The 72,089-nt window shown below is 41.9% G+C and overlaps 1 protein-coding gene and 1 long non-coding RNA gene across 2 annotated transcripts; both read right to left on the bottom strand.

Annotated features, from left to right (window-relative positions):
* Window positions 1–31,036: 31,036 nt before the first annotated feature.
* On the bottom strand, window positions 31,037–71,291 carry LOC115137214 (tetraspanin-5-like). Its single transcript, XM_029673382.2, has 10 exons — window positions 70,846–71,291; window positions 65,941–65,991; window positions 64,659–64,805; window positions 55,803–55,973; window positions 43,056–43,181; window positions 39,698–39,745; window positions 35,210–35,326; window positions 33,967–34,028; window positions 33,419–33,464; window positions 31,037–33,200 (listed from the first exon to the last, which is right to left on the bottom strand). Exons 1-9 carry the CDS (start codon window positions 70,927–70,929, stop codon window positions 33,452–33,454), a joined length of 819 nt encoding a protein of 272 aa, XP_029529242.1. The 5' UTR covers window positions 70,930–71,291; the 3' UTR covers window positions 31,037–33,200; window positions 33,419–33,451.
* On the bottom strand, window positions 53,148–55,796 carry LOC135574009 (uncharacterized). The gene is made up of 2 exons (XR_010465121.1): window positions 53,734–55,796; window positions 53,148–53,553 (listed from the first exon to the last, which is right to left on the bottom strand). It is a non-coding gene; the product is annotated as an uncharacterized LOC135574009 (long non-coding RNA).
* Window positions 71,292–72,089: the final 798 nt, after the last annotated feature.

Raw genomic sequence — 72,089 nt, 5'->3', positions numbered from 1 at the left:
TCCATCACATTGCCACAATGTCTGTGTTCACGTGGGCATGGTTAACCTCTCTTGGGTAGGGGGCAGTATTTTGACGTCCGGATGAAAAGCGTGCCCAAAATAAACTGCCTGTTACTCATGCCCAGAAGCTAGGATATGCAAACAAATGTTGGCCTAACACAATTTTCAATAGCTACCACTTTTATTATAAGGCCAAGTCCTCCCAGATTGCAGTTCCTAGGGCTTCCACTAGATGTCAAGAGTTTCAGGCTGGTTTTTGGAAAAATTAGCCAGAAGTTGTAGTTTTTCTAGGTGGCTCCCATTTTGGCTGTAGTGTTTCGAAGCGCGTGGAAGAGAGTTCTTTGGTATTTTTCTCTGGTAAAGGCAATAACGATTCTCCATCTTAAATTTGAGCGTTTATTTATATATTAGGGTACCTAAGGTTTGATTATAAACGTTGTTTGACTTGTTTGGAAAAGTTTATTAGTAACGTTTGGGATTCATTTTGTATGCATTTTGATGGAGGGAAACTGGGTGGATTATTGACTGAAGCGTGCCAGCTAAACTGAGTTTTTATGGATATAAAGGACATTATCGAACAAAAGGACCATTTGTGATGTAACTGGGACCTTTTGGAGTAGGCAATAGGCAATGTGTGCGCACGTAGGCCTAAGGGCTCTTTGGAAGGAGATATAGATGTTTGTCTTATCCATTGAATATCGTTAAATGGTGTACACTAACCCTAAGATAGGTCTAGTTATAACAAACATGTTGTAGCTAGCTAATCTAGTTTTTATTGGCTTCAACATGGAAATATTCATTGACATACACTGCATTCACGTTTCGGAAATTCACTGCATGTTAGACCCATGGACAATTTCACATTGCCCAAATGTTATAATAAGATTAACCTACCATTATCACCTGATATGGCCTGTTAGTGACTTTGCAACGTAAAAGGTAAACAAACTAATAGGAAAATAGCCTAGGCTACAAGCAGATTCAGCACCAAGGACAGCGATCGGAATTCCCATGATTTGACAGTTAGGTCCAACAGATGAAAGTGGAATATGCCATTTTTTTATGATAAAGGAGACACAATAAGACGTCTATTGTAATAACTTAGTGACTGTAGGAAGTCTGTTTGGGAACACTGACATTTTTCATTCAATTAGCATCACACATAGGCCTAACAAGTCCAAACTTTTTACAGAAGCTGAACGGGAATGCCTGTTGACTGTTTTGCTGCTCGTGATATTTAAAAAAACAATCTCATTGCTTAGGCACTTCTTTGAAACTATAGGCTATTTTTGCAAAACTCTACACACTAACCACAAAACCTTACACCAACCAGCAAAACATTATACATCTCTTGCTAAAGCAAACAATTCTTGCATGACCCCTGATCGATGTCTCCACAAGCCTCCTCCATTGCCTGTAGAAGGGGTACTGGGGCTGGCGGGGGGGCTGGCGATCATACATCTTCCAACGTCATTCAGAGAAGAATTCTTCAATAGGATTCAAGAACGGAGAGTATGGAGGGAGATTGAGTGAGATGAAAAGTGGGTGACCTGTGAACCAATTGCAGACTACAGCAGCCCGGTGGAAACTAACATTGTCCCTGTTGATAACGTACCTGGGCTGCTCTGGCCCCTGGTCATTAGGGATTAGTCTGTGTCGGAGGGTGCCGTTTTGACTAATAGCCGCACACATTGTTATGTTGCCACCATGTTGTTCTGGGACGTTGATGATGGCACGGTGTCCAAGGATATTTCTGCTACAGCCGCTTGTTTATGCAAGGTTGAAACCTGCCTTGATCCACATATATGACTCTGAAAGAGACAAGACAAAACAATGTAGCACAGTACGAACGACAGGGATCAGTCAATATGATGTAGCACCATACACTTCCAGATCCAACACCAATGATAGGATAGTATAGCTTACATATTCATATCTCAGTTGTTTTACACGGTCTGAGTTTCTTTCAAAAGGGACTCTGTACAGCTGCTTCATCCTAATTGTATTGCATTTCAGTAGACAAGACATTGCAGAGAGACTCACTCTGTTGACGTATTGGAATATGATGTTATCTGCCATTATGTGGTCCTGCAGGTCTCCGAGTCTGATGCAGTTATTTGCAATGACCGTATTTACAATGTGGGTCTCCTTCTCTGGGGTGAACAGTCGACCTCTTCCACCAGATACTGTTTTTCTTGCAGTTCTGTAAAAACATTTGAATGGTTTTAGTGATAGATCCTTCTCATTATGAAAGTACAGTACATATTACTGTACCAGTAAGACTACAGCACTTCTCATATCGAAATATTCGGACGATACCTGCAACAGTATAGTGGCTCAGATTTGGTTGAAACCCATTGCCCAGCCTCCCTCATGCTCATCCCATGGTTGACAACATGGTCAACCACAGTCACTCTGATTTCATGAGTTATTGTGTTCCTGACTCCCGTTCCTCTTTCTCTTCCCAGTCTTCTTCTCCCTATCCTACTTCACCTCTTCCTTCTCCTCCTATTCCTTTTCCTCTTACTTCTTCACCTCCTCTTCCTCCTCCTCTAGTTCTCACCCCTCTTACTCTCTGTCCAATATTGGCCTCCATTGTTGTCCAACCAAATGTTTACCTGTGGCCTATTTACAGTGAGGGAAAAAAGTATTTGATCCCCTGCTGATTTTGAGTTTGGAATCTAATTGATTGATTGCTTCTGTGGACAGGTGTATTTTATACAGGTAACAAACAGATTAGGAGCACTCCCTTTAAGAGTGTGCTCCTAATCTCAGCTCGTTACCTGTATAAAAGACACCTGGGAGCCAGAAATCTTTCTGATTGAGAGGGGGTCGAATAATTATTTTCTGGATTTTTGTTGTTGTTATTCTGTCTCTCACTGTTCAAATAAACCTACCATTAAAATTATAGATCGATCATTTCTTTGTCAGTGGGCAAACGTGCAAAATCAGCAGGGGATCAAATATTTTTTTCCCCTCACTGTATAATGCTCAAGCTCTGATTTGTAAGTGAACTCATTATCTAAAAGTTTTTTTCACATGTGTCAATGTGGAAAGGCAATTGGCGAAATAGTGTAGAAATGTAGACCAATGTTTACAGTTTTGCTATAAGTGTGTTATTAAATTGCAAACTGAGTAAAACAGTGAGTTGTGTTTACAGTTTTGTAAAAAGTGTGTTATAAAATTACAAAGTGAGTGTAAAGCAGAGAATGTGCATTCAGTTTGGCAACACTTGGTAAATGCATTGGCTACAAGTTTGAATGGTTTCAGAGATAGTGCTTCAAGAATCACCGTTAGTGTTTAAGCATTCCGAAAAAACTGTAATACAAAATGTTATATAGGCTACTATTAACTGATGGGACTGACTGATTGGTTTTGATTAAATTGGCAGTAAAGCAACAAGAGAAGAGGGTGTGTTATTGCTCATCCATCTACTTAGTATGCTATAGGCCTACCATCTACATTATTTGAATTTAATCTTGAGTGTGACAGGAAAATGATTGTGTTACTGTAACATGGCCTTCAGATCACGTTCTGAATATTCATAACAACCATGAGCCGTAAATAGCTAAAAGTAACAAAATGTTAGGAATCAAAACACAATTTTAAAAGTAGGTCAGTAAAAATCCAGTAGGCTACATGAATGACAGATACATGTATATAGAATACTCACTTATTGTCCCTGAAAGGATAGAAAATTGGTCTCTGACATTTTGAAGAATCAAAAGATCTAGTGGGAAATATACAAATATTGTCTAAATGAGTTAACAGAAAGTAGCACATTGAGCCTATAGCCTTTAAGATGACAATCACAACCAAAGAAAAAGCCACTACATGCAAGAAGTGGTGTTCACTTGCACCTGTTTTTGTGCCTTATTAATGTGTCCTAGCTGACAATGTGTATTGTGTAAAGCCAGCACACATAGACAACCGACAGACCCAATGCAACTCGATCACAAAATATAACCCATCATAACCTAATTAATCAGTATCCTTTTATAATTGTGTAATAGGTCAATTAAGTAATTCATCAGTGAAACGTTCCCTACCTTTTCAAAGTCACAGGAATTTGCCATCTACTTCCGATCTTCAGATGTGGATGCCATTCCATTTTAACGTCCGCCCATCTCTAAAACACTGCTATAACATTAGCTAATGTTAGCTAACCTTACAAGACAGGATATTTAATTTATTTGATTATTTATTCATGTATTATTGTGTATATGTTGATCTTACATGCTAGTAAAAAAACGTATGGAAGTAAATGTGCACTTTTATATTGGGTGGATTGCATCTATGAAAAACATTGCCATAGTTATAGTAACATCAAATTATTGTATAGCATGAGAGATTCCCTAAATAAGGGCTACGAGTATAAAGCCACATTTAATTTTAATAAACAGCGACTGCCTTTCAAAAGCAATGAATTCCTTTGAAAACTGCCTATTTGTCTTCGATATAAGTCAGAAGCAGTTATTTTAGTGTCAAAATTGACTACAAAATGTAAAAAGGAGAATTTTTGTCATAAAGTCAGTCTAGTCAAAAACGGAGTTTGGAAAATCCATGTGTCACAACGGGTAAATAAAAGAAGGTTGGGTTTTGATTTGACAAGGTCCATTTACCCACTAACATGGGGTGAACAGCTGCGGTGATTGCTCTCTATCCAACTGCATAGACAGTGAGACAGGCCTGTCCAGCAGGTCCGATTATTATTAGATTTGTTTTAAAAAAGAAAACAACATGTGACACATTTTTTTACTTGATAAATACTGTACCAAACACCTTACTTGGATGTAAAATATCTCAACTAAAACATCCTCGGCAAAAACGTCAAAATTCATTACAGAGTTATCTTAGATTTATTCTGGGGATTTTCAAATCAAATCAAATTTTGTCACATACACATGGCTAGCAGATGTTAATGCGAGTGTAGCGAAATGCTTGTGCTTGTGCTACAATGCAGTAATAACCAACAAGTAATCTAACTAACAATTCCAAAACTACTGTCTTATACACACAAGTGTAGGGGGATAAAGAATATGTACATAAAGATATATGAATGAGTGATGGTACAGAGCGGCATAGGCAAGATACAGTAGATGGTATCGAGTACAGTATATACATATGAGATGAGTACGTAAACAAAGTGGCATAGTTAAAGTGGCTAGTGATACATGTATTACATAAAGATGCAGTAGATGATATAGAGTACAGTATATACGTATACATATGAGATGAATAATGTAGGGTATGTAAACATTATATTAGGTAGCATTGTTTAAAGTGGCTAGTGATATAGTTTACATCATTTCCCATCTATTCCCATTATTAAAGTGGCTGGAGTTGAGTCAGTGTGTTGGCAGCAGCCACTCAATATTAGTGGTGGCTGTTTAACAGTCTGATGGCCTTGAGATAGAAGCTGTTTTTCAGTCTCTCGGTCCCAGCTTTGATGCACCTGTACTGACCTCGCCTTCTGGATGATAGCGGGGTGAACAGGCAGTAGCTCGGGTGGTTGTTGTCCTTGATGATCTTTATGGCCTTCCTGTAACATCGGGTGGTGTAGGTGTCCTGGAGGGCAGGTAGTTTGCCCCCGGTGATGCATTGTGCAGACCTCACTACCCTCTGGAGAGCCTTATGGTTGTGGGCGGAGCAGTTGCCGTACCAGGTGGTGATACAGCCCGCCAGGATGCTCTCGATTGTGCATCTGTAGAAGTTTGTGAGTGCTTTTGGTGACAAGCCGAATTTCTTCAGCCTCCTGAGGTTGAAGAGGCTTCTGCTGCGCCTTCTTCACGATGCTATCTGTGTGGGTGGACCAATTCAGTTTGTCTGTGATGTGTATGCCGAGGAACTTAAAACTTGCTACCCTCTCCACTACTGTTCCATCGATGTGGATAAGGGGGTGTTCCCTCTGCTGTTTCCTGAAGTCCACAATCATCTCCTTATTTTTGTTGACTGTGAGTGTGAGGTTATTTTCCTGACACCACACTCCGAGGGCCCTCACCTCCTCCCTGTAGGCCGTCTCGTCGTTGTTGGTAATCAAGCCTACCACTGTTGTGTCGTCCGCAAACTTGATGATTGAGTTGGAGGCGTGTGTGGCCACGCAGTCGTGGGTGAACAGGGAGTACAGGAGAGGGCTCAAAACGCACCCTTGTGGGGCCCCAGTGTTGAGGATCAGCGGGGTGGAGATGATGTTGCCTACCCTCACCACCTGGGGTCGGCCCGTCAGGAAGTCCAGTACCCAGTTGCACAGGGCGGGGTCGAGACCCAGGGTCTCGAGCTTGATGACGAGCTTGGAGGGTACTATAGTGTTAAATGCTGAGCTGTAGTCGATGAACAGCATTCTCACATAGGTATTCCTCTTGTCCAGATGGGTTAGGGCAGTGTGCAGTGTGGTTGAGATTGCATCGTCTGTGGACCTATTTGGGCGGTAAGCAAATTGGAGTGGGTCTAGGGTGTCAGGTAGGGTGGAGGTGATATGGTCCTTGACTAGTCTCTCAAAGCACTTCATGATGACGGAAGTGAGTGCTACGGGGCGGTAGTCGTTTAGCTCAGTTACCTTAGATTTCTTGGGAACAGGAACAATGGTGGCCCTCTTGAAGCATGTGGGAACAGCAGACTGGGATAGGGATTGATTGAATATGTCCGTAAACACACCTGCCAGCTGGTCTGCGCATGCTCTGAGGGCGCGGCTGGGGATGCCGTCTGGGCCTGCCGCCTTGCGAGGGTTAACACGTTTAAATGTTTTACTCACCTCGGCTGCAGTGAAGGAGATTTTGAGGATGTGTCTCATGGGGGACAAACAAAATTAACGTAATTGGTCAGGAAACACACCTCCAAGACTGAAAACTAGTTTTTCTAATGAGCAACAGAAAAACACACGTGCCAATCAGCTTTTTCAGTGGCTCTTCAGTGACTACCTCATGAAGCTGGTTGAGAGAATGCCAAGAGTGTGCAGAGCTGTCATCATGGCAAATGCTGGATACTTTGAAGAATCTCAAATCTAAAATATATTTGTTTAACACCTTATTGGTTACTAGATGATTCCATATATGTTATTTCATAGTTTTGATGTCTTCACTATTATGTAGAAAATAGTAAAAATAAAGAAAAACCCTGGAATGAGTAGGTGTGTCCAAACCTTTCACTGGTACTGTATATATATCCATTGCTTCTTGAAGAATATAACTTATCATGAGCTTAGTTCAACTGTCACACTCCATCATGTCATGACGTTGGCCTGGGGGTAGGTTTATGACAGTCATAAATACCTTTTTCCCCCTTTTTCCTCTCTCTACCCTACTGATGTTACATTTGCAAAACCCTTGGTTAACATAGAGATTCTGGGAACATCAGAAGGTGGGGGGGGGGAATTAACTATATTCTGGTAATCCGACCAATTGAACATATGCGGTGGTACTTAATGAATATGATGTCAGTTCGGTTGTCATCTGAGACATTCTCATCAATGATAAGATGACAAACTTTACAGTGGAAAGTCTACACATCAGAGTTATCGGATTCACATGGAACTGTTGTTTAATTTAAATGTTTGAATATGAAATTATTTGTGATGGGATGAAATGTGATTTTAGCTTTTAAAATGTGAGATTTGGGTTTTCTGCTCAACCAGTGGCCCGCCCCTGTGAAGGGACATGGGCTATAAAACTTTTCAAACACGCCCTCCTTTCCTTCCTATAATAAAGCCTTGACGAAAATGTAGCGTCCTGTTCCGAGGATGTGAGGACGACAGTCCGATGTCAGAATGGTTCAGATAATAACTACAGAACGAAGCCAACATCAGCGTGAGCTTTGGTTGCGAATGGTATGAACTTTGAACTCTTATTCACTACAGAAGTGATACCTCCTAGCCGTTGAGTTAGCAACAGCCGCTACAAACGAGGGTTAGGAAGGAACAGACAGAGTATCCTGTCTATCACACAATGACGTTACTACAACGTTTCCAATTTACCACCAGAGACATTCTTCAAAGGACAAAGGACTCGGTTTGGCAACACGGCCTTCCATCTACCACCAACCTACTGAAGCGCAGCTCAGAGTAAATTTATTTCCTTTTCCTTTTCCAAATGGGCGGTAATTTAGAATGTATAAGATATTGTATTTACAATAGCACAGCATCGCCCTTTGTTCCTCAGTCTTCCCGCTCTTTCATTCAAACCCAGCCCCTTTTCTTTTGTGTAACCAGCTGTCATTTCTGTTCCGCCCGCTAGGGAGGTTTTCCTTTATGACATAATTTGTAATCAAGTTGATTAATTACGTGTATGTGTAATTCTGTGTGATTAGTTAGGAATTTAGTAAATAAATAATTAAATCCAATTTTGTATTGCTGATTCAAATTGTTAGCCAGGGTTCGTGCAGATAACCAAGAAGAACTTTCAGATGAGATTGAATTAAGGTGACGATTAATATTGATTGCTATTGATGTAAAATATTACTAGGTCTTGAAGAGTTTATTCAGAAGATAACAGCTCTATAAATATTATTTCGTGGTGCCCCGACTCTCTAGTTAATTACATTTACATAATTAGCTCAATCAGGTAATATTAATTACGGATAAATTATTTTATAGAATAGCATGTCATATCACTTAATCCGGCATAGCCAAAGAGACGACAATGCGGAATCCAAAATATAAAGCTTGTTTTTCTCCAATGTTTGTAAACATTGTAAATGTAAACAAACACTGTATAGCCTCATAACATGGTTAAAACAGTAATGTTTTATCATGAATGGTCAGTCCTTGTAACGGCTTTCTTCCTGGGAAGGAGAGGCGGACCAAAACGCAACGTGGTTAGAGTTCATGTTCTTTAATAAGAGACACTTAACATGAACTAACTACAAAACAATAAATGTGAAAACCGAACACAGTCTTATCTGGTGCATAGACACAAAGACAAGAAACAATCACCCACAAAACCCAACACAAAACAGGCTACCTAAATATGGTTCCCAATCAGAGACAATGACTAACACCTGCCTCTGATTGAGAACCATATCAGGCCAAACATAGAAATAGACAAACCAGACACACAACATACAATGCCCACCCAGCTCACATCCTGACCAACACTAAAACAAGGAAAACACAAAAGAACTATGGTCAGAACGTGACAGTCCTTGCATCCATAGCTCTGTCTATTAATCTGAGAGTGGTTACATTTCTCCCGGCCCATGCCTCAGTTTTTTACCAAAACAGAGGTGGGGCGACCGTTTTGTTATTGTTTCATCTGTGGATTTGCCCTTTAAACAGCTACATATTATCAAGATATCAAATTATCAATAACAAAAAGTTCAACAATAGGGCTATATAAAATGCAGCATATGGCATTCATTCTTCACATGTAAATAGCACTTTTCAGTAGTGCTCAAAACATGCCATTCCATGAGCGCAGCATTTATTTTTCAACTCGAATCAATGAGCCCAATCATAAACAACAGAATAGGGCTGGCTAATAAGTCCTTAGTTTTGGGGTTATGCTCACGTAAAACAATTTGGCTAATCTATACTTCCATATTTCCAAGTCCAAGTCCTTGAAGATCCTTGAAGATCAAGTGGAATAACATTTATTGGAATGACTGAAATTCTGATAGATTTGGTTTTTAATATATGTAGTAGAAAGCGTTGGGTTAGAAGAAGCCTACATAACCAACCCATAAAGTTAAATTTAACATCTATATAACCTGCCCTGTAACCTTTTAAAATAGATGTAGTTATATTGGTAACAAACATTTTTGTCTTCTTCTAATGCCTCTTAAGAGGAAAGTAATCTAAAAGTAACAATGTAATCAGATTATGTTACTGAGTTTGGGTAATCCAAAAATTACGTTACTGATTACAATTTTGGACAGGCAACTAGTAACTAAAAGATTACATTTAGAAAGTAATCTACCCAACCCTGCTGGCCGGTCACACACACACACACACACACACACACACACACACACACACACACACACACACACACACACACACCACTGATTACATTATCAATGGTGGTTATGAGATTAGCCTGGTGGAAGTAACCTGATCGCTGCGTTCACCTTTCTACACTGAACAAAATTATAAACGCAGCATGCAACAATTTCAACAGTTTTACTGACTTACAGTTCATAGAAGGAAATTAGTCAATTGAAATAAATAAATTAGGCCCTAATTCATGGATGGTACATGACTGGGCAGAGACGCAGCCATGGGTGGGCATGGGCGGGCATAGGCCCACCCAACCAGAATTTGTTATTTACCCCACAAAAGGGCTTCATTACAAGACGAACTGGCACAGAGAGACAGGAAACACAGGGATAAATACACTATTGAAAATAAGCGACACCTGGAGGGGTGGAGACAATCACAGAGACAGGTGAAACAGATCAGGGGGTGACACCAATTCTGTTCGAAATGATGTATGCATTCAGCTCCCAGCCAGGTAGGGATCTGATCTGCTCCGAATAGTGAAGAGTGGCTTTCCCCAGCTGCATCTAATGCAACTCCCTGTGCACGGCGAACCTGTGTTTCACAGGAAACAATCAGAAATATGAAGTTTATCGTCACATCCTCGTCGCCAAAATTGTCGTGGAATCATTGAAGTCAAAGGGAGAGACTTTCATATTTCTTCAAAACAAGTCAACTTTATTATTTAACTTTTGCAGTAATGGAGCCTGTCAACAAATGGTGATTCTTTAAGAGCCCAACCTTTAAGAGCCCAACCAGCAGGACTAAGCCACAGCATTTTATAGCAAATTCTATCCTCCTGGATGTTCATGACAAATCACAGATGAGAGAATTTAGAATACTAAACCTAGAACGTACAATATTAAAACCATTCTTTAAAGAAACTGGAGACTGGTTCTCCCTGTCACCACAGACAGGCACACAGACTCTAATCATGGAATGGAATGTTGTCTTATCACCAATCCATTGCAAATCCACTGTCAGTGTTAAATCTCCCAAAGGCCCACTTTCAGTCCACACACACAGATTAGAGTGTTCTAAAAACCCTCTATTCTGTTGCATAAAACAACCATTTGATGCAATAACAGTATTATAACATAATCTTGTCATTTCTGTTCTGACACAACACACTGCCTGGTCTCTGACCTCCACCCTATAGGCTGCCGTTGGTGATCCGGCCTACCACCGTCGTCTAATCTGCAAATGTAATGATTGTGTTAGAGTCTTGCGTGGCCACACAGTCGTGGGTGAACAGGGAGTACAGGAGGACCTAAAAATGCACCTTGAGGGACCCCCGTGTTGAGGGTCAGCGAGGCGGATGTGTTGTTGCCTACCCTCATTACCTGGGGGCAGCCCATCAGAAAGTCCAGGATCCAGTTGCAGAGGGAGGTTCAGTACCAGGGACCTTAGCTTAGTGATGAGCTTGGAGGGCGCTATGGTGTTGATTGCTGAGCTGTAGTCTATGAACAGCATTTTCACTAAGCATTTTCATCACTGACAATCTGAAATGGTCCACCCACACAGATAGTGTGGTGAAGAAGACGCAACAGCACTTCTTCAACCTCGGGAGACTGAAGAAATTTGGCTAAGACCCTCAAAAACTTTGACAGATGCACAATTGAGAGCATCCTGTCGGGCTGTATCACTGCCTGGTACGGCAACTGCACCGCAAACACAGGGCACTCCAGAGGGTTGTGCGGTCTGCCCAACGCATCATCGGGGGCAAACTGCTTGCCCTCTAGGACACCTACAGCACCCGATATCACAGGAAGGTCAAAAAGATCATCAAGGACATCAACCACTCGAGACATCCGTCACCCCGCTATCATCCAGAAGGCGAGGTCAGTACAGGTGCATCAAAGCTGGGACCGAGAGACTGAAAAACAGCTTCTATATCAAGTCCATCAGACTGTTAAATAGCCATCACTTGCTGGCTACCACCTGGTTACGCAACTCTGCACCTTAGAGGCTGCTTCCCTATATACATAGACATGGAATCACTTTAATAATGGAACACTAGTCACTTTAATAATGTTTACATACTGCTTTACTCATCTCAAATGTGTATACTGTATTCTATTCTACTGTATTTTAGTCAATGCCACTCAGACATTGCTCGTCCTAACTGTTATATATTTCTTAATTCCAATGTTTTACTTTTAGATTTGTGTGTATTGTTGTGAACTGTTGGGTACTACTGCACTGCTGGAACTTGAAACACAAGCATTTCGCTACACCCGCAATAACATCTACTAATATGTGTATATGACCAATAAAAATGTATTTTATTTGATGTGTGTCATGACCAGCCTTCCAAAGCATTTCATGGCTACATATGTGAGTGCTACAGTGCGGTCACCATTTAGACAGGTTACCTTGGCGTTCTTGGGTACAGGGACTATGGTGGTCTGCTTGAAATACGTACTGTATGTAGGTATTACAGACTCAGTCAGGGAGAGGTTGAAAATGTCAGTGAAGACACTTTCCAGCTGGTCAGCCCATGCTTTGAGTAAGCGTCCTGATATTCCATCTGGCCCTGCAGCTTTGGGAATGTTAACCTGTTTGCAGATCATACGCACATTGGCTATAGAGAGTGTGCTCACACAGTCATCTGGAAAAGATAGTGCTCTCATGCACAGTTCAGTGTTGCTTGTCTCGAAGCTAGCATATAAAGCATGTATCTCGTCTGGTAGGCTTGCATCACTGGACAGCTCTCAGCTAGGTTTCCCTTTGTAATCCATGAAAGTTTGCATCCCTTCCCAAATCCGACAAGCGACAAGCGCCAGAGCCAGTGTTAAAGCGGCAGCTCTAGCCTTTAGCTCACTGCAATTGTTGCCTATGGCTTCTGGTTGGGATATGTACAGTATCTGTCAAAGGTTTGGACAGACCTACTCATCCAAGGGTTTTTATTTATTTAGACTATTTTCTACATTGTAGAATAATAATGAAGACATCAAAACTATGAAATAACACATATGGAATCGTAATCAAAATATATTTTAGATTTTAGATTCTTCAAAGTAACGACCCTTTGCCTTGATGACAGCTTTGCACAATCTTGGCATTCTCTTAACCAGCTTCATGAGGTAGTCACCTGGAATGGATTTCAATTAACAGGTGTGCCTTATTAAAAGTGAATTTGATTAAAGTAACTTGTTGGAAAGGTGGCATCTTCTTATGGTGCCACGTTGAAGGTCACTGAGCTCTTCATTAAGGGCATTCTACTGCAAATGTTTGTCTAATGAAATTGCAGGGCTGTGTGCTCGATTTTATACAGTTGTCGCTGAAATAGCGAATCCACTAATTTAAGGGGTGTCCACATACTTTTGTATATACTGTATAGTGTAGGACAGACACTTCAAAACCTGATTTTTTTTCTTCTTCTGTGTTTCGCCATTTAATAATGTGTTATTCAATGTGTTTCTATGGGCTATTGTAGTAAAGGTCAAATTTAATATTTTATCAAATAATTTTTTCATATTTAACCTACAGGGGTCCTAAAATTAAAAAAGGAAAGGTGAGACTGTCAAGAACACGATGGTGTTCTCCGTTATGCTCCATGACCCCCACAAGCATCATGGGAATCGTCTGAAGTCGGTACCGCCGATATGCCAACTTCTGTCTGTGGCGTCCGAACAGTTTGGGCTACACATTAATATGGCCGCTCTATGGAAACTGTTTACTCTCATGAACACGTACATGTTGGTTGTATTTGCTTTAGGACGCCCACAAGCCTCACAAGAGTCGTCTGAATGGAAGTATACACTGAGTGTACATAGACTGACCAGGTGAATCCCAGTGAAAGCTGTGATCCTTTACTTTTTAAATCCACTTCCATTAGTGTAGTTTTAAAGCCTTGACACAATTAAGACATTAATTTTGTATGTGTGCCATTCAGAGGGTGAATGGGCAAGACAAAAGATTTAAGTGGCTTTGAATGGTGTATGGTAGTAGGTGCCAGGCATACCAGTTTGTGTCACGGGCTGCAATGCTGCGTGGTTTTTCATGCAGTTTTCCGTGTGTATCATGAATATTCCACCACCTTAAGAACATCCAGCCAACTTGACACAACTGTGGGAAGCATTGGAGTTAACATGGGCCAGCATCCCTGTGGAATGCTTTTGACACCTTGTAGAGTCCATGCCCTGACAAATCGAGGCTGTTCTGAAGCCGAAAGGGGGGGTGGGTGAAAGTCAATATTAGGACTACCAAAAAAACAGACCAAAAAAATGTCTGCAGCATTGATGGTCCCCAAGAACACAGTGGCCTCCATCATTCTTAAATGGAAGAAGTTTGGAACCACCAAGACTCTTCATAGAGCTGGCCGCCCAGCCAAACTGAGAAATTAGGGAGAAAGGCCATGGTCAGGGAGGTGACCAAGAACTTAATGGTCACTATGACATTGCTAGTGCACGATGGGACAAAAACATCCCGGCTGGCCACACCCTCCCCTAACCCGGACTATGCTGGGCCAATTGTGCGCCACCCCATGGGTCTCCCAGTCGCGGCCGGCTGCAACACAGCCTGGGATCGAACCAGGATCTGTAGTGTACGCAGCTAGCCCTCCTCCTTTATGTGGTATCATTACGTCAATGGTTTCCTCTGTCCTTCAAGATCAGTCTATTCCGGTGGTCCCTTCAGAAGTACAGAGCAGGTGGTAAGACCGGTACTTATTGGTTCCCAAGAGCGATGGAGCGTTGCTTCCCATCCTGGACTTGTGTGTTTTAAACGAACATATCAAGGTTTGCAAGTTTAAAATGCTTACAATTTGCTGTCTATTGCAGTCATTGGTAGTCAAAGTCATTTTTAAAAAACTGTAATGCAGTTGAATAGTAATAATGACATGAACATGTGTTGGGGTCAGTGGCGACCCGTAATTCAGGTTAGGTAGGGCAGAGCCCCACATTCTTTTTTTTGGGGGGGGGGCTTGTCTTTTTTGCATTAATACTTGTCACATATCAGTTTGTAAACAATGTAAAAAAAAATGTTTTAAACTAATATATCAATGAGTTAATAAAGCCACATACAAACATGGTCTCTTTTTTGTTTTCTTGCGTAAGGCAGCTCCTAGCTCAGTGCTTTCTGTGGTGGTGGGGCAAGCCAGCAGAAAAATGGCTCAGTGTTCTGCCACTCATGGGGACACTACGTCACAGCCAAGTCCAAGGGTAGAGCTAGAAAATTCTAGCCCCTTGGGTGCTGCCCTAGAGTTACATTAGAAGTGCCCATCCAAGAAGGCTCAAGGTCATTGGCCACAGATAACATGATGTCAAATCACGTTGATTGGACTGATCATACTTTGAAAATCTTAGCTATCAGTCATCATCATGAATCAAGTCGACAATCTACTGGCAAATCCGTTTTAATCCTTGTCATATGAAGATAAATTATAGATTCGGTGCTCATCAGCCATTGGATATAAACATTAACATTACACAAGTTTGAAATTGCAAATTCAACAATGAGTGGTTTGGACAGAATCAGTGACAGTGGCTAACTGCAAGCATTGCAAAGCGATCACTAGCCTGCTATTCAGAGGAGTGCTGTGTGGTCCCAAATCTGGGATCAAGTTAAAATAATAAACATTCAACATTGGTCATGCTGTCAAGGACGCATGATTTGTGTCGCGCTCAAAACAACGGTTAACTTGTAACTGCGAAAACTTGACTTCAGTGAGTTCATGACAACTGGGGAAGTCAGGAAAAAACAAGTTCTGACTGGGAAAATAAGTTTTGAACTGTCATCCAACATGGAATTGTAAATCTGGCCTCTTTCTAGAGCTACGAGCTGACAATCAATGACGTCATCATGATTCGATCTTGTTTTTTTCAGAGTTCCCAGTTGTTTTGAAAGCACCATAAATCCAGAGAATGACAGACTTTGATGACAAAATTTGCCCACGAAGGACCGCCGCGCCACCTAGTTCAAGTGAACACAGCACAAGGTGAGTCCAAAAATGTATTGTAGGCTGCTGCATAAATTATGCAATATGCCAGGAAGATATGTATACTGAAGCTATGAAAGTAATAGTAAGTGTATATTGTATAGTAAGATGTTAGTAGCCCATGTGCCTCACCCTAATAATTTGGTCTATTTACACCTCTTAATTTCGTCTACTGTTCTGACTTGGTGGTGCACACGTAGCCTATAACCTGCTTTAGAGAAATGTAATCAATCATTGTAAGAACTTTCATTGTCTGCTTATGTGCCCCGTTTATTTATCCTACGGTTCTGACTTGGTGTACAAGGAGAATACTTTAAGAACGGCCCATGTTCTGAATTCTGTCGCTGTACATTTCAAAAGTGCAAAACAAATAGTTATATTGACTTTGTCCGTCCGAGCTCGCTCATTAATGTCTTAATCAAAATTACGGATTGCCTCTTATCCACTTGTTGTGCCCTTATGCCATAGTGTCACGGTCTTCCTCCTCTTCATCTGAAGAGGAGAGGCGAGAAGGATCGGAGGACCAAAATGCGGCGTGGTATGTGTTCATAGTGAATTTTAATAAAGAGAACATTGAACACTGCAACACTATACAAAAGAGTAACAAAAACAATAAACCAATGACGACCGTGAAGCTACAAAATGAGACCTGTGCTGACACAAGCCACTAACATAGACAATCACCCACAAACAAACAGTGCAACCCAGGCTACCTAAGTATGATTCTCAATCAGAGACAATTAATGACACCTGCCTCTGATTGAGAACCATACTAGGCCGAAACATAGAAATCCCAAATCATAGAAAATCAAACATAGACTGCCCACCCAACTCATAAATAAATACAAAACAAAGGAAATAAAGGTCAGAACGTGACACATAGTTTGTACATCTCAATTGTCATTAGAAACCACATTTGTTTAAGCAAGTCAGACATATAAGCTATGTTTTTTTAAAGGCAGTAAATGAGGCTGAATGAACTGTTTCGCTGCCAGACAAGGCTCCGCTGATAACCAGGTGTAGCAGTGGTGTTACGGATCCCTCTGGAACTTTCATTACGCACACCTGGCCCCTATATTCCCAGTGATTACAAATTGTATAAGTGTGTCCTTGGTTCACCATTGTCCTGTCAATTATTGTTACAATGTCCGTTGGTGCGTGTGAGTACCTGTGCTATGTTTTGGCTTTCGTGCCATTGTGGATTGCGCAGATGATTACGGGTCTCGTCCCGTGTGTTAATCATTGTGCACTTGTTATTTATTTGAGGGAACTCCTCGCTCTTTTGTTTGGATTTCTACCCTGTGTTTTGTATACAGTTCGTTTGGTCTTCGTCCCCGTGCCTTCACACCACACGCCATAATTTGGGTGTAATAAAAAAAACTATTACGCATTCCTGCACCTATCTCCCGACTCATTCATACCAATGTGACAAGTGGTAAGATGTTCAGACTCCTGTTGGGACAGCTTTGTGTAGGCCCCAACAGTTTGTGGGCACTGTTTGTCACCAATATAGTGCAATTAATGTATTGTTTAGTGTTGTGTAGTGGCTTTGCTGGCATTCATCCCACAAAGTTTTTATTTTTGCCCCACCAATATTTACATGGTAAAATTGCCACTGGTTGGGGTTTGTCACAGTTTCTGTTTAATTTGATTGTTGTTTCCTTGGGTTACCGCTGGAGGGCATCCTTACCTTGTTTTCTAGTTTGCAGGCTACACTGATTATTACTTATGGGATTCACCTGTGTTTAATTACCTTCTTTGTTCACCTGGTTGCCTTATTATTTAGGTTCCTCAGTTGGCCTGTATCTTTGCTTAGGTCTCATGTTTTATTAGTGTGTTCTTGTGCGGTTGCCATGTTTCTGTTAAGACTAAGTAAAAGATCTGGATTTACCCTTACGTCTGCTTGCTGTGTTTCTCTGCGCCTGGGTTCGAGTTCGTACAAGCATTATTGTTACAGTAGACCTAAGCCATTAATGAACCCAGCAGAGATTTCTCAGTCATCCGAGGAATATTCCATGGGCTCTCGCCCACCATGGAACAGTGATTGGCCGCCATGAGGCGTGGCTGCAGACATTGTCGGATGATTTAAGAACTCTTGTGTCTGCTCTGTAGACAGGACAGGTGGGAGCAACGGCTGCTGCACCTGTGACTGTTCCTAATCCTTCACTCTCTACCAGTTCAGCATCTTCCTCCCTTCGGGAGCCTCATCTCCCGGCACTGGAGCGCTATGAGGGGCATCCTGGGAGGTGTCATGGGTTCCTGCTCCAATGTTCGCTGGCCTTCGATCTGCAGGCATCAACGTTTCCTACCGAGTGTTCCAGAGTGGCATACGTCATCTTCTTTCTCTTAGGACGAGCTCTGGCCTGGGCCATGGCCATATAGGAGCAGCAATGAGACATTTGTTTTAATTGGAAAAGATTCACCCAGGAGATGAAGAGGGTTTTTGATCACCCCATCAGTGGTAGGAACGCTGCTCAAAGACTCAATGCGCTTTGGCAGGGCAGCCGTAGTGTAACTGATTGCGCCATTAACTTTCGGATGCTTCCCGCTGAGAGCGGATGGAATACAGAGGCACTTCACTCAGCCTTTCTGAACGGACTCAGCGAGGTTCTCAAGGATGCACTGGATTCCCAGGACAACCCCGACACTCTGGATGAGCTTATCGTTCTGGCCATCCGGATTGACAACCGGCTTCAGGAAAATCGTCATGAGAGGACGGATGGGTTCCGAATTGTTTCCAGTGTTTCGGGTCCCGCTGAGAGTCATTTCGTCATTTGTTCCACTGCCTTATGCTGCGTCTGCTTGTCATCAGAGTTCTCAATTCGGCTCTTGTTCTCCTTCATATCCTTCGGAGGAGCCGACGCAATTGGGATGCACCTGACTTTCAGCTCTGGAGAGAAGGCACAGCATTAACGAGCAACGTTGTCTTTACTGTGGACAGTCTGGACATTTCAGTGCCTTCTGTCCCAAGCTGACGGGAAACGGGAAACGGGATAACTTGTCAGTAGTTGGGAGAATACTGACGAGTCAGATACAGTCTCCAGCTGCCGAAATGGTACGCACCTTGCTTCCGGCCAACCTGCGGTGGGACAATGGGCAGTTGGGCATTCCTGCTTTTATAGACATGGGGCTACCGGCTGTTTTCTGGATCGCACATTAGCTCGCCAACAGGGGCTGCCTCTCACAAAGCTGAGCATTACGTTGTCGGTCACTGCGCTGGATGGTCAACTCTTAGGTTGGTGAAGCAACTCACCAGGCCTATTCAGCTACAAGTTCTGTATTATCATGTGGAGTTTATCCAGTTATATTTGGTGTACTCTCCTGAGCTTCCCCTGGTTCTTGGACATCCTTGGCTTTCTATCCATAATCCTCAAATTGACAGGCCCTCAGGAAGAGTTCTGGGATGGAATCCTTCATGACAGTCCACCTGCCAGCAACGCTCTCCACATCTTTCTGGCCCTGCTCATCTGGAGTCTTCCGATTCTCCTGTTTCCCCGGCTGGGGATGACAAGCCTGATCTTCTCCAAGTCTGTGGTTGAACACATCCACTTGTTTGTGAAGGACGAAAAGTGAGTTTTGTGTTCCTCAGATCTCCTTCCTGGGGTACATCGTGTCTCAGGGCTGTGTATGGATGGACTCCCAAAAGGTAGAAGCGGTGGTCAACTGGCCACGGCACAGCAGAGTCGAGCGGTTTTGGGGTTTTGCTCATTTCTACCATAGATTTGTGAGAGACTTTAGTTCTGTGGCTGCACCATTGACTGCGCTCATCAAGGGCTCAGCTGGGCATGTAAGCTGGACCCCTGCTGCTGAGAAGGCGTTCCAGGACCTGAAACGCGGTTTTCTTTTGCCCCCATTCTAGTTCATGCGGATCCTTCTCTTCCCTTCATGGTAGAGGTGGATGCCTCTGACGTTGGCGTGGGTGCGCTTCTGTCTCAGCTCTCAGCTAAAGACCAAAAGCTTCATCCCTTCATCTCCAGGCGTCTCAATCCAGCAGAGAGGAACTATTATATCGGCAATCGGGAGCTTCTTGCGGTCAAACTGGCTTTGGAGGAGTGGCGGCAATGGTTGGAGGGTTCGGAACATCCCTTGATGGTTTGGACTGACCCCAAGATCCTGGCCTACATCCAGGAGGCTAAACGCCTCAGTCCCCGACAGGCTTGTTGGGCTCTTTTCTTCACTTGGTTCAGATTCACATTTTCTTACCGTCTGGGGTCTAAGAACGTGAAGCCGGATACCCAGCTCCAATGAGGATTGGCTGCTTGGATCCATCATCCCCAGGTCGCTCATTCTCGCGACGGTGTCCTGGGGTATAGAGACTGTAGTGAGGGAGGTGCAGGGTAGGGAGGCAGTTCCTGACGGCTGTCCTTCTAACAGACTTTTGTTCCTCGTGGCACAGTCCAAGGTACTTCAGTGGGCTCACTCGTCGCGTCTCACCTCTCATCCGGGAGGGAGGCGAACACTAGAGTTTCTGAGGAGGAGGTTTTGGTGGCCCTCAGCGGAGGCGGACACTGCCTGTCTGACATGCATCTGGAACAAGACTACTCGCCAACAGCCTCTGGGGCTGCTTCATCCACTGCCAACACCTTCTAGACCCTGATCTCATCTCTCCATGGATTTCATCACAGGTCTTCCATCCTCTGTGGGCCACACTGTCTGTGGACTGCTTTTCGGCGGCATATTTCATTCCGCTGCTTAAGCTTCCATCTGCCCGTGAGACTGATCAGTTAGTCATTCAGCATGTTTCATTCATTCATTCAGCAGGCCCCCAGTTTGCCTTCAGATTCTGGAGGGCATTTTGTACTATTCTGGGGTCATCAGCCAGTTTGTCTTCAGGCTATCACCCTCAGTCCAACGGTCAAACGGAGTGGGTGAACCAGGATCTGGAGACCGCCTTGTGTGTCCGCCAACCCCGCCACTTGGAGTCAGCATCTTCCCTGGGTGGAGTACGCACACAACACTCTCCAGTGTTCCTCCACCGGCCTGTCACCATTCCAGGTTTTGTACGGATACCAGCCTCCTCTGTTTCCAGATCAGGAGATTGAAGTGGCAGTTCCATCCGCTCAACGTCTCATCTCAAGTTGCCGCAGGACCTGGAAGAGGGCTTGGTTTCTCTGCGCCTGGGTTCGAGTTCATACAGGCATTATTGTTACAGGGTTGACATCCATACAAGCATTATACCCCAATTTCTTTTTACCTCAACATAGTGTGAAATACACTAAAATGGAGGCTAATTTTGCTGGGGGGCAATGAGGAGACTCAGGATCTTTCCCACAAGGCCCTATCCCCCACGCGATTCCATGCCAATTCCATTGTTTTGGTTGAGTTTGATTGACCACTTTACCGCATCATGGTGAAGGGCCTTCTAATGTGTAGGGCAGGCCAGTAACTTTTGCAATCAAATAATTTTACTGTGCCCAGTCGCACACAGACTTATGGTCACACAAGATGTCACCAGTGGATTCAAAATGATTAGCCTAACACATATTTACATGGCCCCAGTTGCATTTGCAAACAAATAATTTTTCTGTATGAAATCAATAATATATAAACAGGGTGACAGTGAGCAATTGACAGTGTACAAAATAAACCGACTTGAAGTTGATAATGACTTATTAATAGGCATAAATAAATTGTATTTCAATGGTTGCAGTCGTCAAAGACTGAATTGCATTGAATCAAATGAATCAGGGCTGCTGCAAGTATATCTTATCTGTGTACCCATATCAGAGCGCCCCAAAAAAGTTGCCTGTCTCTGTGCTTATATCCTATTAGACCAATGAGCTTACATATGAAGCCCTGGGGGTACTGTATTTACAGAAAACAATCATTTGAGTTACTTTAAAGTCATAAAAAATAAATACAGTATATATAATCTTGCCGTGAAAGGATAGTCCTACAGTGTAAACAAACCATACACAGTTATTGTGGTTTGTCAACTTGTAACAATTTTATTACACAGTGGTTTTAGCACCACTGGTAAAGCAGGATATATCAAACGTATGCATCAAATTGTATGCATAGACGGCTTGACAGAAATGGTAGCAGAAGGTGAATGTTAAACTTTTGCTGAACACATATCCAGATGATGCTGTGTTCCATTTTGTAGGTGTGATCGAGGCGTAAATAACCTTTGCATCTGTCATTGCTTTGCACTATCAGATTTATTCTCATGAGTCTGTTAGGAAGCACCTGGCCCTGTTCAATAACAACGTGGAGTTTGATGATGACAACATGCTGAGCAGAGGGGTGAAGGACTAGGTATCTATATGTTCAGTAGTCAAAGGTTTGTCTCCTCTGTGACTGAATTTTAGTGTGCTCTTGCAGGAGATGTGCAAGCATTCTCTAAACATGAGGAGCAGTACTTGTCGGACAGCGTCTTTGTGATCGTCAGCTGGGAGCTGGGAAACATCATTGTCCACTAAAAGAAAAACTACCCTTGTAACGGTGCAGGCACAGGTTGAACCGGGCTGTGGGTGAGCACTCTCCCTTAGCGCAGGCATAGGGCGCACTGCATTCTCCCAGCGCACCGGAGACACAGCACGCAGCGCCGGCACAGGATTCCCCGGGCCAAAACGTGGACCGGAGACCAAACACGCTGAGCCGGAACAATACGCCCTGGCTGAATGCCCACTCTCGCATGGCACTTGCGGGGGAATGGCCTATAGCGCACCGAGCTATGAGCGCGTACTGGCGACACGGTGCGCTTGACCGCATAACACTGTGCCTAACATTGGCCTCCCCGTGTGCCCCCCCCACCAAAGTGCAGCGTGGTACGTATTCATAATCATTTTAATAAAGATGGATACTGAACAAAAACAACAAACCGACAAACGAACAGTTCTGTAAGGTGCAACAAAAACACTAAACAGAAAATAACTACCCACAACCCATAGTGGGAAAACAGGCTGCCTAAGTATGGTTCTCAATCAGAGACAACGATTGCCAGCTGCCTCTGATTGGGAACCATACCAGGCCAAACACATAGAAAACATAGAACAACACATAGAATGCCCACCCCAACTCACGCCCTGACCAAACTAAAATAGAGACATAAAAAAGGAACTAAGGTCAGGACGTGACAACCCTAAACCTGAAGTCTTCCCCATCAACAACATATTCACACACTTGAACTGCAAGGCCTTGAGCAACAAATCCAAAGTGATCCTTGCATTTTCATTTTGTGTTTCAAAAATGTTTGTAAACAATTCACTGTTTTTTAAATTTTAAATAGAGAGCTTACAGACGATTTGCATGTTTGTTGTTTCAGTCAAGGAATGGTCTGTTTGGGTAGGTGACATAGTGCCTGGGGTTAGAGAATTACTCTTATCAGGAGGTAGCACAGAGATAAGGACTTCATCTCCCTTCTGTCCTGCACACCAGGTTAGTGGATCACATTAACTCATATTCATGCATTATATTGTTTGTAAATCAGTTTGCGTAAACCCTCATTTTATTCCCACCCCAGATACTAAGTCATACAGAGATAGAGATGGGCACATTGTTTGTCCAGCTCATCATGGAGGCAAATCAATAGCTATACCTGTGTGGATCGTATTTATGAATAGTTTAGAAAGGCAAGTATCTGAAAAGAGACCATGTAAGTGCTTTTTCTTTAGGGATGAATTATCCCTTTAAAGCAAAATAACCAGACATGGTGTTTGTATTTTCTCACATGCAGGTCATGCATCGCGTTGAGCAAAAATTCCCAAACCAGAGCTCAACCACTCTAACAAAGGCCTTCCCGGGAATAAAGGAGGAACATTGTTTTAGTGCATTTGTTTTGTAATCCCAATGAAACCATACAGCACATTAATGTGTTATCTATACTCTCCTGTTAAGCACATCACAAGTATGCTTTGATTTAATTATTTTAATGAACTTTTTTACATGTTATTTTATTACATTTACATTTAAGTCATTTAGCAGACGCTCTTATCCAGAGCGACTTACAAATTGGTGCATTCACCTTATGACATCCAGTGGAACAGCCACTTTACAATAGTGCATCTAAATCTTTTAAGGGGGGGGGTGAGAAGGATTACTTTATCCTATCCTAGGTATTCCTTAAAGAGGTGGGGTTTCAGGTGTCTCCGGAAGGTGGTGATTGACTCCGCTGTCCTGGCGTCGTGAGGGAGTTTGTTCCACCATTGGGGGGCCAGAGCAGCGAACAGTTTTGACTGGGCTGAGCGGGAACTGTACTTCCTCAGTGGTAGGGAGGCGAGCAGGCCAGAGGTGGATGAACGCAGTGCCCTTGTTTGGGTGTAGGGCCTGATCAGAGCCTGGAGGTACTGAGGTGCCGTTCCCCTCACAGCTCCGTAGGCAAGCACCATGGTCTTGTAGCGGATGCGAGCTTCAACTGGAAGCCAGTGGAGAGAGCGGAGGAGCGGGGTGACGTGAGAGAACTTGGGAAGGTTGAACACCAGACGGCCTGCGGCGTTCTGGATGAGTTGTAGGGGTTTAATGGCACAGGCAGGGAGCCCAGCCAACAGCGAGTTGCAGTAATCCAGACGGGAGATGACAAGTGCCTGGATTAGGACCTGCGCCGCTTCCTGTGTGAGGCAGGGTCGTACTCTGCGGATGTTGTAGAGCATGAACCTACAGGAACGGGCCACCGCCTTGATGTTATTTGAGAACGACAGGGTGTTGTCCAGGATCACGCCAAGGTTCTTAGCGCTCTGGGAGGAGGACACAATGGAGTTGTCAACCGTGATAACGAGATCATGGAACGGGCAGTCCTTCCCCGGGAGGAAGAGCAGCTCCGTCTTGGCGAGGTTCAGCTTGAGGTGGTGATCCGTCATCCACACTGATATGTCTGCCAGACATGCAGAGATGCGATTCGCCACCTGGTCATCAGAAGGGGGAAAGGAGAAGATTAATTGTGTGTCGTCTGCATAGCAATGATAGGAGAGACCATGTGAGGTTATGACAGAGCCAAGTGACTTGGTGTATAGCGAGAATAGGAGAGGGCCTAGAACAGAGCCCTGGGGGACACCAGTGGTGAGAGCACGTGGTGAGGAGACAGATTCTCGCCACGCCACCTGGTAGGAGCGACCTGTCAGGTAGGACGCAATCCAAGCGTGGGCCGCGCCGGAGATGCCCAACTCGGAGAGGGTGGAGAGGAGGATCTGATGGTTCACAGTATCGAAGGCAGCCGATAGGTCTAGAAGGATGAGAGCAGAGGAGAGAGAGTTAGCTTTAGCAGTGCGGAGCGCCTCCGTGATACAGAGAAGAGCAGTCTCAGTTGAATGACTAGTCTTGAAACCTGACTGATTTGGATCAAGAAGGTCATTCTGAGAGAGATAGCGGGAGAGCTGGCCAAGGACGGCACGTTCAAGAGTTTTGGAGAGAAAAGAAAGGGATACTGGTCTGTAGTTGTTGACATCGGAGGGATCGAGTGTAGGTTTTTTCAGAAGGGGTGCAACTCTCGCTCTCTTGAAGACGGAAGGGACGTAGCCAGCGGTCAGGGATGAGTTGATGAGCGAGGTGAGGTAAGGGAGAAGGTCTCCGGAAATGGTCTGGAGAAGAGAGGAGGGGATAGGGTCAAGCGGGCAGGTTGTTGGGCGGCCGGCCGTCACAAGACGCGAGATTTCATCTGGAGAGAGAGGGGAGAAAGAGGTCAGAGCACAGGGTAGGGCAGTGTGAGCAGAACCAGCGGTGTCGTTTGACTTAGCAAACAAGGATCGGATGTCGTCGACCTTCTTTTCAAAATGGTTGACGAAGTCATCTGCAGAGAGGGAGGAGGGGGAGGGGAGGAGGATTCAGGAGGAGGAGAAGGTGGCAAAGAGCTTCCTAGGGTTAGAGGCAGATGCTTGGAATTTAGAGTGGTAGAAAGTGGCTTTAGCAGCAGAGACAGAAGAGGAAAATGTAGAGAGGAGGGAGTGAAAGGATGCCAGGTCCGCAGGGAGGCGAGTTTTCCTCCATTTCCGCTCGGCTGCCCGGAGCCCTGTTCTGTGAGCTCGCAATGAGTCGTCGAGCCACGGAGCGGGAGGGGAGGACCGAGCCGGCCTGGAGGATAGGGGACATAGAGAGTCAAAGGATGCAGAAAGGGAGGAGAGGAGGGTTGAGGAGGCAGAATCAGGAGATAGGTTGGAGAAGGTTTGAGCAGAGAGAAGAGATGATAGGATGGAAGAGGAGAGAGTAGCGGGGGGGAGAGAGAGCGAAGGTTGGGACGGCGCGATACCATCCGAGTAGGGGCAGTGTGGGAAGTGTTGGATGAGAGCGAGAGAAAAAAGGATACAAGGTAGTGGTCGGAGACTTGGAGGGGAGTTGCAATGAGGTTAGTGGAAGAACAGCATCTAGTAAAGATGAGGTCGAGCGTATTGCCTGCCTTGTGAGTAGGGGGGGAAGGTGAGAGGGTGAGAGGGTGAGGTCAAAAGAGGAGAGGAGTGGAAAGAAGGAGGCAGAGAGGAATGAGTCAAAGGTAGACGTGGGGAGGTTAAAGTCGCCCAGAACTGTGAGAGGTGAGCCGTCCTCAGGAAAGGAGCTTATCAAGGCATCAAGCTCATTGATGAACTCTCCGAGGGAACCTGGAGGGCGATAAATGATAAGGATGTTAAGCTTGAAAGGGCTGGTAACTGTGACAGCATGGAATTCAAAGGAGGCGATAGACAGATGGGTAAGGGGAGAAAGAGAGAATGACCACTTGGGAGAGATGAGGATCCCGGTGCCACCACCCCGCTGACCAGAAGCTCTCGGGTGTGCGAGAACACGTGGGCGGACGAAGAGAGAGCAGTAGGAGTAGCAGTGTTATCTGTGGTGATCCATGTTTCCGTCAGTGCCAAGAAGTCGAGGGACTGGAGGGAGGCATAGGCTGAGATGAACTCTGCCTTGTTGGCCGCAGATCGGCAGTTCCAGAGGCTACCGGAGACCTGGAACTCCACGTGGGTCGTGCGCGCTGGGACCACCAGATTAGGGTGGCCGCGGCCACGCGGTGTGGAGCGTTTGTATGGTCTGTGCAGAGAGGAGAGAACAGGGATAGACAGACACATAGTTGACAGGCTACAGAAGAGGCTACGCTAATGCAAAGGAGATTGGAATGACAAGTGGACTACACGTCTCGAATGTTCAGAAAGTTAAGCTTACGTAGCAAGAATCTTATTGACTAAAATGATTAAAATGATACAGTACTGCTGAAGTAGGCTAGCTGGCAGTGGCTGCGTTGTTGACTTTGTAGGCTAGCTGGCAGTGGCTACAGTGCTGCTATTCGGGGGCTAGCTGGCTAGCTAGCAGTGTTGATTACGTTACGTTGCGTTAAAAGAACGACAATAGCTGGCTAGCTAACCTAGAAAATCGCTCTAGACTACACAATTATCTTTGATACAAAGACGGCTATGTAGCTAGCTATGTAGCTAGCTACGATCAAACAAATCAAACCGTTGTACTGTAATGAAATGAAATGAAAATGTGATACTACCTGTGGAGCGAAGCGGAATGCGACCGGGTTGTTGAGTGCGGAAGTTCTATTCGGTAGACGTTGACTAGCTGTTGGCTAGCTAGCAGTGTCTCCTACGTTAAGGACGACAAATAGCTGGCTAGCTAACCTCGGTAAATTAAGATAATCACTCTAAAACTACACACTCTAAACTACACAATTATCTTGGATACGAAGACAGCAAAGACAACTATGTAGCTAGCTAACACTACACTAATCAAGTCGTTCAGTTGAGTGTAATAGTTTCTACAGTGCTGCTATTCGGTAGACGGTGGACGTTTGCTAGCTGGCTAGCTGCTGGGCAGACTACGTTAGGACGACGAAATACGATAATTACGCAATTATCTTTGATACAATGACGGCTATGTAGCTTGCTAAGAAGAAATTGCTAAGATTAGACAAATCAAACCGTTGTACTATAATGAAATGTAATGAAATGTAATGAAAAGTTATACTACCTGCGGACCGAAGTGCGGATGCGACCGCTCGCTCCAACCCGGAAGTACTTATCATCAGCAAATGATGTATTATGTATTATTATCCAAATTAAAAACATTCTCCTGGAGATACTGGGTAGCCCCGGTAGGCTTTTCTTTCCAGCCCTGCTTTAAACACACATAATTTGGCTAATCAATGTGAAGATGAGCAGCTAATTAATAGAATCAGGTGTGCTAGAGCAGGGCTGGAAGAAACGCGTATAACGTAGGCCACTCCTGTTTTAAGATTTGGAAGATAAGAAAGAGAGATAAGTCTGGGTGCATTCTACACATTTTGTAATGACTTATGCCATGCTAATTTTATCTGAGTGAGGAATCACAATCAAAATCAATGGGGGACCCCTAGAGGTCAGGGCCCCTGGGCACGTGCCCTGCATGCCCGGTCGGTATTCGGCCATGATTACTACAAGTTTAGGTAGCTGGCTAGATTAACTACCAATCTAAAATTTGTTAGCTGACTGGCTAATTGAGTGACTGCCAGTGACTGAAAGAACAACAGAAAAACTGCTTCTGCACAACCACATTTCGAAATTGCACCTGGTGCATTCTACTATTGTTACTCTCAATAGTAAGTTGAGACCCCCGACTGAGTTACGGCGATGTCACTTGTGCCTGATGTCACTTATGCCTGGAATCGGCCCTGGCTGAGTCAATTATCACTGGATGGTTACCTCACCCATGTAGTTTGTGTACTGTCACTAATTTACCTGCAGCTAGAGACATTTAGCAGGAAAGGCTTTTGATGATATCTGAGATGAAATGGTTAATTTTATTGATTTATTTAAAAAGGCAAGTCAGTTAAGAACAAATTCTTATTTACAATGACGGCCTTCCCAAAAGAACTCCTGCGGGGAAGGCCATCATTGTAAATAAGGCAGGGATTAAAAATAAATCTTTAAAAATATAGGACAAGACACACATCACGACAAGAGAGACAATACAACACTACATAAAGAGAGACCTAAAGACAATATCATAACATGGCAGCAACACATTACAACACAGTATGGTAGAAACACAACATGGCAGCAGCACAACATGGTAGCAGCACAAAACAGGGTACAAACATTATTGGGCACAGACAACAGCACAAAGGGCAAGAAGGTAGAGACAACAATACATCACACAAAGCATCCACAACTGTCAGTAAGAGAGTCCATGATTGAGTCTTTGAATTAAGAGATTGAGATAAAACTGTCCAGTTTGAGTGTTTGTTGCAGCTAATTCTAGTCTCTAGCTGCAGTGAACTAAAAAAGACGAGCAACCCAGTGATGTGGGTTTTGGGGACCTTTAACCGAATGTGACTGGCAGAACGGGTGTTGTTTGTGGAGGATGAGGGTTGCAGCAGATATCTCAGATAGGGTGGAGTGAGGCCTAAGAGGTTTTGTAAATAAGCATCATCAAGTGGGTCTTGCGACGGGTATACAGAGATGACCAGTCTACAGAGGAGTATAGAGTGCAGTGATGTGTCCTATAAGGAGCATTGGTGGCAAATCTGATGGCAGAATGGTAAAGCACATCTAGCCACTCGAGAGCACCCTTACCTGCCAATCTATAAATTACATCTCTGTAATCTAGCATGTTAGGGTAATCTGAATAAGGGTTAGTTTGGCAGCTGGGGTGAAAGAGGAGGCATTACGATACAGGAAACCAAGTCTACATTTAACTTTAGCCTGCAGCTTTGATATGTGCTGAGAGAAGGACAGTGTACCGTCTAGCCATACTCCCAAGTAATTGTATGAGGTGACTACTTCAAGCTCTAAACCCTCAGAGGTAGTAATAACACCTGTGGGACGATGGGCATTCTTCTTCCCAAACCACATGACCTTTGTTTTGGAGGTGTTCAGAACAGGGTTAAGGGCAGAGAAAGCTTGTTGGACACTAAAAAAGCTTTGTTGTAGAGCATGTAACACAAAATCCGGGGGGTGGCCAGCTGAGTAAGACTGTATCATCTGCATTGAAATGGATGAGAGCTTCCTACTGCCTGAGCTATGTTGTTGATGTAAATTGAGAAGCATGTGGGTGCTAGGATTGAGCCTTGGGGTTCACCCTTGGTGACAAGCAGTGGCTGAGAGAGCAGATGTTCTGACTTTATACACCACTCTTTAAGAGAGGTAGTTAGCAAACCAGGCCAAAGACCCCCTCAGAGACACCAATACTCCATAAGAATTAAATGGTCTATTGTATCAAAAGCTTTGGCCAAGTCAATAAAAATAGCAGCACAACATTGCTTAGAATCAAGGACAATGGTGTCATCATTGAGGACCTTTAAGGTTGCAGTGACACATCCATAACCTGAGCGGGTACCAGATTGCATCACAAAGAGAATACTATAGACATCAAGAAAGCCAGTCATTTGATTATTGACACGTTTTTACAACACTTTTGATAAACATGGCAAAATAGAAATACGCCTATAACATTTATGATTAGCTTGATCTCCCCCTTTAAATAAAGGACAAACCCGTGGTTGCCTTCAAATCAATGGAAACCTCCCCAGAGAGGAGACAGGTTAAAAAAGGTCAGAGACAGGCTTGGCGATGATAAGCAACCTTAAAGTAGAAAGGGTCTAAACCATCTAACCCAAATGTTTTTTGGGGGTCAAGTTTAAGGAGCTCCTTTAGCACCTTGGACTCAGTGACCGCCTGCAGGGAGAAACTTTGTAGAGGAAAAAGAGGGAGGAGCATCGGGGCTAGTCGCATTAGAAGGGGTAGGAGATGAGGAAATGTTGGACGGGCAAGAAGGCATGGCTGAGTCAAATAGGAATCCTGACTTAATAAAGTGGTGATTAAAGAGCTCAGCCATGTGCTTCTTGTCAGTAACAACCACATCATCAACTTTAAGTAACATGAGCAGGTGTGAGGAGGAGGGTTTATTCTCCAGGTCTTTAACCGTTTTCCAGAACTTTTCCAGGGTTAGACCCACAGAGAGAACTGCTCCTTAAAGCCACTAAAGTTGGCCTTCCGGATAGACTGAGGGCCCTTATTTGATGGATCTGGATCAAATACAGTTCCAAAGCAGCACAATAGTAAGCTGAATCAATCTTGTAGCCTCTTAAACTAGTCTAACATGCCAGCTGACAATTTTTTAATTTTATTTTTTTAAATAATGATGAATTGGCCGGTGGTTAATGGTCAACGTGTCAACAAACATGTTACACTTTTACACAAATACATGAATGAATCACCTACCAGACCCACTTTAATACAAAGCAGCATACATTTATTTTGACATATTTACAACTTCTCACTATCCAGTTATTTACATGATTTAAAACACATGACATGAAAGTACAGAACATCATGATCACACCTATGGCACAGGGAAAATGTTTGATTTTGTGTTTTGTGAGATGGCGCTGTGAAAAGTACAAACTACATGCAATCCCCAAGAAAATCAAAAAGTCAGTTTTTACAGAATATGTGATATTCTTACTGTATACCCCAAATAGGGCCAGATTTACTTAGAGTGTGCACCAGTGGAGGCTGTTGAGGGTAGGAAGGCTCATAATAATGGCTGGAATGGAGTGAATGGAATGGTATTAAATGTGTTTGATACCATTCCATAGCCATTATTACCAATCTACTGTTTTTTACTCTAATGAAAATATTGCCTTAGGAAATAAGGGCCACAGCGTCTAATGTAGCTTTTGCACGTCTTTTGAGGATCTAGATTTGAGATCAAATCAGAGGTCACTTCAATACATGGTTGTGGTCACCTCCATTTCAATTCAGAAAGTTTATTGAAATTCAAAATAGCACTTTTAATATCTTGAATTGTAAGTCATGCCATTCTAAATTTAAATGGTTTTGACCACAACCCTACTTCAATCAATACAATGTGGTCTCACATAGATGTAATACAAATATCTCAGTTCCCTCTTAAAATCTGCTGGTGAGAGTGCAAATGTCGTCTGCTTCCAGAAAGCTAACCAGCTGGTGATGTGCTGTGTGCCTGCCAGGAACATTAGGTGGGTGAATATCAGCGAAGTCTCATCCAAGAAGGCAAAACTGGTTGCAATGTCATTTTGATGACATGGTCAGGTTTCATAAGTAAGTTTTGTTATTGTCGTTTTATTTAAAATGTATTCATTTAGCAGACACTCTTACCCAGAGCAATTTAGAAGAGCAGTTAGGGTTATACTTTTCACCTAGTCGGCTCAGGATTCGAATCAGTGGCCTTTCAGTTACTGGCCTAAACGCTCTTAATCTGACCAAATAACAACCAAAATATTACTCTTTCCCATGACCTCTTGATGTCATCACCTGGTTATACTGTAACAGAGACCGTTCGTTTGCATCTGGAATTATGAAGTCTCAACCATACAACCACAAAATGATGCCATTAAGACGACATTTGCCAAATTTTTGCCTCATGGGATTCTTCTGTTGAAAAAATTCTGACAAAACAGAGAAATAAATCAATAACAGCTAAAAGGCAATCAAAATTCAGTAAAGAACCTAGTTGGGTTTTGATACCTCACCTTTATGGGGCAACTGTTATAAATTGAACACAACAATGAAATACAACACTTGTGGTTGAAATTGAGTTAGTTCATGGTTCTTGAAGTTATTGCTGGTCAATAGACAGGATGTGTGTGGTATTAGCAACACTAATTCTCTTTAAAACTTGTTCCCTCTTTAGAAACTGGAACACTTAATTACGAGACTCAAACTTCATGAAGCATAGATTAATTCTGCCATGACATGACACCAAGCACATTACCTAATGATAGTTCATCATGTCACTTTTTGACCAACGACATCACAAAACACAGTCATTAATTTAAATGTAACTTACTAAAGATCCCAAATTGCTGCATGATATTGTAATGTCATGCTATACTGTGTGAAGTATCACAAAATGGTTTAGGGACCCTAAACCAATTTGTGACACTTCACACAGTATAGCATGACATTACAATACATGTTACTGCTACAGCTATGCAGGCTTTATAACACAGTGTGCAAAGTGCTACCCAGCCAATTCACTCCATACTGGGAATCTGACTTATACTGTACAATACATCAGACATTATAACAATAAAGAATACAGGTAGGAGAACGAATGCCCTATGAATAGGCATGCAGCGCATTTACAGAACGACCTCAGCTCTATACTGTACATGACCAGAGCCATATAGATACATATGTCTGGCTCCCTTATATACACATATGTATACATATGGCTTTGTACATGACCCTTCCAGGCAGTGTTTGACACTGCATCAGTGAGACATTTAAAAACAAATTCTTACAAAAGTATTATATACAGAGCATAAAGGAAGCAGCGAGACTCTTCATTTTGTACATTTCTCAAGTGTCCTGATCGTCTCCCTTTAGAAGGTGGCAAAACTCAAGAGATCTGCATGGGAGATACAAAATCAAATCAATATTTCATTTAAATGTATGGATGAAAGATGTAGGTCAAAGTATGGTAGTTAAATCTTAAGGACATATATTTCAATCAAGAGAATACAGTGGTAGCAACTATAGTTTTATTGGTTCCCTGGTCTTTAATAGATGAGATTAAAAAGATTCTGGAGTCTGGAACGATTGTAGAACAAGCGTAAAGGGGCTTACCTTCGTTATAACCTTTAGTTTGCTTGAGGTGTTTCAGGTAAACAAACTGATGTGTGACGGGGAAAGAGAGGAAAGTGAAAATAAATTAAAAGTGCACTCACCAAATCCTGGGTTTATAATCCTGGTTGTATTTAAATGTTTTTTCAATACATCATCTCTACGCAGAGTGATTCAACAAAATGTCAACAGAATTTAATCCCTTAGTACTGGCTATGACCACCAGGTGGGCATAACTATACTGAAACCACACTTTTTTTTGTTGGTTTAAAGGAAAACTCCACCCCCAAAATATGTAACTTTCAAAATACAGAACTCTGCAGCATCATATGATTCAAAATGCATCATACAGGCCAGATTTCTTATTTTTAAAGTTACATATGTTGAAAACTTGATTGCTGACATGCAAAACATTTTGGGGAATAAATCATCAATGGACTAATGAAACAAATACCAAAATATAGTTTTGGGGTGGAGTTTTCCTTTAACATGGAAGTAAAAAAAATATATATAAGTATATACGTTTTTAAATAATCAATTGTGGTTCTTACCAACTCTCTCTCACTACTTCAATGTCGCTCACTAGATTCTGTGCTAAACAGATCCCAAAAATCTGAAAAAGGGCACAAAGATTAGGTGAGACATCTACTTTTGAACGGCTACTGTGGTGATAGATCTAGTTGATTTCAGTGTTTCATGGTCAGTTTTATGATCAGCAATACAGTTTTTTTTATGTCTAAATTCTATTCTCAGACAATAGCCTAATCATCATTTAGTATCATTTTGGGCGGCAGGTGGTCAGCCTAGTGGTCAGCGCTTTGGACCAGCAACCGAAAGGTTGCTAGATCGAATCCCTGAGCTGACAAGGTAAAAATCTGTTGTTCTGACCCTGAACAAGGCCGTTAATCCACTGTTCCTAGGCCTTTATTGTAAATAATAATTTGTTCTTAACTGACTTGCCTAGTTAAATAAAGGTAAAATAAAAAATAGTAGCAAGTAAAGTCCACAACCATATGCACAAGCATAGTCAGCTATGAACATAAAAAGCAGAGATAAGCAATGTTTCAAGACATCTTAAGAAATTGATCATTGACACCACTATCAAATCAAAAAAACCTGGCTATTTCAAGTTACAGTCCATTCCCGCAACATGTCAGAGAAAACACAATTTTGAAAAAACAACAAAAGGGGTGCCCGCTATTTGTTTTATTATACATCTGAGGGATGGGGGTCGGGAAATGTAACCCCTCTCAAATTCCTAGACAGCACTCTAGATGCAAGGTCTGACAGTCCATGACATCTACATGATAGTTTCAACCATATATGTCGTTAGTTCACATTCTTCGTGTTTGTAAACAATGGAATAATGAAACCTTGGAGGGGATTCAACCCATAGAACGTTGTCGAACAATGTACCTTTTTAAAAGCCAATGTTACCGCATACGTGGAGATCGCATCCAAGGTAAACATGCCAGATGTCAGCTCTATTGGAAATGATCTGAATATGTCAAGTGCTCCATAACGCAGCTTTGGATTGATTTCCGTCCCTTATATTTTGGATTGTGGTGAAGACAAACAGTTGTGCTAAACTCATGAGGCATTTATAAGTTATACATATTCAGTGAGCTATATCAATGTGTAAAATATCAAGAATTGAAATTACCATTGAACAGCTTCTCAAATCCCAGGCTTTAGCTTTAAAACCAAAAATGCACTGAAAGCAGACACAGGTAAAACTCTAGGGTTCATACTCCGGTGTATTTGGGGCTTATGTATCAGACATGTGTTCCCAACCTGTAGTAAAGCGATTCCTATGAAGATCCCTGCCACCACTGTCAGGTTGTCTTGAAGCCACTTCTCAAACTGAGGCACACAGCCTTTGATGTAGATAAAGGTCATCTGCTCCGAGTCCTAACACAGCAGAGACGACACAAAACAAAACAATGACCTTTCATGCTAACATTTTTATCTTACAGTCCAGTAGCTCAGTTGGTTAGAGCATCATGCTACCACCACATTTACAAAAAACAGTTACTATACTAGAAGTCGCTTTGGATAACAGCGTCTGCTAAATGGCATAGCTACTTTAAAGTATTGTTATATTATTATGTGAATTGTACATCAGGTTAATCATGCTTCAGTAGCCTAGATGTTAAATGTCAGCTTTTGTTAGCCACCTTATTAGTCACCTCAAGTGTTTTCGCGGGCACTATGGGGTGAAGTTTCTCCTACATTTAGATATAGAGCTAGGATCAGCTTCCCCTCCCCCAATCCTAAATGCAAAACTGACCAAAGATCAGCGTGTAGCGGCAACTTCACCCTGACTTGCATGCCATATACAGTGAGCTCCAAAGGTATTGAGACAGTGACACATTTCACAACGTTTGATGTTTTGAATTGTGAATAAGGATGAGTGAGAAAGTTACAGATGAAAAATATGCGTCTCACTCATCATTATTCACGATTCATTAAGGATTATCCGTAATCATGGTAGCATACACATTAATGTAGAAGAGTTAAGAAACATATTATATTCTTATAAACAATAAAAGTGACTCCAAAATGACCAAATACATTATTTACCATTAATTTCTATTGGGCACAAAATGATCTGAAACACAACCAAAACAAACAGCAAAATCATCCAACAAGTGTTTAGACCACAAGCTTGATGTAATCATTGCGTGCTAGGAATAGGAGACCAAATATTCAACTTTTGATTACTTTAAACTCCATTAGGGCTGTAGCGGTCATGAAATTGTGTTAGCCGGTGAATTTCAAGCTAATAACTGCTGGTCTCATGGTAATTGACCGATAATTAACACATTTAACATCTACTGGCATCCATGCATAGCCTACAAGCCACTGATGCAGACCTTAGGAACATCTACACTTTAAAAAGTCTAAGAAATCCATGTACTATAGCCTACACCATCACAATAAAGCCATTATTTATTTTATACCAGTCTAAAGAAACATGATATGAAGAAAATGTAGTGTGTTTCAGAAGAACAGAATAGCATACTCTGAGTTATCCTTATCTGGCTTATTTGATCTTATCTGGCTTATCTGGCAATGCCATATGGCTGTGGGCTACACTAGTTCATTTAGCAGACATGATTTGCTTTGAATTCCGTGGCATTATTTTATATAGTATGAAGAACACAATTGAACATAGCTGAATAAAATAAAAAGGATATTTTCTCCAAATTATTTGGGGAAGTGCACACATGCGGCTATTCTGTGTTGAGAGGTTAATAAAGAAACAGGTACTCCTATATGTTTAATTTAGACTTTAGTTTTGTAACTTTAGTTGTGAAACAAACCTTGGGCTATATGTTTAGATTTTTAAAACATTCTAGGGCTGCATAATGCGACTCTAATGATGATTTGAAAGGCATGAGCTCTGCTTTGTTTTTTTGCACAGGCTGTACACACTTCATCAGTCTTTCAAAATTTGACAAGCAGTAGCTGTTGTGCCCTTGGGCTGAATATAATAATTATAATTCCCGTCTCCCAGCTGGGCGCGCTGAAGAACCTCTCACTCTCTGTCACTTGATCGGGTCTTTCTCACAGGATACAAGTGAAGACAGACACATCGGGGACGCAACTGTCCTCCTTATCTAACTCCGAAGCGCAAATTGAAGATATTGGAAGAACTGTCCACATTTATTTTTGTCAATCAACAAGAGAAGTAGGCCTAACGAACGGCAAACGCACACTCTACTATCCCCCAGAGAACAAAAGTTGACCTATTCTATTCTGTGCGGGAAATAAATATTTCCAGCATAGTCTGGGACAGTTGTGGGATGCGATAATACAACCACTAGCATCAAAAAAACGTTTAAAGTAATGACGCCAACAGATCAGAATGTTTAACTTAAAATGTTGCTAAACTATTAGGCTATTTCTTCACATTATAAGCTCAGCAATGACCCATGGCATTAGGCTATACGCGCAAATGTTCCATTAGCAGAAAACACCACCCTCAAAAGTGACAGCAAATGCAATTATGCATGTAATGCTTTTATTATAAATGTGTATTTTAATGGTTAAATTTATATTGAAACTCAAACTTGATACCCACTTGCTGCATATGTATGCCAGTTGGGCTCTACACCTGTTGTAAATCAGATTAATGTGCTTAACTTTACGAAGTTATTTGGCCACTTGATTTGTGATACTGTCACGACCGTCATATGAATAATTGGACCAAGGCACAGCGTGAGTAGAGTTCCACATTTTAATGATAGTGAAACTTTCAAAACAACAAAGATATAACGATCGTGAAATACGTAGCGCACATAGGCACTCATACAAAACAATATCCCCCATAGCAGGTGGGAAAAAGGACACACTAAGTATGATCCCCATTTAGAGGTAACGATTAACAGCTGCCTCCAATTGGGAACCATACACACACACCAACATAGAAATACAATACCAAGAAACCCCCCTAGTCACACCCCGACCCACTACACCACAGAGAACCCCGAGGGCTCTCCATGGTCAGATGCAAACGTTGGGCTATATGTTTAGATTTTTTAAATATATTCTAAGGCTGCATGATGCAAACCGTTATGATGATTTGAAAAAAATGCCTTGATTTTCCCGACAACAAATATATCAATCACAAGTGATAGCCTAATATTGTCAACCATCAGACTATTCTTGATTTAATCTTGTCTTTACATATACTAAATAATATATGTGTGAATTTTTATTTATTTAGAATGGACCATTATCATGCACCTGTCTCGATGCAGGGGCAGGAGGAAAAAATACATGTCATCTATGCACTTAAATAGCGAATGGAGGATGCTATTCCCATTGTTAATCTTCATGCCATCCTGTTGTAAAGAGAAGCAATGTGCTTAATATTAGAAAAGTTGAGAAATAAATATAGTAGGCATAGCTTATAGAAAGCTGATGGGATCCTCCTCTTTTTAATAGAGGCCATCATTCTGTTTTCTCACGTAATTGCATAGCCTATAGAAATGTTGCACAACATGAGCTCATGGGCTCTCGTGAAGTGTTTGATTAGATATTCGATAACATTTGCATTGATGTCAGAGTGATTAGAGGGACAATAGAGTGCTGAGTACCAAACTTGGTAGGCTACTAATGACCATCAAAAGCATCAGAGCTTGAAGAAGCCTAATTACCGTGACTAAACGGTCACGTGGAATCATGACTCATGGCCGTCGGTGTGGCGGTAATACGGTCACCATAACAGCCCTAGTCAGAATAATTTTTGGTCCCCCTAAAATGGGTGGACTATGTACAAATCGTGCTGCAATTTTTAAACGGTTCCCCGATATGAATAAAAATACCCTCAAATTAAGCTGACAATCTGCACTTTAACCAAAAATGTTTGTATCATTTCAAATCCAAAGTGCTGGAGTACAGAGACAAAACAACAAAACATTTGTCACTATCCCAATACTCTTGGAGCTTACTGTATCTCACCAAATGGCCATTCCATGAACATCCTGCAGTTCACCATGTCCTTTTGTTAAAATACCTTCCCTGAACTGAATCTTATGAAAACAGTCTCCAAATGTATGCTTTTCACAGTGTGAGGGTAATGTTTGGAAAATAAATACACCCCTTCCTTACATTACTCTCTCTCCCATGGTACTTGGCCCAAAGCACATTTCTCCACCATGAGTAATTCCATGCAACCCATAGTACTGAGGGAACCAGCTGTTGTTAAATGGGAGCTGGGAGAGTGGTGATGGACTGTGAGACCAGTGTTGTGACTTAGACTTGGGTGGAGTGCAGTAAGAATTACCTCATCTAGCTCAACCAACCTGCCAATGACTAATGGGAAACAGTTTTCTACGATTCCTATTTCGCAATTCCACTGTTTTATTTTGAGGGCTGCCTTTTGATGAAACAACCCATCCCCATGCTGTGGAAAAGGCTCCCAGAGCTTGCTTCCAAGTGAACAGACTGCCGTAATGTTGGATTCTGGGGCTGTTTGTATCAAGTGTCTCGGAGTAGGAGTGCTGATCTAGGATCAAGTCCCCCCTTTCCATGTAATATTATTCATTTTGATCCAAAAGGCAAGACAGCAGGTCTCTGAAGAACGTTTTCCCCTCTACTACTCAGGCATTGCACCAGCCTCACTGTGTCGGCTCAATACTAATAACAGCAACTTTCGAATAAGAATATAGGTGCAGACTCCTGGATTAAGTACTTCACAGCATTTCCAGGAATCTCAAATAAGTTACTGTTGGGAAATAACATATTTTCTGCAAAAAGAATGATTAAACTCACCGCTTTAGCTCGAATGTCGTAGCCACACTGGGTGTTAATGACATCCTCCTACAATATAAACGAGAGGATATTTATAAACGGTATATTCACAGCATTCGCCTAATTGACTCAAAACCAAACCTGCGACAAGTTTGCAAACAGTAGATAGAAATGGATGTAGAGGCTGCTAAAACTGGGGTTGTTAATGAGCTTGATATAGGCATATACAGTGGGGCAAAAAAGTATTTAGTCAGCCACCAATTGTGCAAATTCTCCCACTTAAAAAGATGAGAGAGGCCTGTAATTTTCATCATAGGTACACTTCAACTATGACAGACAAAATGAGAAAAGCAAATCCAGAAAATCACATTGTATGATTTTTAATGAATTTATTTGCAAATTATGGTGGAAAATAAGTATTTGGTCACCTACAAACAAGCAAGATTTCTGGCTCTCACAGACCTGTAACTTCTTCTTTAAGAGGATCCTCTGTCCTCCACTCGTTACCTGTATTAATGGCATCTGTTTGAACTTGTTATCAGTATAAAATATTTCCTCCCGGGGAAGGACTGCCCGTTCCATGATCTCGCCATCACGGTTGACAACTCCATTGTGTCCTCCTCCCAGAGCGCTAAGAACCTTGGCGTGATCCTGGACAACACCCTGTCGTTCTCAACTAACATCAAGGCGGTGGCCCGTTCTTGTAGGTTCATGCTCTACAACATCCGCAGAGTACGACCCTGCCTCACACAGGAAGCAGCGCAGGTCCTAATCCAGGCACTTGTCATCTCCCGTCTGGATTACTGCAACTCGCTGTTGGCTGGGCTCCCTGCCTGTGCCATTAAACCCCTACAACTCATCCAGAACGCCACATGCCCGTCTGGTGTTCAACCTTCCCAAGTTCTCTCACGTCACCCCGCTCCTCCGCTCTCTCCACTGGCTTCCAGTTGAAGCTCGCATCCGCTACAAGACCATGGTGCTTGCCTACGGAGCTGTGAGGGGAACGGCACCTCAGTACCTCCAGGCTCTGATCAGGCCCTACACCCAAACAAGGGCACTGCGTTCATCCACCTCTGGCCTGCTCGCCTCCCTACCACTGAGGAAGTACAGTTTCCGCGCAGCCCAGTCAAAACTGTTCGCTGCTCTGGCCCCCCAATGGTGGAACAAACTCCCTCACGACGCCAGGACAGCGGAGTCAATCACCACCTTCCGGAGACACCTGAAACCCCACCTCTTTCAGGAATACCTAGGATAGGATAAAGTAATCCTTCTCACCCCCCTTAAAAGATTTAGATGCACTATTGTAAAGTGGCTGTTCCACTGGATGTCTTAAGGTGAACTCACCAATTTGTAAGTCGCTCTGGATAAGAGCGTCTGCTAAATGACTTAAATGTAAATGTAAATAAAAGACACCTGTCCATAACCTCAAACAGTCACACTCCAAACTCCACTATGGCCAAGACCAAAGAGCTGTCAAAGGACACCAGAAACAAAATTGTAGACCTGCACCAGGCTGGGAAGACTGAATCTGCAATAGGTAAGCAGCTTGGTTTGAAGAAATCAACTGTGGTAGCAATTATTAGGAAATGGAAGACATACAAGACCACTGACAATCTCCCTCGATCTGGGGCTCCACGCAAGATCTCACCCCGTGGGGTCAAAATGATCACAAGAACGGTGAGCAAAAAACCCAGAACCACATGGGGGCACCTAGTGAATGACCTGCAGAGAGCTGGGACCAAAGTAACAAAGCCTACCATCAGTAACACACTACGCCACCAGGGACACAAATCCTGCAGTGCCAGACGTGTCCCCCTGCTTAAGACAGTACATGTCCAGGCCCGTCTGAAGTTTGCTAGAGAGCATTTGGATGATCCAGAAGAAGATTGGGAGAATGTCATATGGTCAGATGAAACCAAAATATAACTTTTTGGTAAAAACCCAACTCGTCGTGTTTGGAGGACAAAGAATGCTGAGTTGCATCCAAAGAACATCATACCTACTGTGAAGCATGGGGGTGGAAACATCATGCTTTGGGGCTGTTTTTCTGCAAAGGGACCAGGACGACTGATCCGTGTAAAGGAAAGAATGAATGAGATTTTGAGTGAAAACCTCCTTCCATCAGCAAGGGCATTGAAGATGAACCGTGGCTGGGTCTTTCAGCATGACAATGATCCCAAACACACCACCCGGGCAACGAACGAGTGGCTTCGTAAGAAGCATTTCAAGGTCCTGGAGTGGCCTAGCCAGTCTCCAGATCTCAACCCCATAGAAAATCTTTGGAGGGAGTTGAAAGTCCGTGTTGCCCAGCAACAGCCCCAAAACATCACTGCTCTAGAGGAGATCTGCATGGAAGAATGGGCCAAAATACCAGCAACAGTGTGTGAAAACCTTGTGAAGACATACAAAAAACATTTGACCTCTGTCATTGCCAAGAAAAGGTATATAACAAAGTATTCAGATAAACTTTTGTTATTGACCAAATACTTATTTTCCACCATAATTTGGAAATAAATTCATAAAAAATCCTACAATGTGATTTTCTGGATTGTTTTCTTCTCATTTTGTCTGTCATAGTTGAAGTGTACCTATGATGAAAATTACAGGCCGCTCTCATCTTTTTAAGTGGGAGAACTTGCACAATTGGTGGCTGACTAAATCTTTTTTTGCCCCACTGTATATTGACCTGTATAGTAAGCCAAACCATTAGTTATTTTTCAAATATTATGGATAATGTCAATGTCAAGGATTTAGAATTTGCACGTGCTTGTAGGCAAGGAAATGTAATTTGAAGATATATGCCATCTGGTCTTGTTGCATGCTAAAAAAAAGAGATTTCATCATAAACATCTTCAAACAAGGTTCAGCTAGGGTTATATAGCCTATTTGTGTGCCGTTTGGCTGTAGTATGAGTGAGTTCTGTGCGGCACAGGCTAGTTGTGTCCCTCCTTGTTTGTGTTGTATGCGTATGATTTATGGTGATGTGAAGTTAGCCACTGTGAGACGTTAACCCCTTAAAAAGGGACATGAGCGAAGATAGTATATTCTGTTCGGCAGCCTCTGAGAAGACTAAACACTGCGATCTGAATGCTGTAATCTAGCCAGTGCGTTTTACAGAGAGGGTCTACCACATGTCTTCTGACTAGGCAGAGAGAAACAACTCCGATGGTATTGAGCTTTAACCTACTGACTTTGCTAAGTGTGTTCGCGGGCCACTTTACTATTCAAGTGTATTGGTATGAACTAATGTAATACGCTGGTGGCTGGACATTAGAATGGGGCATTTTATAACTGAAGTACTGACTGATCAACTCCAATAAAAGCTGTCTGTACTTCAGAAGATAGTGGGTATAGTTCAGTGAAGTGAGAGAACACGTACTGCGGGGTCTTTGGTGCAGCATGAAAAGGGGACTCCACACTTCTCGCGACTTGGGTTGGAATCAGTGCAGTTGAAGTAGATGTTCAAGTTCCAGTCGTCTGCCCCAAAGGCTCCACAACACTCCCACTGGAAAGGCCAAAGAGACAGAACAACATCCTGTTTAGACATCAACAACGTCTTATGCTGAGCTCGCAAAAAACGTCATACCAGTAGGACAAGAAAGCAAGAAAATGAGTGATGGCAAAAGCAAGCCAGCACAATGGTATGAGTTCCTATGGTGATTTCAGTAAATAAACGTTGCAAATCAACATCCGGTAGAAAACAAAACTAGGGCACACACCAAAAGATGAAATATTGTAACTCTGGTGGCAAGTGTCATCTACTGTGGCGGCTAATGACATTCACCTCCAGCCTCAACAGCATTTACCGTCATGCTCTCATTGAAAACAATTACATTGTTTGCCATCAACCTCGTACCATATAAACGCAGCATTACTGAGAGCTAAACATTGCATTCAGTAATACACATAATTGAGCATTCAGTAATACTCAACAGCATTTACCGTCATGCTCTCATTGAAAACAATTACATTGTTTGCTATCAACCTCGTACCATATAAACACAGCATTACTGAGAGGTAAACATTGCATTCAGTAATACACATAATTGAGCATTCAGTAATACACATAATTGAATTGCTACTAGCATCACAGTGGGTGTGGCCCTTACAATACTTTCCATTAACCTAGGTAGTTGTCAATCCACATAGACAGTTTTATGTGCATTTGGTTATTTAGCTAGCTAGGTAATGCTAGGCAGAAGCTTCTGAAAATAACTAACGTAAACTCACCCCATTCCGTACAAATGTGCGCAACCGCAACATTCAAACGAGGCTAAAAAGAAAACTAATGGGACTGTAGCGACTGTGTTGACTTCAAAATCGGGGGTGTGAACTAGGTTTCTATTCAAGCATTGATGGACATGGTAATGGCTCTATAGTATTGGAGAAAAGTTGAAAAGTTGTATACATTTCCCAAATGGCCCACCTGTGAAGGAAAGGTCTGAAAAAGTCTATGCTTTCCTATACAGTGCCTTCAGAAAGTATTCATATCCCTTGACTTGTTCCACTTATTTTTCACCCATCTACATAGAATAATCCATGAAGACAAAGTGAAAACATGTTTTTTGAAAATGAAATGCCTAATTTACGTAAGTGTTCACAGCCCCTGAGTCAATACATGTTAGAATCACCTTTGGGAGTGATTACAGCTGTGAGTCTCTCAGAGCTTAGCACACCTGCATTGTACAATATATATATTTTTATCAAGCACTATCAATTTGGTTGTTGATCGTTCCTAGACAGCCATTTTCAACTCTTGCTATAGATTTTCAAGCTGATTTAAGTCAAAACTGTAACTATGCCATTCAGGGACATTCAATGTTGTCTTGATAAGCAACTTCAGTGTATGGCTTTGTGTTTTGGTTCTTTTCCTGCTGAAAGGTAAATTTGTCTCCCAGTGTCTGTTGGAAAGCAGACTGAACCAGGTTTTCCTCCAGGATTTTGCCTGTGCTTTGCTCTATTCTGTTTCTTTTTATCCTAAAAAACTCACTAGACCTTGCCGATGACAAGCATATCCATAACTTGACACAGCCACAACCATGCTTGAAAATATGAAGAGTGGTACTCGTGATGTGTTGGATTTTCCCCAAACATAATGTTTTGTATTCAGGATATTAAGTTAATATCTTAGGCACATTGTAACGGCATTCTTCCTCCTCTTCTGAGGAGGAGTAGCGAGAAGGATCGGAGGACCAATGCACAGCGTGGTAAGTATCCATAACATTTATTTTAAGACAAACTGAACACTATGAAATACAAAACAATAAATGTGAAAATGAACGAAAACCGAAACAGTACCGTGGCAACAAACACTCACACGGAAAACAAACACCCACAACTCAAAAGGGAAACCCAGGCTACCCATGTATGATTCTCAATCAGAGACAACTAACGACACCTGCCTCTGATTGAGAACCATACTAGGCTGAACTCAAAACCCCAACATAGAAAAACACACAGACTGCCCACCCCAGCCCTGACCAAACTAAATAAAGACAAAACAAAGGAAATAAAGGTCAGAACGTGACACACATTATTTTTGCCGTTTTACCTTATTGCAAACAGGATGCATGTTTTGTATTATGTGTATTCTGTACAGGCTTCCTTCTTTTCACTTTGTAATTTAGGTTAGTATTGTATAGTAACTACAATGTTGTTGATGCATCCTCCGTTTTCACCTATCACAGTCATTAAACTATGTAACTGTTTTAATGTCACCATTCAGACTCATGGTGAAATCCCTGAGCGTTTTCCTTCCTCTCCAGCCACTGAGTTAGGAAGGACGCCTGTATCTTTGTAGTGGCTGGGTATATTGATACATCATCCAAAGTGTAATTAATAACTTCACCATGTTCAATGGGATATTCAGTGTATTTTTTATTTGTATTTTTACCCATCTGTCACACCCTGACCTTAGAGAGCCTTTTAATTTCTCTATTTGGTTAGGTCGGTTGTGATTTGGGTGGGCATTCTAGTTTTTTCTATTTCTTTGTTGGCCGGGTATGGTTCCCAATCCGAGGCAGCGGTCTATCGTTGTCTCTGATTGGGGATCATACTTAGGCAGACATTTTTCCACCTTTAGTTTGTGGGATCTTGACTGTTTGTGTGCAGTTGCTTTCTGCACTGCATGTAGCATTATGTTCGTTTTTTTGTATATTGTTGTTTTTTCAGTGTCATTTAAATAAAGAAAAAATGTACTCCTACCACGCTGCACCTTGGTCCAATCAATCTCTAAACGATCGTGACACCATCTACCATTAGGTGGTCTCTTGGCATTGGAAATCCTCCCTAGTCTTTGTGGTTGAATCTGTGTTTGAAATTCACTGCTCAACTGAGGGACCTTGTTCAGCAAATTTTTACTCCTGAACTTATTTAGGTTTGCCATTGAATACTTACTGACTAAAGACATTTCAGCTTTACATTTTTAATTAATTTGTACAAATTTAGAAAAACATAATTCCACTTTGACATTTAGGGGTATTGTGTGTAGGCCAGTGACACAAAATCTCAATTGAATTAATTTTAAATTCAGGCTGTAACACAGCAAAATGTGTAAAAGTTTAAGGAGTGTGAATACTTTTTTCTAGATTTTACTCTTAAAATCACACTTTAAAAAAAAATTATATATATATATATATATATTTTTTTTTAAGTCCACAACAATGCTTAAACCATATCAGGAGACCATTTTTGACGTCAGTGAAAAATATACAAAATATATATTTTTTCAACTCAACACAGGCAACAGACCATTTGGCTAGTGGTGTTTCTGTACTGTAGGCCTATGACAATGTAAGGAGCTGTTGGTGGACTTCAGGAAAAGGATGGCCGAACAGGCCTCCATTAACATCGATGGGGCTGAAGTGGAACAGGTCGAGAGTTTCAAGTTCCTTGGTGTCCACATCATAGTCCAAACACACCAAGAAAGCTGTGAAGAGAGCAGGAGACTGAAAAGATTTGGCATGGGTCCCCAGATCCTCAAAAAGTTCTACAGCTGCACCATCGAGAGCATCCTGACCGGTTGCATCATCGCCTGGTATGGCAACTGCTCGGCATCTGACTGTAAGGCGCTACAGAGGGTAGTGCGTACGGCCCAGTATATCACTGGGGGCAAACTTCCTCACATCCAGGACCTATATATACTAGGCGGTATCAGAGGAAGGCCCAAAAAATTGTCAAAAGACTCCAGTCACATAAATCATAAACTTTTCTCTCTGCTACCGCACGGCAAGCGGTGCCCGAGCACCAAGTCCAGGACCAAAAGGCTCCTTAACAGCTTCTACCCCCAAACCATCAGACTGCTGAACAATTAATCAAAAGGCCATATGGACTATTTACATTGCGCCCCCCCCACCCACACACACACTTTGTTTTTACACTGCTGCTACTCGCTGTTTATTATCTATGCATAGTCACTTTACAAATTACCTCACCTAACCCGTACCCCCGCACATTGACTCAGTACTTGTACCCTGTATATAGCCTCATTATTGTTGTCATTTTCTTGTATTACTTTTTGACTTAATTATATTTTTGACTTAGTTTATTAGTTTATTAGTTTATTAGAAAACATTTAGTTTATTTAGTAAATGTTTTCTTAACTCTATTTCTTGAGCTGCATTGTTGGTTAAGGGTTTGTAGTAAGTAAGCATTTCACATGTTGTATTCGGTGCGTGACAAATGCAATTTGATTCGATTTGAATGTAGGCCCACAGTCAGCGGCGGCTCACCCATTAGGGCATTAGCAGCCGTGCCCCACTTGTGATTGGTCCACACAAAAAAAAAAAAAAACTTGTGATAAAATAGTGACAACATTTTTATTAAAAAAATATATATAATTCATGGATTGTGTTCTAAACACTCATAAAAGTCTGGTAAATGTTCAAAACAAGCTGTTGGGCTACTCTGCCCCTCAGTGACTGCCAGCAGTAGCAGCTTCGCCTCTGTGGGCGCATAGGCCGTGCGAACATTGCTTGGATTGTTTTGCCAGCTATTTGCTATGAGGGGGAACTACCCCGGATTGTATTCCAAAGCACTGGGTGTATCACAAAGCATGATCGATTTAATTAGCCAGCTACAGTAATTTTGAGAAACATTGAGAAATATTTTTGTTTTTGTCAAATTAACCAGTTATCTACCTTTAAAAATCAGCTAGCTAGCTAGCTAGCTAGCACCCATGCCAATTTCAAGTCTTTCCAAATTAATATGAAAGTTAACTGGCTAGCGAATCATGCTTTGTGACATTATGTTAGCAATCTATCCCCAGTTACATCATGTGTTTTCACTTATTGCATCTGCATGCTTGTTGCGTTCTCCCTGGTGCACTTGTTGTTTGTGAGCTGGCTGCTCGTTCTAAACAGCATAATCTAATCTGTTCAAAAGAGCGGCAGCATGTGCAGCAATGGTCATTCGGTTTTTGACAAGCAAAAGTGAAATAGGTGTATTTATACTGTTGTTCAAATGCACAGATTGCTTCATACAGTATATATTTTCTAAGAAACTAACGGTAGTTAAAAACTTGTTTCTGTCATGCTCCTTTGTTGACAACTCCAACCAACTCGCATCACGGATATACAGCCAATCAGCGGTCACCGCTGCCCACACTTTGCTTTAACAAATGCCCTCCCGATTGATACAAATCATCATGATATCATTCTGCCTACTTTGCAGTGAACATTTAATTGGGAAGGTGTATTGGGGTCTGAATTGCGCATCGCAAAGATTCAGCCAAGACTCCGGACCAAACTTTTGTTGTCTTAGTTAACTTTTACTGATAGATATCATAAATTGAAAGGACATAAAGCCATTTTTTCATCAAATAATTGTTAAAATTCAAACAAATTTTGCTATTTCATTTTTAAGACCCCTTGAAGTAACAAAAAACAATATTTAAAAAGTATTTCATTAACATTTGTATTCGGCCTGACTGCTATTAGCCCATACAAACTGTAACGATGTGCGGTGAGAGTCGGGAAGCAAGTTCAGGGAGTGAGTGTTTTAATAAATAAACACAACATAATACAAAATAAGAAACACGGACAACGCACAGACATGACACAGAAACAATAACACCTGTGGAAGGAACCAAAGGGAGTGACATATATAGGGAAGGTAATCAAGGAAGTGATGGAGTCCAGTTGAATGATGACGTGCAGGTGCGCGTAACGATGGTGACAGCTGTGCACCATTAAGAGCTGCCTGGTGAACAAGAGGGCGGAGAGGGAGCACACGTGACAGTACCCCCTCCCCGACACGTGGCTACAGCCGCAGGACGCTGACCAAAATGACAATCCCAGGGATCAGGAGTGGACCAGTCACCTCTGCTGAGGTGCGGGAAACCTGTCAGGCCGGCTGAGACGCGGGAGCATGGCGACCTAGAGCACCGGAGAGAGCAGACGTGACGATACCCCCTCTCCGGCGCCTTCGGGTCCAGCCTCGGGACGCCAACCCAAGGGACGATCCCGGGGATCAGGATCGGACCGGTCATACCTGCTGATGCGCGGGAACCTGTTGCCGGCTGGGACGCGGGAACCTTACAGACCAGCTGAGGCAGGGGATCCTGGCAATCTGGCTGAGGCACAAGAACCTGACGAGCCGGTGGAAGCAGGGGAGCCTGGCGATCCGGCGAAGGCTTGAAAGTCTGACGAGCTGGCTGAGGCAGTGGAGCCTGGCAATCCGGCTGAGGCATGAGAGCCTGACGAGCTGGCGGAGGCAGGGAAGCCAGGCGATCTGGCTGAGGCATGAAAGCCTGTAGCGGCCCCCATACCTGACATCATTCCACCTGACACAAAAAAAGCACTCCCTGATGCTTACCTTAGGTGAGGGGTTATTCTTGAACGATGTGCGCTGAGAGTCGGGAAGCAAGTTCAGGGAGTGAGTGTTTTAATAAATAAACACAACATAATACAAAATAAGAAACACGGACAACACACAGACATGACACAGAAACAGAAACAATAATGCCTGGGGAAGGAACCAAAGGGAGTGACATATATAGGGAAGGTAATCAGGAAAGTGATGGAGTCCAGGTAAGTGATGACGCGGAGGTGCGCATAATGATGGTGACAGGGGTGCGCCATCACAAGCTGCCTGGTGACCTAGAGGCCGGAGAAGGAGCACACGTGACACAAACGCATTGAATAACAGATTCCCTAAATGAAACAACAGATAGTCCCCCCCAAAACAATCAAAAGGAAGTTTGTTCTGAAGTGTCTGTCCTGTATCTGAGAGATAAAAAAAAAATCATGATCTTTCTTTTATTACATTTGTATGTGTATTTTACCCCTTATTTTTGTCAGTCTCCATATATAAACTCAGCAAAAAAAAGAAATGTCCCGTTTTCAGGACCCTGTCTTTCAAAGATAATTAGTAAAAATCCAAATAATTTCACAGATCTTCACTGTAAAGGGTTTAAACACTGTTTCCAATGCTTGTTCAATGAATCATAAACAATTAATCAACATGCACCTGTGGAACAGTCGTTAAGACACTAACAGCTTACGACGGTAGGCAATTAAGGTCACAGTTAGGCAATTAAGGTCAAACTTAGGACACTAAAAAGGCCTTTCTACTGACTCTGAAAAACACCAAAACTAAGATGTCCAGGCTCCCTGCTCATCTGCGTGAACGTGCCTTAGGCAAACTGCAAGGAGGCATGAAGACTGCAGATGTGGCCAGGGCAATAAATTGCAATGTCAGTACTGTGACGCCTAAGACAGCGCTATTGGGAGACTCACCAGACATCACCGGCAACAACGTCGCCTATGGGTACAAACGCACCGTTGCTGGACCTGACAGGGCTGGCAAAAAGTGCTCTTCTCTGACGAGTCGCGGTTTTGTCTCACCAGGTGTGATGGTCGGATTCGCATTTATAGTCGAAGGAATGAGCGTTACACTGAGGCCTGTACTCTGGGGCGGGATCGATTTGGAGGATCCGTCATTGTCTGGGGCGGTGTGTCACAGTATCATCGGACTGAGCTTGTTGTCATTGCAGGCAATCTCAACGCTGTGTGTTACAGGGAAGACATCATCCTCCCTCATGTGGTACACTTCCTACGGGCTCATCCTAACATGACCCTCCAGCATGACAATGCCACCAGCCATACTGCTCGTTCTGTGTGTGATTTCCTGCAAGACAGGAATGTGTTCTGCCATGGCCAGTGAAGAGCCCATATCTCAATCCCATTGAGCAAGTCTGGGACCTTTTGGATCGAAGGGTGAGGGCTAGGGGCATTCCCCCCAGAAATGTCCAGGAACTTGTTCCAGAGTGCTCAGGACCTCAGACTGGGGTGAAGGTTCACCTTCCAACAGCACACAGCCAAGACAACGCAGGAATGGCTCTGGGACAAGCCTCTGAATGTCCTTGAGTGGCCCAGCCAGAGCCCGGACTTGAACGCAATCGAACATCTCCGGAGAGGCCTGAAAATAGCTGTGAAGCGACACTCCCCATCCAACCTGACAGAGCTTGAGAGGATCTGCAGAGAAGAATGGGAGAAACTCCCAAATACAGGTGTGCCACATTTGTAGTGGCATACCCAAGAAGACTCGAGGCTGTATTCGCTGCCAAATATGCTACAACAAAGTACTGAGTAAAGGGTCTGAATACTTACAGTTGAAGTCGGAAGTTTACATACACCTTAGCCAAATACATTTAAACTCAGTTTTTCACAATTCCTGACAAAAAATTCCCTGTCTTAGGTCCGTTAGGATCACCACTTTATTTTAAGAATGTGAAATGTCTAAATAAAAGTAAAGAGAATGATTTATTTAAGATTTTATTTATTTCACCACATTCCCAGTGGGTCAGACATTTACATACACTCAATTAGTATTTGGTAGCATTGCCTTTAAATTGTTTAAATTGGGTCAAACCTATCGGGTAGCCTTCCACAAGCGTCCCACAATAAGTTGGGTGAATTTTGGCCCATTCCTCCTGACAGAGCTGGTGTAACTGAGTCAGGTTTGTAGGCCTCCTTGCTCGCACACGACTTTTCAGTTCTGCCCACAAATGTTCTATAGGATTGAGGTCAGGGCTTTGAGATGGCCACTCCAATACCTTGACTTTGTTGTCCTTAAGCCATTTTGCAGCAACTTTGGAAGTATGCTTGGGGTCATTGTCCATTTGGAAGACCCATTTGCGACCAAGTTTTAACTTCCTGACTGATGTCATTGATGTTGCTTCAATATATCCACATAATTTTCCTCCCTCATGATGCCATGTATTTTGTGAAGTGCACCAGTCCCTCCTGCAGGAAAGCACCCCCACAACATAATGCTGCCACCCCTGTGCTTCACGGTTGGGATGGTGTTCTTCGGCTTGCAAGCCTCCCCCTTTTACCTCCAAACATAACAATGGTCATTATGGCCAAATAGTTATATTTTTGTTTCATCATACCAGAGGACATTTCTCCAAAAAGTATGATCTTTGTCCCCATGTCAGTTGCAAATCGTAGTCTGGCTTTTTTATGCCGGTTTTGGAGCAGTGGCTTCTTCCTTGCTGAGTGGCCTTTCAGGTTATGTCGATATTGGACTCGTTTTACTGTGAATATAAATACTTTTGTACCTGTTTCCTCCAGCATCTTCACAGCGTCCTTTGCTGTTGTTCTGGGATTGATTTGCACTTTTTTCACCAAAGTACATTAATCTCTAGGAGACAGAACACATCTCCTTCCTGAGCAGTATGATGGCTGCATGGTCCCATGGTGTTTATACTTGTATACTCTTGTTTGTACAGATGAACGTGGTACCTTCAGACGTTTGGAAATTGCTCCCAAGGATGAACCAGACTAGAGGAGGTCTGCAATTTTTTTCTGAAGTCTTAGCTGATATCTCCATGATGTCAAGCAAAGAGGCACTGTTTGAAGGTAGGCCTTGAAATAAATCCACAGGTACACCTCCAATTGACTTGAATGATGTCAATTAGCCTATCAGAAGCTTCTAAAGCCATGACATAATTTTCTGGAATTTTCCAAGCTGTTTAAAGGCACAGTCAACTTAGTGTATGTAAACTTCTGACCCACTGGAATTGTGATACAGTGAATTATAAGTGAAATAATCTTTCTGTAAACAATTGTTGGAAAAATTATTTGTGTCATGCACAAAGTTGATGTCCTCACTGACTTGCGAAAACTATAGTTTGTTAACAAGAAATTTGTGGAGTGGTTGAAAAACAAGTTTTAATGACTCCAACCTAAGTGTATGTAAACTGCCGACTTCAACTGTATGTAAATGTGATATTTCAGTATTTAATTTTTTATTCATTTTCAAAAATGTATAAACAACTTTTTTACTTGTCATTATGGGTTAGTGTGTAGATTGATGAGGGAATTATTTTTTATTTTTTAAATCTATTTTAGAATAAGGCTGTAGAGCAGGGGTCCCCAAACTTTTTCCTGTGAGGGCCACATAACTTTTCCCTTCTCTGATGGGGGGCCGGTGTCAGTTTGTAACAGAAAAAGTGTGACGATCGTAGGGGAGCTTAAAAAATTTATTGTTTTCCAGAAAGCCACACATAACCAAATAACCCTTTCCAGGTTCTTTACAGAAAAAAAGTCAGGAAACAAATAATAACACTATTAATGAAATAAATAATAACTAAATAACCCTCTCTGAGTTCTTCACAGAAAAAACAGGAAATAAATAATAACTAAATAACTCTCTCTGGGTTCTTCATAGAAAAAAAAGCCATGGAACATTAACTTTCTGTCGTGCCATGCACAATCTTAACAGATAAAAGTTCAGCTCAGTTGTCAGAGCAGAATCTCTCTGACACATATGAGCAGTCTCTTAAAGTTATTGTGTTCCTTCCTTATAATCCTTTTGTAGGTTCCAGTAGGCTTGTAGACACCGCTGTTTGCAGCTCTCTCTCATCAACTTCCCTGTGAAAACCACAAAAGAAGCAGGTTGAGAAACTGAACTAAGTGATACAGCACCTACACAGCACAATACATTTCACTACCAGTATGGTTGTAAAGATGGATTTTATCCCAGTAGATTTTATTATGATTATATTTGTTTATGCTCAGAATGACTCATTCAAGTCAGAAAAGTGAGCTTACCTATGTATGTTCATCAGTGTGAACTGTGGGCCTGCATCTGGCTGGTGAGAAGTTGAATATCAGGTTCCATTCTAGTTACAGCCAGTCTCAAGCACTGATGCAAATGTTCATCTGTCAATCTTGATCTCATCGGGGTTTTCAGCAGTTTCATGCGAGAAAAGGTTTTTCGCAGATATACGTGCTGCCAAAAACTGTGGACATTTTCATTGCGTGTTTTTGATGTTTGGATATGTGTCGTTTGGGAGGGCGGCATAGAAGTCAATGAGACTGTTGGGCTTGAATGCGTCTTTCAGAACATCACAGTTCTGTAACTCAGCCAACTCAAACTGATATGAAGGCTGGGCTTCATCAATGTCGGCAACAAAGGGGTTCTGAAAAGACGGATTTCTTTTGCATGAACATGTAGTTCACTGAATCGCACACCGAACTCCGCCTTCAGCATTTCCAGTGCTTCCATGCACTTTTCAGCTGGGAACGGGACCGCTGGGTTCTCTGTCGACAGGTTTTGGGTAGCAGGAAGATGGACAAAGTTGCGCTTTTTCACTTGTTCCAAAAGCAGCGCTAATTTCACCTCAAATGCTTTTATGTGTGAATACATGTCGCAAATGAGTTTCCCTCGCCTTGTAGCTGCAAGTTAAGGCTGTTAAGTATTTCTGTCACGTCTGTTAAAAATGCGAGGTGCCATTTCCATTCTGGGTCGATCAGCTCTGGGACCGTTTTGTCTTTTAAATGAAGAAATGCGTTAATTTCGGGTAGCAGCTCGTAAAAACGCCTCAAAACTCTGCCCCGGCTCAGCCATCGGACCTCTGTGTAGTACAGCACATCTCCGTGCGTAGACTCCAGTTCAGACAGGAATTCTTGGAACTGCCTGTGTTTAAGTCCCTTTGCTCTGATGAAGTTTATGCACGACACCACAACCTTCATTACAGAATCCCACTTCAACACTTTGCAGCACAGTGCTTGCTGGTGAATTAGGCAGTGGACTCGTAGCGGGGCGGTGAGACCCCTTTTTTCCAACTCCCGGTTCATGCGTCCTATTAGACCGCGAGTTTCGCCCACCATGCTAGGAGCCCCGTCAGTCGTGATGCTAGCTAGCTTTGACCAGTCCAGGTCCAACTTCTCCATGGTTTGGCACACTTTGTCAAAAATATCCTCTCCCGTTGTAGTCCCTTTGAGACTTTGGAGGGCTGCCAGCTCCTCGCATATCTCAAAGTTTGCGCTAACTCCACGAATAAAAATGAGCAGTTGCGCTGTGTCTTGCACGTCCGTGCTCTCATCCAGTGCTAATGAAAAAAAGTCAAATTCTTTCGTCTTCTGCTGCAGCTGGGCATATACATTACTCCCGATTTCTTCAACGCGTCTGGTGATTGTACTCGCCGACAGACTTACGGCATTAAATGACACACCTCCTCCGCGACAGCATCCATACATTTCTTAACAAACTCTCCGTCAGTGAAAGGCTTACCGCTTCTTGCTATCAGTTTAGCAACCCGAAAGCTGGCCCGAACGGATGCCTGGTTCAGCTGAGCTTGGTGTACAAATGTATTCTGCTGAGATAGTAGTCCACTTTTTAGCTTTGAGAGTTTGTCTGCTCGTATTTGGCCTTGCAAGCTATCGTACTTGTCTTTGTGACGGGATTCATAGTGTCGGCGAAGATTGTATTCTTTGAATACCGCGTCTTGACAGATGAGACAAACAGCCTTTTCTTTGCATTGAACAAAAAATCAATTTTTCTCTTACCTAACCTTTTCGCCATTATTCCGTTCTCTCTTTGACAGGGCCGGGCCTAGAATTTTTTTTCTGGAGGCCAAATAGGAAAAAAATTCGATAGCGTCTCTGGTATTGTTCAGAGGGCCGGGCCAAATGTGCTGACGGGCCGTATCCGGCCCGCGGGCCGTAGTTTGGTGACCACTGCTGTAGAGTGACAAAATGTGGAAAAAGTAAAGGATTCTGAACACTTTCCAAAGGCACTGTACCTGCGTATAGCCCCAAATACACCACTGGGTGCACCAGTAAATTATTAATCTCATCACACAGAAAGACAGTTGTGAAAAGAAAACTGCTCTTACGTATTCTTGGGTGAAATCTATGAGATTCTGTAGGTCAATGTCATCCCGGTACGCCCGGATGTTGTTGTTAATGAAGAAGTTGAGCTGGTCCTTTATCCAGTCCTTGAAGACGAAGGCCAAGACTCCAGCTGTCAGCTCCAGGAAGAAGATGATCCCCAGGAACACAGAGAACTGGAACAGAGTGACATTGGCCAACACTTAATATGGAATACCCAGCAAGAAAAATTGGTTCAAATCACTTTAAAAAATCCTATGGCTAAGATCCCGCTAACGGGATCGATATGACATCAGCCAGTGAAGGTGCAGGGCGCCAAACAACAGAAATCTCATAATTAAAATTCCTCAAACATACAATTATTTCACACCATTTTAAAAGATACACTTCTTGTTAATCCCATCACAGTGTCCGATTTCAAATAGGCTTTACGGTGAAAGGTACCACAAACGATTATGTTAGGTGAGTGCCTATTCACAGAAAAACACAGCCATTTTTCCAGCCAAAGAGAGGAGTCACAAAAAGCAGAAATAGAGATAAATTAATCACTAACCTTTGATGATCTTCATCAGATGATACTCACAGGACTTCGTGTTACACAGTACATGTATGTTTTGTTCAATATAGTTCATATTTATATCAAAACATCTCAGTATACATTGGCGCGTTATGTTCAGTAGTTCCAAAAACATCCGGTGATTTTACAGAGAGCCACATCAATTTACAGAAATACTCATCATAAATGTTGATGAAAATACAAGTGTTATACATGGAACTTTAGATACACTTCTCCTTAATGCAACCGCGAGTCAGATTTCAAAAAAGCTTAACCGAAAAAGCAAACCATGCAATAATCTGAGTACAGCACTCAGAGACCAAAACAAGCCAAACAGATATCCGCCATGTTGTGTAGTCAACAGAAGTCAGAAATAGGCATTATAAATATTCACTTACCTTTGATAATCTTCATCAGAATGCCCTCCCAGGAATCCCAGTTCCATAATAAATGTTTGATTTGTTCGATAAAGTTCACAATTTATGTCCAAATACTACTTTTGTTAGCGAGTTTGGTAAACGAATCCAATCTCACGACGCGCTTGCAAGTCCAGCAGAAAGTACGGATGAAAAGTCCAAAAAGTTATATTACAGTTCGAAGAAGCATGTCAAACGAAGTATAGAAACAATTTTTTGGATGTTTTTACCATAAATCTTCAATAATGTTCCAACCAGAGAATTCCTATGTCTGTAGAAATGCAATGGAACAGAGCTCACGAGACTGAGCTTGTGGCTCTCTGCCAGACCTCAGACTCATTACCCTCTCATTCGCCCCCACTTCACAGTAGAAGCATCAAACAAGGTTATAAAGACTGTTGACATCTAGTGGAAGCCTTAGGAAGTGCAATATGACCAATATCCCACTGTGTATTCAATAGGCCAAGAGTTGAAAAACGACAAACCTCAGATTTCCTACTTCCTGGTTGGATGTTTCTCAGGTTTTTGCCTGCCATATGTGTTCTGTTATACTCACAGACATCATTCAAACAGTTTTAGAAACTCCATAGTGTTTTCTACCCAAATGTACTAATAATATGCATATCTTAGCCTCTGTGACTGAGTAGCAGGCAGTTTACTCTGGGCACCTTATTCATCCAAGCTACTCAATACTGCCCCCTGCCATAAGAAGTTAATGAGCAGGTTGTATACTGGTTGCGATAGGAGCTTTTGTAAATGTATTTTTATTATTTTCAAATTTAAAAAAAATTGTGTCCCATCTCCCCTCTTCAGAGGACAAAAAAAACTTTTTGTTTTTTTTGTTACATGTACATTCTACACACGTTTTACATAAATGGCACTTTTTTCACAGTAGTTACATAGCAAGAATATAGTTTTTTGATATACATTATATCTGGATATAATTAAAAATATTCTGTATACATTATATATCGTGTTTTCAGTCATAACTATTATAGAATATGAGCTTTATAACCCACCCCTCAGCTACTCTCAGTCCATCCCACCTATCTATGTAAACCACACTTATGATTTCCATGTGCCATATATTTTTCAACTGTGCTGTGATGTTTCACATAAATTCTGAACCTTTCTAATCACTTAGTACTTACAGATTGTAAATTAAAGATGAATATTTATAATAAAAGTATTATTATATTGTTGACTGATTGCCTATGGCTTTCCAAATCTCCCAACAGTGCTAAACGTCATTATAGCAACCAGAAAAACATGTCCTTTAACTGGTTGTTATCTGACCAGATTACAAACAAAATATGTCTTTCCCTGATTTGTGTCATGACGTGCCCTGGGGGGAGGATCATAGCCCCCCCTCTCCACAGTTTCATGACTTAACGACAGGTCGTAAATTCCTGGAAGGAACCCTCTCCCCCTTTGGACATGCAGTATGGTGAGAGGGGATTTCACAGTGGAACAAAGAGTTTCTCTAAACGATTTCTCTATGATTTTTCTAAACGATTAAACGATATTTCTAGTTTTGAGAAATATGGGAATAATATGGGAATGGGTATGGTCCGCGGGTATTTAATGAACAAAGTTGTTTCATTTGGTGAAGGACAGGAAACACACATAACTGTATCTCCTAGTGTACATTTCCCGGCTGTCAGGTTTACATCTAAATATTGTGAAACGTGATTAAACATGAAACTATTTGTGGAAAGATGTAATGTGATGTCAACCTTCTAAATGAGAAAATATAGGTTTCCATATAGTTAACCACATCAATGGCCACGCCCACGTGAGCATAGACATTACGTCGGCATCATGGACCACCCTTTTCTCTGTAGTGTATAAAACCCACTCCTGATGAAATTCACATTAGACTAGAAAACATGCAGCTGAAGCTATGTGTGAAATTGGTTAAAACTACAAGACCAGAAGCCCATACCACACGGAGCATTGGCTACATGGCTGGAAATGGTTAAACTCTGAGACTATTGATCACTACAGAATAAGTGAGAAATTCTAGACAAACTAATTACTAGTCTGCAGCTAGAAATGACATGAACCTAGAACGAGAATAGCGACAACCGCAGAACAACATCTATTCTAACATTCCCAAATGGTATCTATACTAACCACCTATGACTTTGATCTTCAGGGAAACCCAACCAGAGACTTTTCTGTTGACTCTCTCCAGCAGATGGACCGGCGACCACAAAGAAAGACATACACTCGTAAATATGTAAATTGCTATTTATTTTTGAATGAGCGGTCATTCATGTAAAGTATTAGCAATTCCTATGAGTGTAGTTATCCATTCTGTTCTCCCGCTCTTTCTCAGTCCCCACCCCTTTTCTTTTGTCTCCCAAGCAATCATATCGGCTTAGCTCACTAGGGACTTTTCTATCATGTTATCAACACATTGTGTTAGTAACCAATATCTACTGTTTGTTTGTTATGTATTTCTGTGATTGACTAAGTTAGTTAGTAAAGAAATAATTAAGCCAATTTGTATATCGCTGATTCATAATTTATGCTAGAGTTCATGAAAATAACCAAGAATTTTACAACGTTTGGAATGAGGCTAACGAAAGGTAAAGAGTTCTAAACATTAATAGATGACTGTACTCGATAAGATATGAAAATATCTGAAGAGTCAATACTCTTAAAAAATTCTGTGGTGCCCCAACTTCCTAGTTAATTAAAGTTTACATGATTAGTTTAACCTCTTGGATTTAGGGGGCGCTATTTAAATTTTTGGATGAAAAACGTTCCCGTTTTAAACAAGATATTTTGTCACGAAAAGATGCTTGACTATGAATCTAATTGACAGCTTTGGAAAAAAGACACTCTGATGTTTCCAAAACTGCAAAGATATTGACTGTGAGTGCCACAGAACTGATGTTACAGGCGAAACCCAGATAAAAATCCAACCAGGAAGTGCTGCATTTTTTAAAACCGCCTCATGCCAATGACTCCTTATATGGCTGAGAATGAGCTACGAATGAGCTTACGTTTTCCACTTTTTCCCCAAGGTGTCTACAGCATTGTGATGTCATTTTAGGCATTTCCATTGAAGAATGGCTGTAAGGGACTATATATGGCATGTGGTCACATGGTGTCTCCCGCAGAAAACCTTGCGTAAAATACTGAGGTAGCCATTTTTCCAATCGCTTCTTATGAGAAACCAACTGCCTCGACGGATATATTATCGAATATATTTGTTAAAAACACCTTGAGGATGGATCCTAAACAACGTTTGCCGTGTTTCTGTCGATATTATGTAGCTAATTTTGAAAAAAGTTTGGCGTTATAGTTGTAGCATTTTTCGGTCGATTTCTCAGCCAAGCATGGTGAAGAAACGGGACCTTTTTCGCCTACAAAAATTATATTTTTGGAAAAAAGGAACATTTGCTATCTAAACTGGAGGTCTCCTGAGTGAAAGCATCCGAAGTTCTTCAAAGGTAAATGATTTAATTTGGTTGCTTTTCTTATTTTCGTGAAAATGTTGCCTGCTGCCAGCAGAGCCTAGCATAGCATTATGCCATGATAAACTTACACAAATGCTTGTCTAGCGTTGGCTGTAACGCATATTTTGAAAATCTGAGATGACAGTGTTGTTAACAAAAGGCTAAGCTTGTGTTTGAATATATTTATTTCATTTGCGATTTTCATGAATAGGAAAAGTTTCTAGGGGTATTTATGTCCGTTGCATTATGCTAATGCATTTGAGGCTATGATTACGCTCCCGGATACGGGTTTGCTTGTCGCAAGAGGTTAATCGCGTAATAATAATTACACTTATAGAATTTATTTGATTAAATAACTATCTTCCAGACACGACACTTGGTTATGACATCATGAAAGAATTATTGTGATCTCTAAAACCAGCACACCAAGTTTACAGCCAGGATATGAAGCCATTATGTTTTCGCATTCCATCTTTTCCCCACTGGATAGAAGCATATCACAGTATATGAAACATGAACAAATGCTACATATTTGTAGATAAAGCAACTGAACTTAAGAAAAACTGAGCTAATCAACACTGCCAACCAAATATATTATGAAAACACATTAGTAATCACTGTTGTTGTTTTCAAGCTTTCTACTATCAGCTACCCCTTCCATCACCCAGTTCAAGAGAACCCGGGGGTGTAACCAAGCCATCAGAGAGAGAATTAATCTATTCTGGACCTCTAACAATTCATTGCCAATCTATTCAACATTGCATTGAGATTTTCTAAGATGTTGCCTTGGTTTATAAGACTCTCAATATAAAGCTTTTTGTCAAAACCCTCTGTGGAAAGGGTTCTACATGGAACCCAAAAGGGCTCTACCTAGAACCAAAAAGGTTCTTCAAAGGGTTCTCCCATGGGGACAGACGAAATAACCCTTTTAAGGTTCTAGATAGCACCTTTTTTCTAAGAGTGTACCATATTTATATCAAAGGCCCACCAATCCCAAACTGGTTTTCTGGTTGAGATGTCATGATATAACCAGATTACAACCAAATGGTCTCTGTTACCCAAGGAGACCTTGTGACGACATCAAGAAGTCATGGTAAAGATTTTGGTTGATTTTGGTTCAACCATATTACGACCTGATAAAGACATCATTTTCTGGTTGTTAAAAAGATGTTAAAAAAACGTCCTTAAACATACTGACCTAACCATGACTTCATAAAAGACATCACATTGGAATAAAATACATCATTAAAGACATAATTGAGAGCAATAATTCACCAGTCCAAACAAAACAAAAACACACACCTGCTCCGTAAAGCTGGTTTAGTACACATATTGTAGTGGACTTACAGTTGAAGTCGGAAGTTTACATCCACCTAAGCCAAATACATTTAAACTCAGTTTTTCACAATTCCTGAAATGTAATCCTAGTAAGGATTAAATGTTAGGATCACCACTTTATTTTAAGAATGTGAAATGTCAGAATAATAGTAGAGAGAATGATTTATTTCAGCTTTTATTTCTTTCATCACATTCCCAGTGGGTCAGCAGTTTACATACACTCAATTAGTATTTGGTAGCATTGCCATTAAATTATTTAACTTGGGTCAAACCTATCGGGTAGCCTTCCACAAGCTTCGCACAATAAGTTGGTTGAATTTTTTGGCCCATTCCTCCTGACAGAGCTGGTGTAACTGAGTCAGATGTGTAGGCTTCCTTGCTCGCACACACTTTTTCAGTTCTGCTCACACATTTTCTATGGGATTGAGGTCAGGGCTTTGTGATGGCCACTCCAATACCTTGACTTTGTTGTCCTTAAGCCATTTTGCAGCAACTTTGGAAGTATGCTTGGGGTCATTGTCCATTTGGAAGATCCATTTAACTTTTGTTTAATGTTGCCTCAAAAAAATCCACATAATTTCCCCCACTCATGATGCCATCTATTTTGTGAAGTGCACCAGTCCCTCCTGCAGCAAAGCACCCCCACAACATGATGCTGCCACCCCTGTGCTTCACGGTTGGAAAGGTGTTCTTCGGCTTGTAAGCCTCCCCCTTTTTCCTCCAAACATAACAATGGCCATTATGGCCAAAAGGTTATATTTTTGTTTAATCAGACTGGAGGACATTTCTTTGTACCCATGTGCAGTTGCAAATTGTAGTCTGGATTTTTTGAAAGCGGTTTTGGAGCAGTGATTTCTTCCTTGCTGAGCGGCCTTTAAGGTCATGTCGATATAGGACTCGTTTTACTGTGGATAAAGATACTTTTGTACCGGTTTCCTCCAGCATCTTCACATCGTCCTTTGCTGTTGTTCTGGGATTGATTTGCACTTTTTGCACTAAGGTACGTTCATCTCTAGGAGACAGAACGCGTCTTCTTCCTGAGCAGTATGACGGCTGCATGGTCCCATGGTGTTTATACTTGCGTACTCTTGTTTGTACAGATGAACGTGGTACTTTCAGGCTTTTGGAAATTGCTCCCAAGGATGAACCAGACTAGTGGAGGTCTGCAATTTTCTTAGCTGGTTTCTTTTGATTTTCCCATGATGTCAAGCAAAGAGGCACTGAGTTTGAAGGTAGGCCTTGAAATAAATCCACAGGTACACCTCCAATTGACTCAAATGATGTCAATTAGCCTATCAGAAGCTTCTAGAGCCATGACATAATTTTCTGGAATTTTCCAAGCTGTTCAACCTTTTTGGGATAGGGGGCAGCATTTTCACTTTTGGATGAATAGCGTGTCCAAAGTGAACTGCCTCCTACTCTGTCCCAGATGCTAATATATGCATATTTTTATTCGTATTGGATAGAAAACTCTGAAGTTTCTAAAACTGTTTGAATGATGTCTGTGAGTATAACATAACTCATATGGCAGGCAAAAAGCTGAGAAAAATCCAACCAGGAAGTGGGAAATCTGAGGTTTATAGTTTTTCAACTCAGCCCCCATTGAAGATACAGGGTGGTATTAGTTATGTTTCACTTCCCAAGGCTTCCACTAGATGTCAACAGTATTTAGAAACTGTTTTGAGGATTCTACTCTAAAGGGGGGCTCATAAGGCCTCTTTGAGTGAGTGGTCTGGCAGAGTTCCACAGCCTCGGTCTGGCGCGCTCACGTGAAAGGTAGCTACGTTCCACTTCATTTGTACAGACAAAGGAATTGTCCGGTTGGAACATTAATGCAGTTTTATGTTAAAAACATCCTAAAGATTTATTCCATACTTAGTTTGGCATGTTTCTACGGGCTGTAATGGCCAGACCTGAATGCACTTTTGGATTTGTTTACCAAATGCCCGAACAAAAGAAGATATTTGGACATAACTGATGGACATTATCGAACAAATCAAACATTTATGGTGGAACTGGGGTTCCTGGGAGTGCATTCTGATGAAGATCATCAAAGGTAAGTGAATATTTAAAATGCTATTTCTGAGTAATGTTGACTACCCAATATGGCGGGTATCTTTTTGGCTGCTTTGTTGTTTAAAGTCTGTACTCAGATTATTGCATGGTTTGCATTCTCCGTAAAGTTTTTTTGAAATCTGACACAGCGGTTGCATTAAGGAGAAGTTTATCGAAAGTTCCATGTATAATAGTCGTATCTTTATCAATGTTTATTTTGAGTACTTCTGTAAATTGATGTGGCTCTCTGCAATATCACCACATATTTTAGAACTACTGAACGTATTGCGCCAATGTAAACTCAGATTTATTTTATATAAATATGAACTTTATCAAACAAAACATACATGTAGTGTGTAACATGAAGTCCTATGAGTGTCATCTGCTGAAGATCATCAAAGGTTAGTGATTAATTTTATCTCTATTTCTGCTTTTTGTGACTCTTTGCTGAAAAAAAATGGCTGTGTTTTTCTGTGACTTGGTGGTGACCTAACAATCGTTTGTGGTGCTTTCGCTGTAAATCCTTTTTGAAATCAGACACTGTGGCTGGATTAACGAGAATTTCCTCTTTAAAATGGTGTAAAATACTTGTATGCTTGAGGAATTTTAATTATGAGATTTCTGTTGTTTTGAATTTGGCGCCCTGCACTTTCACTGGCAGTTGGGAAGCGGAACCCCAGTCCTAGACACAGTCAAATTAGTGTATGTAAACTTCTAACCAACTGGAATTGTGATACAGTGAATTATATGTGAAATGAACAATTGTTGGAAAAATTACTTGTATCATGCACAAAGTAGATGTCCTAACCGACTTGCCAAAACTATAGTTTGTTAACAAGACATTTGTGGAGTGGTTGAAAAACTAGTTTTAATGACTCTAACCTAAGTGGATGTAAACGTCCGACTTCAACTGTATAATTGCTTGGTAGGGTAGGGTTAAGTATTGACAAGGGGAGGAAAAATACTTCCAATGTTATGTCATATCAATGTAAAATATAATGGTCTCGAATAAAAAGGGGAACATACAAACTTGAGAAGGAAAGAGTTCTCCCTCAGTGCTCCGATGCAGCCGGCAAAGCCAAGGATAAACATAACTCCTCCCACCACCAGGAAGAGCCAGACGGGGTCAAAGCCCCCCAGGTCTGTGATGGACGAGATGTTGGAGAGCACACCCTGGAGAGAGAGAGAGAGAGAGAGAGAGAGAGAGAGAGAGAGAGAGACAGACAGAGATATCACTAGATATAATTGACTCATGAAGAGTCAATTAGTCATGTTATTTATTCATAGTCAATCATGTCAACTGTTTTAAAGAGTTTGAAACATGGAGCTTGAGCAATGGAGACCTTATTGGACGTACAAAAATGATTCCACTCTAGGACTCCACTCATGACAAAGACACAAGCATTTTGGGCTCCCGAGTGGCACAGCGGTCTAAGGCACTGCATCTCAGTTGAAGAGTCGTCACTACAGTCCCTAGTTCAAATCCAGGCTGAATCACATCCGGCCGTGACTGGGAGTCCCATAAGGCGGAGCACAATTGGCCCAGTGTCATCTGGGTTTGGTCGGGGGAGGCCGTCATTGTAAATAGGAATTTGTTCTTAACTGGCTTGCCTAGTTAAATAAAATAAAAAACATATACATGCATGCACGCACACATCCACACCAGGATATGTACATGCACACACATATATGCATGACAACTTGGAAATATGAGCCAAAAGAAGAGAAACCCATTTTTTCATTGTGTTATCCCTAATAAATACAAATGAACCTGTGAATGTCCAATCCATTCAGGAGCTATTGTGTAGTCACGCTTCCCACAGGAAAACTCCAGTGTTTTCACTTTGTTTTGACAGAAATGATCGCATGCAGGGCAGGTGGATGTGGAATACTCTTTAACATGGGTCAGTCTCGTCATAGACTTTATAAACCTGTGATCTATTACCATGGCATATGATACTTCTTTATTGGTAGAACAGAAATAATAAATAACACTAGGATCTCTTCTGTAACACTTAAAGCCTGCAAGCATAATGCTTTATAACTTGTTATAAGCATGTATATGAGCCTTTATAATGTGTTATAAACAGGCTTATATTGACTCAAATTGGCTGGTATTTAGTCTGGATCATTATTAAATAATTATAAGACATTATGCTCAAAAAGTCTTACAATGCATTACAACTGCATCATAATGCACTATACCTGCAGACACTTGCAATGTGTTTCAAATTCTTTGAGCAGTCAGCTAGCAGATCATTAGTTATCTAGACGATACAGGACACCCAGGGATCTCAGCTGGACTCACCTTCTCGCTCCATGCCCAAAGCCCTATGCCAAGGAACGCCACTCCAAGTAACTGTGAACCACGAGAGAGAGAAAGTATTTTAGATATGACTTATTAATATAAAACTAGAGACATCCTCTCTGGCTTATCTACTGAGTTGTGGTCGAGGAAAGTTATTCCACCATTAATCAACCATCAAGACATGAAAAATGTGCACAGGTATACTGTACTGAATATTGTTGGGGTTAAGATCAACCAATTATTGCTGTTATGTAGGAGGATTCCTCAATTTATTGGGGCCAGGAATTTAGAACGGCCATAACTCTATGGACTAATACGCAAAATTATATAACCCTGAAATAATGTGAGCAAAAATACTACAGAACAATAGCCTCCTGCATTTCCATCAATGCGATACCCGTAAAAGCTATTGATGAGGGAGAAACTGTACAGGCATTTCATTAACTGGGTTATCATCTTGTGCTAAAGCACATGGACTGAACCACTGTTTATGTTACATAATAGTTGTCACAGTATCCAGGACAAACCCTGAAATGTACATGGTCCTAGTGTCGGAGGCTTTCTAGGGCCTCCTACGACACTAGGGCCTCCTACACTAGGATGAATCTTTAAAAGCAATTTGAAAGCATAATAAAGGAAGCACCAGTTTTCTGCAGAGATACAGTTTGCTCTTTCAGTGCTTTGATTTAAGAACAGGTCATCTGTGTGCCATGTATCTTAAATTATAACATTGTAAGTATGACATGGCCCTCAAACCTAAGCCTTACACTTGCCTGTAGCTCTTCCCTGCCCTCAAGATGGTAAAATGGTCAAATAAATGACTCTGCAATTAAATTATATAAGACACTTTTTTGATATGACGATGACCACAAGAGTTGGGAAAACAGCACAAACAGATCTTAGACCAGGCTAGATTAGGCCTTGACTAGTTCTGGACTAAAGAGCACTCTAAGTGCCAGTTTCCATGATACAGATTAAGCGTAGTGCTGGCTTAAAAACCATATTGAAATTGAGATTGTCCATTGAAAATTATTATTAGTCCAAGAGGCTTATATTCAGGAAACTGGCTCAGAATCGCCAAATAGAAAGCTCTTTTTAGTCCAGGACTGGGCTTAATTGTGTCCAGTGAACCTGCCTATAGGTTTTATATCAATGGATCTACATCCTTACAACAGAAGTCATATATACTTGAATTAATATAGTGCACATCCATCCGTAACAATTAGATTTGCCTCACTGTGTTTTAGAGCGCCGTAGTGTACATTTAACCTGAAGTTCACTTCACCTGTCAAGTTATGCTGTACAAGATGTGAGGATCTACCGTATATGAAAATAAATAATTATCCCAAAATTATTAATATGATTTTTGTTGTTTTATAAGACAAGGATTCCATCAGTAGTCTACTGAATGTATAATCTAACCTATCAATCAGCACGGGAACATCTTACAATGGCAACTACACTATGGGAAGCACTGTGTCAACAGATATCACAGACTATATACCAGGTTATACTGTATGACTCAAACAATCAATCTGATATATAATGGTTCACTTCAGAAGACATAGTCGAAACATGTTGCATGCACCATATCTGCATTTGTTTTCTGGTCTTTTTGGAGTGTATTGATGGCGAAAATTATATAATGTGTTACAACTTCAATACATTTGTATGTACAAAGATACCCTATCTATTTTGGATATAGATGTAATTCATGCCCCCTTATCCTTTAGTGCCACTCGACCTATTGTCACTTCAGTGAAGGCAATTTGCAATCATGAATTTGGGGTCCCACTTTAAATGGTTCCTTAGCATAGATTCAAATAGAATATATACACTATTGTCAATTTCATAAGAAACAGACATTTGTATACTGTATATCTCAACCTGCCCCCATATACTGTGCTGTATATACACACGTTGAAAGGTGCAGTGTCAGCCATGGAGCAGCTCTTCTGGATGGAGAGCAGTTTAAGTGTAAATGCCTTGCTCAGATGCACAAATGCAGTTGATGGTACCTGCCAGTACTGGCCAGTTTACGCCTGGCCCGAGGCTTGAAACAGCAACCTTCCAGCTACTGGTCCAACTAGGCAACCTGCCTCCATGGTAGGCAGGCACAATGAAATGATTGTAGAGAGAAATATTAATATGATAATACAGTATTGTGACAGTAGACTACTTAGGCTACAACTTGAGTAATTACATGTTAACATTACATTTGTAAACTCAACAAAATCCTTGACATTGTGCATGTCACAAACATGTACGTGGAACAAGTAAACCTACCTAGACTTCAGTTACACTGTAGCCTACCTACACTCATCTGCCAGTTTATTAGGTACACCCATCTAGTACCGGGTCATACCCCCTTTGCCTCCAGATCAGCCTGAATTCTTCGGGGCATGGATTCTACAAGTCAGAAACGTTCCACAGGGATGTTGGTCCATGCTGGACAGTGGTACACCACCACCACTAGCCTGTACCGTTGACCCTAGGCAGGATGGGTCCATGGACTGAGGCTGCTTAGGCCAAATCCTGACTCTGCCATCAGATGCATGACGCAACCGGAACCATGATTCATAGGACCAGGCAATGTTTTTCCACTCCTCAATTGTCCAGTGTTGGTGATTGCGTGCCCACTGGAGCCCCTTCTTCTTGTTTTTAGCTGATAGGAATGGAACCCAGTGTGGTCATCTGCTGCAATTGCCCATCTGTGACAAGGATCGAAGAGTTGTGCATTCTGAGGTGCAATTCTGCACACCACTGTGCAGAACTGTTATTTCTCTGTTTGTGGTCCGGCTGTTAGCTTGGACTAGCTTGCAATTCTCCTTCGACCACATGCTGTTTTCGCCCACAAGACTGCCACTGACTTTTTTGTTTTGGTTTTTTGTTGCATCATTCTAGGAGGAGCAATCAATTCATGAGCGGGGTGGTGTACCTAAAAAAACTGACCGGTGAGTGTATATCTACTCTAGGCTATAATTACATATAGGCCCCTATGTATGCAGTATGGCTATAGGGTTCAATGGAGAATGCCATTAATTTTCACAGATTTGGAGGCAAGGCCTCAGTTCATGCATTCTACAGCCTACTGGCAATTGATAGATGTACGGCCAGAGGGAAACACTGTATCCTTAACCTTGTTCTGAACACCTCCAAAACAAAGGTAATGTGGTTTAGTAAGAAGAATGCCCATCGTCCCACAGGTGTTATTACAACCTCTTGAGGGTTTAGAGCTTGGGAGTATTTATTTTATTTGACCTTTATTTAACTGGGAAAGTCAGTTAAGAACAAATTCTTATTTTCAATGACGGCCTAGGGTTAACTGCCAGTTCAGGGGCAGAACGACAGATTTGTACCTTGTCAGCTTGCAACCTTCCGTTTACTAGTTCAACGCTCTAACCACTAGGCTACCCTGCCGCCCCTGGCTAGACGGTACACTGTCCTTCTCTCTACACATATCAAAGCTGCAGGCTTAAGTTAAATCTAGACTTGGTTTCCTCTATCGCAATCGCTTCTCTTTCACCCCAGCTGCCAAACTAACCCTGATTCAGATGACCATCCTACCCATGCTAGATTACGGAGACATCATGTATAGAACGATAGGTAAGGGTGCTCTTAAACGGCTAGATGTTCTTTACCATTCGGCCATCATATTTGCCACCAATGCTCCTTATAGGACACATTACTGCACTCTATACTCCTCTGTAAACTGGTCATCTCCGTATACCCGTCGCAAGACCCACTGGTTGATGCTTATTTATAAAACCATCTTAGGCCTCACTCCCCCCCTATCTGAGATATCTACTGCAGCCCTTATCCTCCACATACAACACCCATTCTGCCAGTCACATTCTGTTAAAGGTCCCCAAAGGTATTTTCAGTTCGCTGCAGCTAGCGACTGGAACGAGCTGCAACAAACACTCAAACTGGACAGTTTTATCTCAATCTCTTCTTTCAAAGACTCAACCTTGGACACTCTTTCTGACCTTCTTGCCCTTTGTACTGTTGTCTGTGCCCAATAATGTTTGTACCATGTTTTGTGCTGCTACCATGTTGTTGTATGTTGTGTTGCTACAATGCTGTATTGTCATGTGTTGCTGCCTTGCTATGTTGTTGTCTTAGGTCTATCTTGTTGTGATGTGTGTTTAGTCCTATATTTAAATTGCATTTATGTTTTATTTCAGGCCTCGTCCCCGCAGGAGGCCTTTTGGTAGGCGGTCATTGTAAATAAGAATTTGTTCAAAACTGACTTGCCTAGTTAAATAAAGATTAAATATCAGATAAAGTAGATATTCTTCTCAATAGTCTGCATGTTGACATAATTGTCATGCACAGTGATGCCAAGATGTTGCAAAATAGAAACAATAGAGGGAGCATGTTTTCAGATTTAAGCTGCTATAGTTTGCATTTCATTTAAGGAGTGCCATGAGCAGTAGGCCTACAAATTTAATGACAAAAAATGACATTATGACGTAATCACAAATGGATGCTTAGAATTACAACGAGCAGCAAGAGGAAAGCTGCTTATCTAGGTCCGGACCCCGCGTTTATCAAAATAAACCATAATTCTACTATTTTAATTCAACATTGCCGCATTTACCACCGATTCGGCTATTATTGGTGTCTCGTATGTTGGTCTCCTCATAAAGCACCTATTCAATGTTAATAATGGTCGACCAATAACCTAATGTGCACTGCATTCAGATTTCAATTCGATCAATTATGTTATTTATTGCATCCGTTGATGTAAGACTTTAAAAAAACATTAATGATACAAATTCCTTGCCCATTCTCCCCCATATGTGAAACGCAGGCCAAGGTTGAAAAGCATTTCAATATGATGTAGGCTAGTCTATAAAGCCATGACAGACACTGAAAACGTCATATAGCAGATTTACTTACCCAAAATATTATATTGAATCCAAATATGAAATATTTGATACAGCAACTGACTTCATGAGCCTTGAAATACTTTCCAGACATCATTTGGCTCGTATTTACAAATGTCGCCCACCAGAATAGGGCTAAATCACATCCAATCTGGTTTGGGTTCGACAGTTCGTTTCGGAAAACCCGCAGTTAACGGTTCAACCAGTAGAAATGTTCAGACAATTGTTCAGCGTGTAATAACGTTCAACATCTTGCTTCCTCTTTGAAATGCGTAGGGTCACAAACTATCTGCTTTAAAACAAATATCGAATGTCGTATCCTATTTTATATATATATATATATATATAAATATATATATATATTTCACCTACAGTATATGAGCCCAACCAGATTAAAACCTTTCCTCTGTCTGGTCCATGATCTAGACATGGCTGTTATTTGATGGACGTGTCTGCCTACCAATGAGAGCTTTCATGTCATGACTATATATGCCACGTTCAAAACAACTGGGAACATGAAACTTGGAAATCTACGACTCCCGAGCGTTCAAAACAACGGGGAAACAACTAGTTTTGAACAGTCATCCAACTCTGAAATCCTTTTTCTGGAGCTCCGATTTTCCGTCCAGAAGTTCACGGACGTCATGATTTGACCTCATATTTTTCCGAGTTCCCGGTTGTTTTGAACGCGACAATAGACCTTTAACAAAGATACACCACAGCCTGTAGTTTCCAACGGGAACAAATGAGTCATAGTTGGCAGAACAATTAGGAGGTGGGCAGAGCCAAGCACGAGCTAGCGATATCATATTGGCGCGTTCTAGCATGTATTTGCAAATTTCCGTAAGAGAACGCAAAAACTAGTTTCACCCTAGCACTCCTGAACGTTTTATTTATAAAAAATGTTTGGCAAAGGGTAAAGTCTACAAATCTATCTTCTCTCACTGCCGGCCACTGGGCTTCTTCTCACCATCACATTTGATAGTGAGTGGAAACGCCAAGCGGATGCTTCACATTTATACATCCGGTGAAATATCTGCCTCATTGTTCTGTCTGTGCCTATACCCTGGTTTTAATGTCTATGCTTATACCACAGCGCAGCAGTTTGTTTTGACTTGCAAAGGCGGTAGGTTGCCTAATGAGTGTTGGGCCGGTAACTGAAAGTTTGCTAGATGGAATCCCAGAGCTGACAAGGTAAAAATATGTCGTTCTGCCTCTGAACAAGGCAGTTAACCCACTGTTCACAGGCTGTAAATA

This window comes from Oncorhynchus nerka, linkage group LG11, assembly GCF_034236695.1.
Source record: "Oncorhynchus nerka isolate Pitt River linkage group LG11, Oner_Uvic_2.0, whole genome shotgun sequence".
In the NCBI taxonomy this organism is placed as follows: Eukaryota; Metazoa; Chordata; class Actinopteri; order Salmoniformes; family Salmonidae; genus Oncorhynchus; species Oncorhynchus nerka.
Note: the sequence above shows the minus strand (reverse complement) of the source record. Positions and strands in the feature narration are given on the sequence as shown.

Coding starts and splice junctions, on each gene's coding strand:
- LOC115137214 (XM_029673382.2), bottom strand. CDS start 70,929: ATGATGTCTGGAAAGTATTTCAAGGCTCATGAAGTCAGTTGCTGTATC. Junction 64,806..65,940: donor TTTGGGCATGGAGCGAGAAG/GTGAGTCCAGCT, acceptor CTCTCTCTCCAG/GGTGTGCTCTCCAACATCTC. Junction 43,182..55,802: donor TAGATTTCACCCAAGAATAC/GTAAGAGCAGTT, acceptor TGGCCTTTCCAG/TGGGAGTGTTGTGGAGCCTT.